The sequence below is a fragment of the Tursiops truncatus genome, chromosome 5, assembly GCF_011762595.2.
Source record: "Tursiops truncatus isolate mTurTru1 chromosome 5, mTurTru1.mat.Y, whole genome shotgun sequence".
Taxonomy (NCBI): Eukaryota; Metazoa; Chordata; class Mammalia; order Artiodactyla; family Delphinidae; genus Tursiops; species Tursiops truncatus.
The window spans coordinates 85,057,737-85,129,825 of NC_047038.1; positions in this window are offsets into that span (position 1 = coordinate 85,057,737).

The following is a 72,089-nucleotide window of genomic DNA, read 5'->3' on the forward strand; positions in this document are numbered from 1 at the left end:
ATGATTTACTCTTGGCTAATCAAAGAAAACAACTTATATTGTTTAAACCTAACATAGAACATGGTAATCTTTTTTCAATTTAAGAAGTAGGTCAATATCTGTTGCAATTTATTCTTTGTTTTTAAAATATTTTTTCAATTCCCACCAAGGCTATTTTATCATTTCTCATGGTATTTTATGCTTTATGAAGAACTTTCCCACAGTAATTCTAGGGAGCAGAAATTAGTCCTATTTTATAGACGAGTTTCCTAGGACCTAGAAATGATAAATACCATGTCTGAGATAACACAACAATGAAGTAGTAGAAATGGAACTGAATCCAACATAACTAAATCCTAAAACGTTTGTCCTGAACTCCCTTCCTCCTCCCCTACCTTCCTTCCTTCCTTCCTCCCACTCTTTCTTTCTTTCTTCCCTACTATTGCTTATGATATCTTTTTTGAACATTTATAAGCTGTAAGGACTTAACCTCATTTTTCCTTTAATATCTTATCAGAAAATTAGAAGGAAAGAACATAAAAAAGAAAGGAGGGGAGGTGAGAAGAGGGGATAACAGGGAAGGAAACTTTCTTGACCCAGTGTTCCCCTCTGGCTACTGTCCTTCTCTTTACAGTAAAATTCCTTAAGACAGTTCTCTGTACTAACTTTTTTCCATCCTTTCCTTCCTTTCTCTCCTCTTCTCTATCACCAAGTATCTCCCCCATCATGCCACTGATACTGCTCTAGGTAAAGTCAGAAGACGCTCCACATGAACAATTCTCAGACCTCTCAGCAGCACTGAACACTGTTGCTCACTCTCTCTGCTTTAAAACACTTTCCTCACTCCACTTCTAAGCCACCAGCTTTCCCTGGTTACCCTCTTTCCTCTAGGGATGCTTTCCCTCAACTCTCTTCAGTACTTTCTCATCATTTCCCCAACTTTCAAATTTTGAATTTCCAGAAAAGCATGGTTCTGGATATTGGTTCAAGATGGTGGAGTAAAAGGACTCACTCCCACTTGAGAGAGCACTGAAATCACAATTAACTGCTGAACAATCATTGACAGGAAGACACTGGAACTCACCAAAAATGATACCCCACATCCAAAGACAAAGGAGAAGCCACAATGAGATGGTAGGAGGGGCACAATCACAATAAAATCAAATCCCATAACTGCTGGGTGGGTGACTCACAAACTAGAGAACAATTATACCACAGAAGTCCACCCACTGGAGTGAAGGTCCTGAGCCACACGACAGGCTTCCCCACCTGGCAGTCCAGCAATAGGAGGAGGAATTCACAGATAATCAGACTTTGAAGGCTAGAGAGATTGGATTGCAAGACTTAGACAGGACTGGGGGAAACAGAGACTCCACTCTTGGAGTGCACACACAAAGTAGTGTGCATATCAGGACCCAGGGGAAGGAGCAGTAACCCCTAGGAGACTGAACCAGACCAACCGGCTAATGTTGGAGAGCTTCCTGCAGAGGCAGGGAGGTGGCTGTGGCTCACTGTGGGGAAAAGGACACTGGCAACAGAAGTTCTGGGAAGTACTCCTTGACATGAGCCCTCCTGGAGTCCACCATTAGTCCCACCAAAGAGCCTGTAGGCACCAGTGCTGGTCACCTCAGGCCAAACAACCAACACTGAGGGAACTCATCCCCACCTACCCACAGACAAGCAGATTAAAGTTTTACTGAGCTCTGCTCACCAGAGCAACACCCAGCTTAACCCACCACAAGTCTCTCCCATCAAGAAGCTTACACAAGCCTCTTATATAGCCTTATCTACCAGAGGGCAGACAGCAGAGCAAGAAGAACTACAATCCTGCAGCCTGTGGCACAAAAACCACATTCACAGAAAGATAGACAAAATGAAAAGGCAGAGTACTATATACCAGAAGAATGAACAAGATAAAACCTCAGAAAAACAACTAAATGAAGTGGAGATAAGCAACTTTCCAGAAAATGAATTCAGAATAATGATGGTGAAGATGATCCAGGACCTAGGGAAAAAAATGGAGGCAAAGATCAAGAAGATGCAATAAATGATTAACAAAGACCTAGAAGAATTAAAGAACAAACAAACAGAAATGAACAATACAATAACTGAAATGAAAAATACACTAGAAGGAATCAATAGCAGAATAACTGAGGCAGAAGAACAGATAACTGACCTGGAAGACAGACTGGTGGAATTCACAGAATTCCAGAAAACAGAAAAATGAACAGAACAGAAAAAAGAACAGAACAGAAAAGAATGAATGAAAAGAAATGAGGACACCCTAAGACACCTCTGGGACAACATTAAACACACCAACATTCACATTCTAGACGTTCCAGAAGGAGAAGAGAGAGAAAAACAACCTGAGAAAACATTTGAAGAGATTATAGTCAAAAACTTCCCTAACAAGGGAAAGGAAATAGCCACCAAAGTCCAGGAAGCGCAGAGAGTCCCAGGCAGGATAAACCCAAGGAGAAACACACCGAGACACATAGTAATCAAATTGACAAAAATTACAGGCAAAGAAAAATTATTAAAAGCAACAAGGGGGGCTTCCTGGTGGCGCAGTGGTTGAGAGTCCGCCTGCCGATGCAGGGGACATGGGTTCATGCCCCGGTCCGGGAAGATCCCACATGCCGCGGAGCAGCTGGGCCCGTGAGCCATGGCCACTGAGCCTGTGCGTCCGGAGCCTGTGCTCTGCAACGGGAGAGGCCACAACAGTGAGAGGCCCACGTACCACAAAAAAAAAAAAAAAGCAACAAGGGGAAAATGACAAATAACATACAAGGGAGCTCCCATGAGGTTAACAGCTGATTTCTCAGCAGAAACTCTACAAACCAGAAAGGAGTGGCATGACATATTTAAAGTGATGAAAGGGAAGAATGTAAAACCAAGATTACTCTACCCTACAAGGATCTCATTCATATTCGATAGAGAAATCCAAAGCTTTACAGAAAAGCAAAAGCTAAGAGAATTCAGCACCATCAAACCAGTTCTACAACAAATGCTAAAGGAACTTCTCTAAGTGGGAAACACAGGAGAAGAAAAGGACCTACAAAAACAAACCCAAAACAATTAAGAAAATAGTAATAGGAACATACATATTGACAATTACCTTAAATGTGAATGGATTAAATGCTCCAACCAAAAGTCACAGGCTCACAGAATGGATACAAAAGCAAGACCAAGATATATGCTGTCTACAAGAGACCCACTTCAGACCTAGGGACACATAGAGACTGAAACTGAGGGGATGGAAGAAGATATTCCATGAAAATGTAAATCAAAAGAAAACTGGAGTAGCAATACTCATATCAGATAAAATAGACTTTAAAATAAAGAATATTACAAGAGAAGGAAGTACACTATATAATGATCAAGGGATCAATGCAAGAAGATATAACAATTATAAATCTGTATGTACCCAACATAGGAGCACCTCAATACATAAGGCAAATGCTAAAAGCTATAAAAGAGGAAATTGACAGTAACACAGTAATAGTGGGGGACTTTAACACCTCACTTACACCAATGGACAGATCACCCAGACAGAAAATTAATAAGGAAACACAAGCTTTAAATGACACAATAGACCAGACAGATTTAATTGATATTTTTAGGACATTCCATCCAAAAACAACAGATTACACTTTCTTCTCAAGTGCACATGGAACATTCTCCAGGATAGATCACATCTTGGGTCACAAATCAAGTCTTGGTAAATTTAAGAAAATTGAAATTATATCAAGCATCTTTTCCAACAACAACACTATGACATTAGAAATCAATTATGGGGAAGAAAAACGTAAAAAACACAAACACATGGAGGCTAAACAATGCATTACTAAATAAGCAAGAGATTACTGAAGAAATCAAAGGGAAATCAAAAAATACCTAGAGACAAATGACAACGAAAACACAACAATCCAAAACCTATGGGATGCAGCAAAAGCAGTTCTAAGAGGTAAGTTTATAGCAATACAATCCTACCTCAAGAAACAACAAACAACTCAAATAAACAATCTAACCTTACACCTAAAGGAACTAGAGAAAGACGAACAAACAAAACCCAAAGTTAGTAGAAGGAAAGAAATCATAAAGATCAGAGCAGAAATAAATGAAATAGAAACAAAGAAAAAAATAGCAAAGATCAATAAAACTAAAAGTTGGTTCTTTGAGAAGATACACAAAATTGATAAACCATTAGCAGACTCATCAAGAAAAAGAGGGAGAGGACTCAAATCAATAAAATTAGAAATGAAAAAGGAGAAGTGACAACTGGCACTGCAGAAATACAAAGCATCATAAGGGACTACTACAAGCAACTCTGTGCCAATTAAATGGACAAACTGGAAGAAATGGACAAATTCTTAGAAAGGTATAAACTTCCAAGCCTGAACCAGGAAGATAGAAAATATGAACAAACCAATCACAAGTAATGAAATTGAAACTGTGATTAAAAATCTTCCAACAAACCAAAGTCCAGGACCAGATGGCTTCACAGGTGAATTCTATCAAATATTGACAGAAGAGCTAACACCCATCCCTCTCAAACTCTTTCAAAAAACTGCAGAAGAAAGAATACTACCAAACTCATTCTACAAGGCCACCATCACCCTGATACCAAAACCAGACAAATAATACAAAAAAAGAAAATTACAGACCAATATCACTGATGAATATTGATGTAAAAATCCTCAACAAAATACTAGCAAACAGAATCAGACAACATATTAAAAGGATCATACACCATGATCAAGTGGGATTTAACCCAGGGATGCAAGGATTCTTCAATATATGCAAATCAATCAATGTGATACACCATATTAACAAATTAAAGCACTAAAAACCATATGATCATCTCAATAGATGAAGAAAAAGCTTTTGACAAAATTAAACACCCATTTATGATTAAAAAACTCTCCAGAAAGTGGGCATACAGGGAACCTTCCTCAATGTAGTAAAGACCATATACAACAAACCCACACCAAACATCGTTCTCAATGGTGAAAAACTGAAAACATTTCCTCTAAGATCAGGAACAAGACAAGGATGTCCACTCTGGCCACTATTATTCAACAAAGTTTTGGAAGTTCTAGCCACTGCAATCAGAGAAGAAAAAGAAATAAAACGAATACAAATTGGAAAAGAAGAAGTAAAAGAGTCACTGTTTGCAGATGACATGACACTAAACAGAGAAAATCCTAAAGTTGCTACCAGAAAACTACTAGACCTAATCAATGAATTTGGTAAAGTTGCAGGTTACAGAAGTAAGGCACAGAAATCTCTTGCATTCCTATACACTAAAAATGAAAGATCAGAAAGAGAAATTAAGGAAACAATCCCATTCACCATTGCAACAAAAATAATAAAATACCTAGGAATAAACCTACCTAAGGAGGTAAAAGACCTGTACTCAGAAAACTATAAGACACTGATGAAAGAAATCAAAGATGACACAAACAGATGGAGAGAAATACCATGTTCCTGGATTGGAAGAATCAATATTATGAAAATGACTATACTACCCAAAGCAATCTACAGATTCAATGCAATCCCTATCAAACAATCAATGGCATTTTTTATAGAACAAGAACAAAAAATCTTAAAATTTGTATGGAGACACAAAAGACCCTGAATGGCTAAAGCAGTCTTGAGGGAAAAAATGGAGCTGGAGGAATCAGACTCCCTGACTTCAGACTATACTACAAAGCTACAGTAATCAAAACAATATGGTACTAGCACAAAAACAGAAATATAGATCAATGGAACAGGATAGAAAGCCCAGAGATAAACCCATGCACCTATGGTCAACTAATCTATGACAAAGGAGGTAAGGATATACAATGGAGAAAAGACAGCTTCTTCAATAAGCGGTGCTGGGAAAAACTGGACAGCTACATGTAAAACAATAAATTAGAACACTCCCTAACACCTAACACACAAAACCCTAACACACAAAAATAAACTCAAAATGGATTAAAGACCTAAATATAAGACCGGACACTATAAAACTCTTAGAGGAAAACATGGGAAGAACACTCTTTGACATAAGTCACAGCAAGATCTTTTTTGACCCACCTTCTAGGGTAATTGAAATAAAAATAAACAAATGGGACCTAATGAAACTTAAAAGCTTTTGCACAGCAAAGGAAACTATAAACAAGACGAAGAGAAAACCTTCAGAATGGGAGAAAATTGCAAATGTATCAACAGACAAAGGATTAATCTCCAAAATATATAAACAGCTCATGCAACTCAATATTAAAAAAACAAACAATCCAATCAAAATATGGGCAGAAGACCTAAATAGACATTTCTCCAAAGAAGAGATACAGATTGCCAACAAACACATGAAAGAATGCGCAACATCATTAATCATTAGAGAAATTCAAATCAAAACTACAATGAGGTATCACCTCACACCGGTTAGAATGGGCATCATCAGACAATCTACAAACAACAAATGTTGAAGAGGGTGGGGAGAGAAGGGAATCCTCTTGCACTGTTGGTGGAAATGTAAATTGATACAGCCACTATGGAGAACAGAATGGATGTTCCTTAAAAAACTAAAAACAGAATTATCATGTGACCCAGCAATCCCACTACTGTGCATATACTCAGATAAGACCATAATTCAAAAAGACACGTGCACCCCAGTGTTCAGTAGAGTACTATTTACAATAGCCAAGACATGGAAGCAACCTAAGTGTCCATCGACAGATGAATGGATAAAGATGTGGCACATATATACAATGGAATATCACTCAGCCATAAAAAGGAACGAAATTGAGTCATTTGTAGAGACGTGGATGGACCTAGAGACTGTCATAAGGAGTGAAGTAAGTCAGAAAGAGAAAAATAAATATCGTATATTAACACATATATGTGGAACCTAGAAAAATGGTACAGATGAACTAGTTTGCAGGGCAGAAATAGAGACACAGATGTAGAGAACATCTGTGTGGACACCAAGGGGGGAAAGCGGTCGGGGGGGGGGGATGAACTGGGAGATTGGGATTGACATGTATACACTAATATGTATAAAACAGATAATAAAACCTGCTGTATAAAAAATAAATAAATAAAATTCAAAAGATAAATTTGGAATTTCCAATGGCTTAGTGTTTGCTTTTCTATCTTATCATTTCATCTGGTCTCATGTCTTTTAATGCCATCTATGTGTTAGTAACTACCAACTCTCACTCTCCATCCAGGACTTCTCCCCTGAACACTAGTCTAGTGTACCCAAATGCCTATTTGGCGTCTCCACTTGGATGTCTAACAGACATCTCAAAGTTAGCATGCCCAAAACTAAACTTTTACTATTTCCAACCAAAATCTGCTCACCCCACAGTCTTCCCCATCTCTGTATCAGTACAAAAACCTTGGAGTCATCCTTGACTTCTCTCTTCCTCTCACAACACACACAAAATCCACTAGCAAATCTTGCTAGCTCTACTTTCAAAATAGATGCAGAATCCAAATAATTCTTAAAACCACCTCTGCTGCCATGCTCGTCCATGCCACCATCACATCTTGCTTAGATGGTTGACACAGTCTCCTAACTAGAATTCCTGCTATTGTCCTTGCCCATCTTCCATCTATTGTCAAAACAGCAGCCAAACGGATCATTTAAAATATGTCAGTTCATGTCACTCCTCTGCTCAAAACCCTCAAGCAACTTCCCATCTCACTTAGAGGAAGGTCTAAAGTCCGTAGAGAGACCTCAAGGCCATACACAACCCAGCCCCCAGCCCTTCTCTGGCCTCATCTCCCTACACTCCACCTTCCTTATGCTGGCCTATTTATTCCTATCCCTCAAAGAAACCAGGCACTTTCCTAACTCAGGGTCTTTGCCCTTGCTGGTCACTCTTCCTAAAATGCTCTTCCCACAGAAATCTGCATAACTTGCTTCCTCACCTAATCAGATTTTTCCTGAAATGCCGCCTTCTTAGTGAGGGCTTCCTGAGCACTCTATCTGAAATTTACAATAAGGAAGGAGGAAAAGAAGGAAGGAAGGAAGAAACAAAGGGCAGAAAAGATTGCAAGGATCATTAAAGCACAATTTCCCATCTCAGAGTGAAAACAGCAACTAGCTCCTTCTTCACATTTAAATCATGGGTGACTTAAGCCTACCCCAGGAACTTCCTGGTGGTCCAGTAGTTAAGACTCCGCATTTCCAATGCAGGCGGCTGGGGTTCAAACCGTGGTCTGGGAACTAGATCCTGCATGCTGCAACTAAGAACGGGAGCAGTCAAATAAATAAATATTAAAAAAAAAAAAAAACCTACCCCATTTCTTCCCAAGTAGATCTAGATAAATAGAAACCATCAACCTCTAAAGAACAAGTGGCATCCTCTTAACTAAATGCACTTTTTAAATGCCCATATGAACCAATTAAAATATGAAGTGGTTCCAAAAGCTTTTATCTTAGACAACAAACTAGGAACAGAAGCCAATGCCCAAGCTGCCCCTCGACCTCACGCCGTGTTAAGCTCGATGCTGGCTCTAGATAAATGTTAAATTGCAGCTATACCTCTTTTATTTCCCCAAACTAGGTTTTGATTTATCCTACTGCAGGTCTTGAGCATCTGGAATTTTCCCAAATGAACTGAAATTCCTCCATCAGTAAAACTACTGCTGCTCATTACCTGTGTTAATTTCATCTCTTTCTCTGCATTAGCTAACCCCATCTGTTGCAATTCCAGCTGTGAGGAGGGAGAATAACAAAAGCCTCAGCAGACCTAATGCAGAGACACTGGGTTAGCAATAGTTCTCTCACAGGGAAAAAGGAAACGTGTAACTCGAAGTGGATACAGCTAGACTCACCTAGCTGGGAAAAACGTTGTCTTAGTGTTAATCACTCAGATTTTAAATGTTCAGAGTTCATTATTTTAAAAGTTCATATTTATACAATATCATAATGTCCAGTATAATTTACTGATAAATTCATTTTTATAGATATATAGTACAGAAGCAGATGCTGCATCCAACTGTCTATGACCTAATTCCCAAAAGAGAGGTGCCAGACTCACGCACCAAATTTTCAAATATGGGTTTGCAGAACTTTAAGGAAATGGCAGGCATAATATGTCAAATGGCAGATGCTCAAGAAATGTTAGTTGCCTCTCTGCCCTTCAAGGGAACAGCCAGGCCTGGTCGAGCTCATTTGTACTCCGTCCACAAAGCTGCTCGGCGACTGCCTTGTTAAGAGAAGCCACACCTGGTGTTACAGCCCTGCCCCCTGCTGCCTTCTGAGGGCCTTCCTGAGGCTCTGGGGAGCTGCTAAAGCATTTTCTTCCTCTTAGAATAGAATGATAAACCAGGTTGTAGTGATTCAGAATGATACTTCAGCAAGCTCAGTTAACATCTGGTAGGCAAGAATATGTTTTCTTTCCAATTTGCCCCTTCTCTAAAGGGGAGGGCTGAGCATGGAAAGGAAGTAAAGGCTCTTGCAAGCTTTGCTCCTTCTCTTAGAACAGAATCTCTTTCTCTTTCTCTTTTTCTCTTTCTCTTTCTCTCCCTCCCCTCCCCTACCCGCCTCTCTCTCCATCTCCCTCCTTTGGCACCAAGAAGCAAGGCAGACCCTAATGATGTTTAAAACTGATCAATTCTTTACCACTAATATTTTCATAAGTGAGGCCACAAAGACACTCAGGCAAAAACAAGAAGTATGCTAATGTGTCTTTCAGTATGGGGTTGCCAGATAAAATACAGGATGCCCAGATGAGTTTGAATTTTAAATAAATAACACATCTTTTTTAGTATAAGTGTGTCCCAAATATTGCATGGTACATATTTATACCCAAACAAGTATTCATTTTTATGAAATTCACATTTAATCTGGCATCTCCTACTTTGATATGCTAAATCTGGCAATCATACTTCCTTTCCTCCTCTTCCCTCATCCCCCCAGCTTCTTCCCCTGAAAACTGGTTTGGGGTGGGGGGACCACCCAATCCAGCCAGCTGGGGATAGCAGTCCAGGAAGGCTTCCCAGAGGAGATGAGACCAAACCAAGTCAGGAAGAATAAGCATTATACAAAAGAAAGCTGTGAAAGGGAAAGGGGAGGAAAGGAGATTTCCAAGCAAAGGGAATAGTATGACCAAAGGCACAGAAGCATAAAAATCCATGCATGTTATAGACATTACAAATTGCAGTGTTACTGGAGTATGAAATACAGGATGGAGAGTAGCAGTGATGAGAATTACAGAATAAGTAGGAGTAGATCATGGCCAGTGTGCCAAGATCAAGGGCCTGTTGTTGCAGAGCTCTTGAAATGTTTTAAGCAGGAGATTGATGTTATCCAATTTGCTTTTTAAATAAATCCCTTTTGACATCATGTGAAAACTACTTGTGAGGAGGATAGAACTGAAGGCAGAATTACTTCTCAAGTAACTGTGATAGGCTGGAGATGATGAGAGACCGAACTGGGGTTGTGTGAGAGGGATGGACAGTTGGGAGACAAACTTGGTAAAGAACTGATGAGGAAAAAAAACAATAGAGGATCTGATGACTGATTGAATATGATGGTTGAGGAAGCGGAGAGATCCAGGACCACCACATGGGTTCTCCTTGGATAACAAGACTGGTGGTAAAATTCCAAACACAATGGGGGCAAGTTAGGAAGGGAAGAGAAGGACCAGTTACGAGTTCAGTCAGGAGAAGGTAACATTGAAGCGCTTACAGGACATCAATAAGAAAATGTCCAGTAATTATTTCAACACATAAATCTGAGATTCAGGACGGCAAGGTTAGGTAGGGATAAAGATGTGGTTCACATTAGAACAAAAGTTTATATTTATCAGTTAAGGTTATGTTTGCCCAGATATAATGTAGTTTTAACAGAATAAAAATCAGTTTGTCTAGATGCAGAAGTGTGGAGTCCAGGGCTGATATAAGCTGTCTCAGGTCTCAAGAGGCTCCCAGTGTTCTGCATCACCATCCTCAGCGCATGGCTTCCATCCTCAAGGTCATGTCCTCGTCCAGTGTGGCTCCACAAGCTCTGTCCATCATGCCTGCATTCCAGGCAGCTGATCAAAGGCAGGGAAGGCAGGAGAGGGCATTTTCCAGCACCGTTTAGGAGCCTCCCCTGGAATCTCACACACCACTTCTGTTTGCGACTCCTTAGCCAGATCTCAGACACAAGGCCCCACCTAGGCGTGATAGAAGTTAGGAAATGTAATCTTTTAGCTGAGTCCATTAACCCCCTGTATAAAATCAGGGTTCTGATACCAAGGAAGAAGGATGAGTGGATGTTGATTCAATAAAGAGTAATCTCTGTCACATGGCAAGAATGAGTAAGATTAAGGAAGAAAAAGAGTAAAAATATAGTAGGTCAAGAAAGACCCCGGGGAAATGACTTAAAGGGCAGGCAAAGGAAAGAGACTGAGATAGGAAAATAGAGGGCGGGGAAGAACACAGGGAAGGAAGTACCTTTTCCACAGTTTTCCAAATAATGACTATTAAGCCTTCTACAGTAGAATCCATATTGCATCTACAAGATTTAAACTGATGTTTCTGAGGGGTTTTTTTAATTGATTATTCACATTCCCAGGAACAGCTTTATATTACAAACTTGCTTATGCCTGCTGTCTGTGGTCATTTAGCTTCTTCTAAATAGGCCCCTTTGGAAAGCACATTAGCTCCTTCAAGCCAGCAGAATACACTGAGCAGCATGCTTCCTTGATCTTCACTTTCAGATGCTGAAATACTTTAACTCTATGGCTCATCCAAAAACGTTGGTTTAATGAGAACAGTAACAGTAACAAACAGTAGATGTCAAGTTGGAATGCTTAGTACTGACCAGAAACAAAGTTTTACTGATATCTCTCAATAAAACAGTTCATTATTGAAAGTTGTCTTTAAAGCAAAATTCTGATATTGAAACCATATTTTTCTCATTCCCTTGTGCTTCCGATGGAAAAAATCAGCCCCAGATGTAGAAAACAGAACAGTCCTCAAGAGCCAAGTATGCCCTCCACCAAACGGAATGAGAAAATGAAACAGGAAAGAGAAAAAGATATCATTAGTTATAGTACAGGTTTGTGCTCTATAGATAGAAAAAAAGAAATTAGCAAGCCTGTTAATGAAAGGCAAAGCAGGGCTAAATGGAGGACAAGAATGAGAAAAGAGACTCACTATCATCATCACCTACCAAAGCCAGCATGAATGTACTTTCAAGGTCTGGTAATGTTACTTACATGGTCATTTCTGTATTCTCCAGCACTGTCAAGAATAGTGCCTTCCAGTTCATTAATTATCCTAACTGTTAATAAAACTGTATGTATCTGTAGTGGACTAAGTTGGCAAAGTATTTTAAATGCAAGATGGCATTTTAAGTCCCTGAAGGCTCTTAAGCCTCCTGAAGTTATTAGAGAGAAAATATTACATAATCCCATTTTACAGATAGAAAGGCAGATGCAAAGGGGCTGTACCCATCTGTGAGACGAAAGGGGTATAACTGAGCTTTTCGCTCCCAAAGTCCTATAAGCCTATGAGAACTACACAGATTTTGATAGATAACATTAGAGCTCAGGGTTTGTGATTCCAAGATCTCACTTCCCTCAGAATATCACAACAGTAACTAATATATATGGCTCCTGTGGGTTGCCAATATTCAAATAATCAGTAAAATGCACAAGCAATAATTTTACCTCTTATTGATGATAAGAAAGTATGTTAATGTATCACAGTTCCTCAGAAACATCCTTATAAGGATCAGTTACACTTGCCGATGTATATGGGGGAAACCTCAGTTTTCCTCTGGTTTTACTCTCACACTACTGCCCCACTCATAACACCTCTGATGCCAGATGTGTAGGGGTCTTTCCCTACAAGGAGCAATTCTCTGTGACACCAGCTGGGTGTCCTACAATTGAACTCAGTTCTGACACTGTCTACCTGAAGATGGCATCAGATCCCACAGATTAAGAATTCCATCCCACAAGACTGCCTCCCTCCCCCAATCACAAGTCCAGGTTGTCACCTGTGCTTCTGATCAATGTGTTATATACATCAGACATTCCCACAAGCTCCACCTTGGGTTCAATTAATTTGCTAGAGTGGCTCACAAAACTCAGGAAAGCAGTATACTCGTTCTTTACCAGTTTATTATAAAGGGATATGATAATGAATATAGATAAACACCCAAATGGAAGAGATGTGTAGAGCAAATTATGCGGGAGTTTCCATGCCCTCTCTGGGCACACCACCCTCCCAGAACCTCCACCTGTTCACCAACCTGGAAGCTCACCAAACCTTTTGAGATTTTTATGGAGGCTTCAGCATGTAGGCATGATCAATTGTTAACTCCATTTCCAGTCCCTTTCCCCTCTCTGGAGAATGGAAGATAGGGGCTGAAAATTCCAGGCTTCTCCTAATGGCTTGGACTTTACAGTGATCACCCGGGAAATTCCAAAGGATTTAGGAACTCTGTATCAGGAACCAGAGTCAAAGACCAAATTTTAGAACAAAAGATGCTCCTAAGTGCTCTTATAACATATGGAATTAAAAGGGCTTTTAAGGACTCTGCGTCAGGAACAGGGGGCAGAGGCCAATATATATTTTTCCATTATCTCACAAGGTATATGCAAAAACACTAATAAATAAAGTGCTGATTAAGACTGTCTCAGGTAACAGAGAGCCCATTATTCTTTAATTTTCACATTTAGGTATTGTTATGCAATTAGGGATCTCAGAAAACTAGCTCTAGAAACTTATATCATCTAAAGTTTTTCTGAAATTATGTACATGATGGATTTTAACTTTAATTAATCCTCTTAGATAAAAATATACAACATGGTTCCTTCCTTTTCTCTTCCCTTCCCCATTAGATTGTCTTTTGGTGTTTGATTTCAACACTGTTGCACAAACCACCCCTCCAGGTGGTTTACCAACCTGACATTCTATTCAGAGGCAGATTAGAAATATAATAGTAACAAGTACAATATTCTCCAAATTGACCTTATCTCTAATTTCAGTACTAATAAGATCATTCACACACATTAGATTACTTTCAGACATCTTGCCTCTATGCTGATTCCAAAGTTATAGGTTTAATACCTGTGCCATAGTCATTGTTAGAATCCATGGTAAGTACAAGTTTCCTATTGCTGCTGTAACAGATTACCACAAACTTAATAGCTTAAAACAACTGTATGTTAAAGTTCTAAGGTCAGAGCTTGAAGTAATAGGTTTAGTGGATGTCTTAGTCCATCTGGGCTGCTACAACAAGGTACCACAGACGGGGTAGTTTACCAATGAAGAAAATTTATTTCTCACAGTTCTGGAGATTGGAAGCCAAAGTCTGGAGCCCTCTTCTGGGTTGCAGACTTCTCATTGTATCCTCACATGGTGAAGGTTCTAGGGAGCTCTGTGGGGTACTAGTGCCCTTATGAATGGGCACTAACCCCATTCATAAGGGCTTCATTCTCATGACCTAATCATCTCCCAAAGGTCCTACCTCTTGTTACCATCATATTGGGCATCAGGATTTCAACATATGAATTCTGTGGGGACACAAACATTCAGACCATAGAAGTAGGCTCAAATCAAGATGTCAGCAGGGCTACATTCTTTTTGAAGGCTATAGGGGAAAATCCATTTCCTTGGCTTTTCCAGCTTCTAGAGGTTGCCTCCATTCCTTAGTTCATGGCCCCCTTCTCTATCTTCAAATCCAGAGGTGTAGCATCTTCAAATCTCTCTCTAGCTCTAACTCTCACTCTCCTGCCTCTTTATTTCACTTGTGATTGTACCCTTATGATTATTTGGGCCAACCTAGATCATCCAGGATAATCTCTCCATCTAAAAATCCTTAACTTAATCACATCAGCACAATTCCTTTCACCATATAAACTAACATATCCACAGTTCTGGGGATTGAAATATGACTTCTTTTGGAGATCATTATTCTACCAATCACAATAACAAGGGAGATTGGTGAGAGAATCTTAGCGGATCATCTATACTATTTAAGAAAAAAATCAGACTACTTTGGGCAAGTTTGTATCATTATGTTCTTTAGAAATGGTAATGCTTCCTATATTCCCAGTCACTTCAAATAGTTAACCATCTTCTACAAAAGTCTTAACTTATCCCCAAAGCAATAACATGAAACATAGAGAGAACATGTCTTTACATGGTTCTTAAAATGTACAGCCTTAACCCAGCAAACCTTAACTTCTGTTTTTCAAAAGTCAAAGGCATGACTAAAATCATTGCTCTGCCATATAATCAAAGGTCTTAGGACAGAAACTAAAGTCTTTTATTGTGATTCTATGCATTGTCTGCAGAACTGGGAAGTAACCTCTCCAGAAGAAAAGTATCAGAGTTACAAAGAACAAAGATTATCTGCTTTACTTCCCACACTCAGGCAGGTAAGAGAATCTATTCTGGCCTTAAAGTTCCCCAGAGGTTTCTAATTTTTCTGAAATGAACACTAGGGGCGTGTGTGTGTGTGTGTGTGTGTGTGTGTGTGTGTGTGTGTGTGTGTGTGTGTGTGTGTAGTTAGTTTAAAACATCTCCAGAGGAGAAAAAATAATTTACCTCAGTAACCTTTCAAATAGGAAATTGTTTTGATTTTCCTTATACTGACTAATCTCTATGTGGCTGTCAGAGGATACTATTTAAGTAGAAGGCAAAAAAAAGAGGTCAGAAACCCATCTTGCTCAGAATAGCAATAGAAAAAGAGGAGAAAATACTAGGACAGTTTTTACCAGTCTCTTCTTCCTGATACAGAAAATTTCAGCTTAAGGCAGAATGAATTTTAGTCCTTCTACCAATTTCATTCATGTCCAAAAGTATTTTAACAAAATCTTGAAAAATGTACACATCATATATTCAATGAAATATACATAGACATAAGTATAACTCTTATTCTTAATGGCACAGACATAACTCTTATCCTAAATGTCTATATTCTTAGAATCAGAGATAAGGTGTATGTATGGCTGAGATTGGAACTCTGGACTTCTAAAACAGGTTTCATTACCTACTATCTATATGACCTTGGGCAAAGGACTTGACCTTTCTCGACTTTGTTTTCCTGTACGTAAAACGTAGATAATAACAGTACCTATCTCACAGGGTTGTTGTGAAGTGCTTAGTGCAATGCCCAGTACCTACTAATAGCACAATAAATGTTAGCCATTATTATAATCTAAAAGTTATGCCAGAATTGGAAAGAGATATATCCCAAATAAACATCCATCTGAACCCCAAACTCAGTCCTAGGATATGAAAAAAGTTAAGGACATGCATATGAATCAGCGGGTAATTAGTCAAATTTTTGTTCAAGTCTTATTTTGACATTGCTGGGCCACCTCTCTTCAATTTATTCTTCTCATTGAGAAATCTACTGAGAAGAACTTTTATCAAATATTTCATTGCTTTTATGCCATGAGTAGAAGAAATTGATAAGGCATAAAATAACTGAGAGCTGCTTTGTTTTTCCTAAGGAATTAACCCTTAAGCATCTTAGGATTGCAAAACAACCACCCACCCCTGGGCATTGTTTGATTCCAGAAAATCAAGCAAAACCAGGGTTTTATTGACTTACTCTGGTGTGGTCTCAGAACAAAATTAGTTTCCAAATGCAACAAAATTGTAGAAAAGAGGTCAGGCATATGGAAGGAGATCAATAAATATTGTTACATGAAGGACAGGAAAGAGGCAGAGAGAGAGGAAGGTACAGGGAGAGAGAGAGAAGGAGGGAGGAAGGAAGGAAAGGAGGGTTGACTCCTGTTCTCTAGAGACAGAGGATGACTCATGGCCAATCTTGGCCCTTCTTGTTCATTCACACTCTACCTTTTCCAGCCTCGCCCTTCCCACTACACACACACACACACACACACACACACACACACACACACACATACACACAATACAATCCAGAGTCTAGTCTTAAATTCATGGGTTCCTCCAGAAATTGATCTTGGATGTGTGACCCATGCCCACACAAGCCGTTCAAGTTTCTACATTGGAACTTGAATTGCTCTGCCAAAATTAACTTCCTCTGTGACAAAGATCTAAATCTATCTCTCCAGCAAGCAGTCCCTGACTTAGCAATGGCCCATTCACACAAATGGCTGTCATCACTCTTGTCCTATGCTCTATTTTACTGGAACATAAAAGCAGTCCAGAAAACACTTATGTGCTCGTAGAGAACCTATTGGTTTGGAAGAAAGGGTGGAAAGAAGTTATAAAAAGGTAAAGGCAGTTTCAGTGACTCTCACCCTGGGAACAAACAGTTTCCCAAGTAAAATTAATCTGGCCTAGCCAGTCCCCTTCTGCCTGATATCATTATTAAACCTGCCTGCTTGTGTGTCATCTCACCTTGTTCTTTTGCCTAAAAGTCTATAAATTAGATATTAATTTGGGTTATTAAGCATTCTCCTTAGCAATGCAAATGCTTCCCAAAAAGTTAATAGGCTTTCAACCATGAACATACTCATTTTGAACTAACTCAATCAGATTGGCTTCCTCCTAGTTCCTGGAAAGCATTTAAATTAAAGAGTTTTGCAAAGGCACCAATTCAAAAAGATACATGTGTCCCAATATTCAGAGCAGCATTACTTACAATTGTCAAGCTGTGGAAGCAACCTAAGTGTCCATCAACAAATGAATGAATAAAGAAGATGTGGTGTGCGTGTGTGTGTGTGTGTATATATATATATATATATATATATACACACACACACACACACACACACACACACACAATGGAACATTATTCAGCCATAAAAATAGAATGAGATTTTGCCACTTGCAACAGCATGGATGGACCTGGGGGGTATTATGCTAAGTGAAATAAGTCGGACAGAGAAAGACAATTACTGTATGTTATCACTTATATGTGGAATATAAAAAATAAAACAAATATAACAAAACAGAAACAGACACACATATAGAGAACAAACTAGTGGTTACCAGTGGGGAAAGGGAAAGGGGGAGGGGCAAGATAGGGATGGAGAATTAGGAGGTACAAACTACTATGTATAAAATGTATAAGCTACAAAGATATATTGTACAGCACAGGAAAAATGGCCAATATTTTATAGTAACTTTACACAGAGTATAATCTATAAAAATATTGAATCACTGTGTCGTATACTTGAAACTAATCTACAATTGTAAATCAACTATACTTCAATAAAAAGATTTTTTTAAAAAAAGAGTATTGATTCTGGAGAAAATCTGAAGGTAATTTAGGGGCATTGAGAACGTTTTTTCATTTATTTATCTGTTTATTCATTCATTCAGGCGTACTGAATGCTTCCAGGCGCCAGGCCCTGTTCCAGGCACTGGAGCCCTTAGTGGCTAAGGGTGGCCATGCTGGTGGGGGGCGGGCAGCATTGGTGTGCCACAGTATAGGGCTTCGGACAGAATGAGGGCAACAGAGTCTGTAATGGGAATTCCTGAGAGGTCAAAAAAAATGTTAAATTGAGGTTAGGGACGGAAATGGAAGGGTGACCAACAAATTTTATCTGTTTGAAAAGTTTGTCTCACCATGGAAAGAGAGAAAAATACTTTGTCCTTTCTTCCTTAAACAACCCACTGTTTCCAGGACACAAAACATAACAGAAACTGTATAAGATTTAGCCATCTTCTGGTCTTATGATAAAAATTCATTCTGAGTGGGAAAGAGACTTACTATTAATTTTATACCCTTCTGAGGTGTTTTAAGACTTGACCTACTTCCACTGAAAACAACCCTACAGTTACACTACTCCAGAACCATGATGATCGTGAGTTCCTTTCTGATATCAGTATTGATGATAACCTCAGAAATTACTAAAGAATACGAGGCTGAATCTCAAATGCTAAACACTGGAGGGTCCTATTCATGTTGCATTACACTTGCTGTTAAGTTGTTTTCCTTACTGACTCATTCTCATGTATCATTTGAGCCCTCCACGCACCTGCCTCTAGCTTGCTTCCTATCCTAATTTGCTGCTCTACTCCAGAGAGCCTAACCTCTGCGAATTGTGTGTGAAACAGGAATAAGTGGGAAGTCTGAGAAATTCTCCTGCAAGAAAAGTACATGAGTTTTAATGAATGAACTTTGTGACATTTATTTTAATGTTCAAATATTTTCTTACATCATTTCTCTGTTTTGTTCTGGGCAACTGAGGATATCAGATAAACGACCTCCAGTTAGAAAGTACCATGTTGCAATTTACCATCATGAAATCCGAAGGGAAGCTCATACTAGAAGAACTGATTCATTTGAGCAGTGATCAAGATATATTTTGTGTTATTAAAAAATATATATTCTTACCTGCCTTTGCTGTATTCAACTGCTTTTGCTGTATTCCCATTCTCCCATTAATAAGTGACAACTGATCTTTAGGAACAGGCAACATCAGGGAAGTCAAAGGACAAAAGCCAGTCTTCGACTCATAGGTTTAAAAAAAGGCCAATACACACCTTATATATTGAGGTGTACAGAAGAGTTTCTCTTTCCAAAATATGTTTCTTATCTAATTGCTGATTCTTTGTTAAAGCTCTGTCTGGCTTAAAGTTTCTTACTTCTTGTTATTAGGCAAATGTTCCTGGGATACTTTTGTTTTCCATATTAAAAAGTACAATAATCCCCTTAGCAGTTTCCCTAGCAATGCAAATGCTTCCCCAAAGGCAATGGGCTTTCAGTCTCGAACAGATTCATTTTGAATTAGCTCAATCAGATTGCTTTCCTCCTAACTCCTGGAAAGCACTTGAATTAAAGAGATATTTGAATCTGGAGAATATATATTTTTCAATTTATACATGAGCCCTCCCTCCTGTGTGGAAAGACTGTAAACTATCTCTCCAAATCCTTCTCCCCTTCTTACACAGAAATAAAATTGTAGCAACCGTGTGACTGGCTAGATAGACTATATTTCCTACTTCCCTTGCAGTTAGGTGTGACAGCAGGACACAGAGGGCAGAAGTGACATGCTTTTTCCTGGCCAGTGTCTTCAGACAGCCGGAAGACCTTCTCCACACTCTCCCCTTCCTTCTGAAAGCAAACAGGACACAGTGGAGACCAAACATGCACAAGATGATGCCCTGGGAGATGAAGTTCACAAGATCAAAGAAACTTGGGTCCTGAGTGTCCTTGTGAAGCAGAGCTGCCTAGCAAACTAGCTGCTCTCAAGTGTTCCATGGGAATGAAACAAATGATTATTTTGTTTGAGCTATTGTATTTGAAGGTCTTTTTGTTGGAGCAGTTTAGTTTTATTCTAACAAATACATCTAGAAGCGGCTACATTGTTTAGTTCTCCCTCTCCTATTGCTTCAACTTTACCCTGACTCCTTCCCCCTCCCAGGATTTATAGTGTAAAGCATTTTTACATGCTAAGAAAACTTAATATTTAAAAATAAAAAATAAATTAAAAAATTAAATAGGGCCTCCCTGGTGGCGCAGTGGTTGAGAGTCTGCCTGCCGATGCAGGGGACACGGGTTCGTGCCCCGGTCCGGGAAGATCCCACATGCCGCAGAGCGGCTGGGCCCGTGAGCCATGGCCGCTGAGCCTGCGCGTCCGGAGCCTGTGCTCCGCAATGGAAGAGGCCACAACAGTGAGAGGCCCGCGTACCGCAAAAAATAAAAATAAAAAAAAATAACCATCTCTCACCTCTATATCCTCTAACATCTCCCACTCTATCTTTCTTCTTTCTGTCTTTGCCAGACCTCTTCAAAATATTGTTTAAACTCGCTGTCTTTTCTTCTTCCATTTTTATTTAAGCATATTATCTGGCTCTGACTCCACCACCATCTTAAGGCTAAATCTTCATTATGTCATTTGTATGGCCATCGCTACCTCTTCATCTCACTTAGAGCTCACCTTCTGTCACATCCACTATCCTCATTCCTCTGCTTCCCTGGTTACTTTTTCCCAGGCTCCTGGTAGATTCTGATCCCTCCCCCTCTCCTTACATGTTAGGATAACTCACTCAGGACTGTGTCCCAGGCCCTCCTCTTTTGCCATTCTTCACTTCATACTCCTCCTACTTGATTTCCCCCCTCTGGGAGCTCTCAAATGGGTAGCTCCAGTCCAGATCTCTCTCCTGAACTTCTGGCCCTTCAGGCAATTGTCAACCAACCTCTGAATGTCCCAATGGTCCTTCAATTCCAGTATGTCCGAACTCAAACCCCTTATCTCCCTGTCCCAGTGAATCACCACATGCTGAATCTCCCAATTATTTTTTGACTGTTTACTTCTCTGCATCTCTAAGAAGACTATCTTAGTTCAGACAGTACATTAGAGTGATTGAAAAGACTGTCTGAGTTCAAATTTCAGTTACACCATTAACTTACTAACTGTGTGACACTGGGAATATTTCTAAACCTCTCTGTACCTCAGTTTCCTCTTGTGTAATATGGGGACAAAAATAGTACCTGCCATATGATCCTAGGATTAAATGAGTTATTATATATATATATAAAGTACTCAGAACAGTGTCTATCACATGTAACTGCGACTTAAGTGTTAGCCATCATTATCTCTCATTATAATAAACTCCTAATTTCATCTTTTTTTTTTGGGGGGGGGGGTTCGCAGGCCTCTTACTGTTGTGGCCTCACGCAGGCTCAGCGGCCATGGCTCATGGGCCCAGCCGCTCCGCGGCATGTGGGATCTTCCCAGACCGGGGCACAAACCCGTGTCCCCTGCATTGGCAGGCGGACTCTCAACCACTGCGCCACTAGGGAAGCCCCTAATTTCATCTTTTTCAACAATTTTTTCTCCCACTCCAACACTAACTTTAAGATTCAATTTCTGAGAATTCCCTGGTGGTCTAGCTGTTAGGATTCAGTGCTTTCACTGCCGTGGCCTGGGTTCAATCCTTGATTAGGGAACTGAGATCCCACAAGCTGCATGGTGCGGCCAAAAAAAAAAAAAAGATTCCATTTCTTCTTAATCTTTGACTGACTTCCCATTGCCTTAGGACAAGATCCCAAGGGTAATTCCTTAGGGTAATTCCTTGACATGACTTAAAAGGCCCCTCATAATCTGACCCTACTCGCCTCTCTAGCTTCCCCCATCCTGTCCTACCCCTGCACTCTGTGCTCTTACCATTTTGGTCCCATTCAGGCTCCTATAACCCCGGTACTTTCCAAGGTCATGAGAGTTAACACTAAGTGCTGTCCACTTGTCTTCTCTCTGGTCTTCATCTCATTTAACCAGGAATTGAATGCAGATCTGAATTGTTTAATTAAGAAATGCCTCTGCAACAATGTAGTGCTTGTGCCCTGTTGTATTTTGTATTTAACAGAATTGATGCCCAACTGCTACCTTATTGGTCCTTTTGTGTATATGTGCCACGCAGAATCCTTGCCCTCTGCATTTAGAAATTTTTCTTACGCTGTGATATTCTCTAAGGATATCACTTGCATTTTGAGTGCTGGATCTTGGATGCTTGGCTCTTATATTCTGCATTTCAAACAAAAGATCACTTCCTATTTTACATTTAGAAACAATTCCAAGGATAGAGTACCCTTGCTTTAGCAGGCTCTGGGATAACCACGATCCTACCCTGATTGGTCTTAGGATATTGTGTGTATATGTGGCATGTGGAAGAGATATTTGAGCCACAAAGCCCAAGTGATTATTCCCCTCTCTCAGCTCCAAAGTGTACAGAAAACTCTGGGGTCAAATTTCTAAGAGTAAATGCCCTCCTCAGCCTTTCATCATCCCTGAGCTGCCTGGGAATGGGTTTGGTCAGGCTGTTTAAGAGCCACATTCTCCTTCCCTCTTCCACACTGTAGGCTACTCATCATGCCTTTGTGGAGTCACCTACTCTTTGGTATCTGTGTTCCCTTGTAATCCCCTTCTCTGCCCCTGACTGCACCTACTACTTTGAGTTTCGGTTCCAAAGAAACAACATTTCCATAACGTTCATTTGAAGTAATATTTGTATGCAGCTTTAAAGTTTTCAGATAAAGTTCTTCCATATGCTTTATCTCATTTAATATAAAAGGCTGCAGGGCACTGCAGCCAGAGAGCATGCTGTGGAACCCCGAGTTCATAATCCCCGCTCAGCCGTTTACTGGCTGTGTGACCTTGGCTGAACCCAGGCTAGGTTGAAAGCAGTAGCTAAACCCTCTATTTCAGTTCATACCCCATAACTAAGACAGCCTTGGCTTCATATTAGAGTTTGTAGAAGAGATTAGGTTCAAGAATCCTAATACTTGAAAGGCTCAAAATCAGAAGTTATCTCTCCTCTCCCCACCTTCCCATACCAATTACGAAGTCTGAGTGACTCTTCTATTTTTATGCTTCTTTTATCTCCCCTTCACAGGTCTCCCTATGTCTCCCATTCCCTCTTCCCAATTCAACTTCTCACTGCCAAGAGAGTGAGGGTTATGAAAAAGCATAAGACACCTTGCAGTCTTGTAATTCATTTGAGAAGATGGCGTTGTGCATTCATGGGAAACAAACTGTGAGGCAATAAATATAAACAAGAAGGGCAATGGAAAATCAGAGGAGAGAAATCACATCCAGCTCAGGCTATCAGGGAATATGTAAGGGAGGACATGATTGATCTGAGCCCTGCTTTCATTCATTCATTCATTCATTCGTAAATGTTGATCCAGCAAATGCTTATTGAGCACCCACTTTGGTACTAGGAATACATCTTCACTTTTCAATGCAAATCAAATACAATACTTCATGTATGCAGTAAGTTTCTAAGATCCTTGAGACTGAAAATTTTATTACAAATAAAAGTCACTACCTATACTAAGAACACCAGTAAAATTGTTAAACAACCACTGTATTATTTACAGGACAGTCACAAATCTAAAACTAAGTAAGCATGATGTAAGAGAAAGAAAACTGTCACAGAGGCCAAAGGTGGCCAGCGCAGCTGACCTTGAGACTAACGCCAGGGAGGATGTATCCTATTATTTAAGTCATTATATTTGCTTCAGTCTCGTTTGTTAATTAAAGAGTCACTCCTTGTTTCTCCCCTCAACTTATTTTATAACCAAGAAATCAAAGCTGAATGGAGGCTGACTGACATCAGCAGCTCCCTCTGGTTCATTAGTGCTGGGTGTTCACCAGCTGTTCTTATTGGCTGGTTTCAGGGCCATATCAGCTATTAAATATTTTGCAGATCACACTTGTATAGAGACATGAGTTAAAATACTAAGACAGTGAATATGAAAAGAACATTCTGGCCTTCACCAAAACTGGGAATTTGTCTCCTGTTCTCCATGCCAGATGGGCCTTCTCACTGTTCCTTCTCTTGCTCTGTAAAATCAATCCTCTCCATCCCCCCACCAAACACAGTCACAGACAAAAATCTGAAGCTTAGTCAGATAAGGATAAACACTTGGTAACAATTAATGTCTCACAACTTCCAGGTGTCCTGTGTTTTAGGAAGGGACAGAGCCCTCCCAAAACAATAGCTATAGTAAGCTATTTATTGAATAAATGCTTATTGAATGAAGAGATCCACCGAAAGAACAATAAATCAACATCCTATAGGAGAATCTTCTGGGCAAGTAGCAGGTCTTTCCAGTGTCTGAAAATTATACACATAAGAGCTGCCTATTCAATCTACATTAAAAGCCAATTTTAACCAAAATCCCTTCTCACAGACTCTGTGAGGATGTGCCAAAATGAAAAAATATATAATAATAATGTAGGGCCAATTTCCTTCACATATTCTCTAGCTGTGAAACTGCACTTGTAAAACATAGCATAAAAGGAAGGCTTCGCCTCTCTGACTCTCCATTGAAAGAAGAGCTCCAGAATAGCCATGGATTTGTTTCCTTTATTCTTTGTTGTTCCAGGTTCTAAATCCAATTCAAATACGGTTTGAGCCTCGTTTGCCAGAAATGATTTTAATGGCAGTCTCCTCAGTTTGACTCACAAACAAGAACAAAACGAGGCCAGTGCAGCTAATGTTGCATCAGGAACATAAGCTGTAGCAGGAACCCCATGAGTTCACTTCAGGGTGGGGCAGAAGGAGAGGGGAGGCTGATGGTGGAGGGCAAGAGCTGGGATCTTGGCTTGAATCTTGGCTGGTACAAACTGATAAAATGGGCCACGGCGGTGACAGAGACTCCAGTTTCCTATTTGCAAGGGCAGACTGCTCTCCAGAGGAAAGCTGAAGCAATTTTGCAGCTGCTTGGGCTCCTTCTGAAGTCCCATAATGGTACCCAAGACACCCACCCATTATAAAATGTCACCCCACCCCTGCCATCACTCTTAATCTCCCAGTCCTGCTTAACATTTCTTGGTGAGTACTTATCTCTTATCTGTTCATTGTCTACCTCCTCCCATCAAAGCGTAAACTCTATAAGAACATAGACCATTTAGTTCACTGCTGTAGAGCCAATGCTTGAAACATAGTAGATACTTTGATAAGTGTGTTTTAGTTGAAATGAACAGAAAGCACATTACCTGTGGTACTGATACAGTGCCTTGTATTCTTGGGTAAGATCTCTCTTTTCATCAAAAATAAAGCAATCTCTTTTCCACTACTACCAAAGAATTTGACTTTGCTTAGCTAGCCCACTACTACTTTTTTTTTAATTTTTATTGAAGTACAATGTTGTGTTAATTTCAGGTGTACAGCAAAGTGATTCAGATGTGTGTGTGTGTATATATATATATGTATATATATATATATACATGGATGTATATATAGATATAGAGAGAGATGTATATATAGATAGATACACACACATTCTTTTTCAGATTCTTTTCCATTACAGGTTACCACAAGACACTGAATATAGTTTCCTGTGCTATACAGTAGGTCCTTGTTGGTTATCTATTTTATATATAGTAGTGTGTATCTGTTAATCCCAAACTCTTTATACACTTCTTGGGAAAAGCTTTGAAGAAGGAGACTTTGTTCAGGAGCCTATCTTTACTCATTAGGCCACCTCACCACTTACCTGTACCCTGGAATCAGATTTTCTCTTTGCTTTTTTTTTTTTTTTTTTTTTTTTGCGGTACGCGGGCCTCTCACTGCCGTGGCCTCCCCCGCCGACGAGCACAGGCTCCGGACGCGCAGGCCCAGCGGCCATGGCTCACAGGCCCAGACGCTCCGCGGCATGCAGGATCCTCCCGGACCGGGGCACGAACCCGCGTCCCCTGCATCGGCAGGGGGATTCTCAACCACTGCGCCACCAGGGAAGCCCTCTCTTTGCTTTTTATACATACTTTGTTTCTTTCCCCACATTCATCTCTTTTCAAGACTACAGAGCAAAAGAAAAGGTAGAGGAAGGAAGGTAGCTTAAATCAGAAATGGTGCTACTTGACTCTACCCATCAAGCCTGCCCCGTTAACCTCTGTGGTACCAAGATGGCATGATTTTGTGACAGAATCAGACACCATCCATTCCATTCTCCATTATCACACCTAGATTTAATTAATTAAACTGTTATGGGAAAAGATGTCTCCAGAAGTTTGGGTGTCTGATCTCTGGACTTATTTCAGATGTCCTCAAAGAGCCTTGATTTCTTTACCTCTAAAATGAAAGCGTTGTTCTACCAGTAGTTCGCAGAAGGGCCATCCAGCTCTAACATATATGAGGGTTACCTGTATAGAAGTGACACCGGAAAGTCAAAAAGCAGCCTCAACTGAGTGGTGGGAGGCTTAATACTATGTTTGGGATGTCATAATGGGATCCGTTTGAAAATAATCTATCAGATTTTCAGGTTAAACTCACACTCTCTACCTAAGTCGATGTCATCCTAGAGCTAATTTGTGAACCTTGATAAAGTCTGGGCAGTAAGATCTTCAAAAATATTATTTCAATGGAATCATTTTATATGGTAACTTTGAAAATGTCAACAGCAGGGGCCGAATGGAGGTGCTCAGGAGGTCCACGCATTTGCCATTTCAAAGGCTTAGCTGTCAGTGGAGGGGTGGGGGGCAGCCTGCTGTGCTCCATAATCTGTACAAACATTTCCAGAAATATTTAGCAAATAATAGGGCTCCCCCTGGGGCCGTGTGTTCAAAGGCACCACATTGAACCACCGACCATGAAAGATGAGGATGCCAATGCTGAGAGTGCTCTGGATTTCAGATTGGGTACCTGCTTCCTCTATAGGACTTCTAAACACACAGAGGCAGGGGAAACCGCAGAAGCCCATCTTAAAGGGAAAGTGCTTCATGCTTGCCAGAAGAAAATAACGTCATGGTCAATGTCTGAGTAATATTCAATAGCCTTCCACCATGTAGCATGTCTGTGAAACAGTCTGACAACTTGAGAATTGAGGGCCAGAATTCACTGCTTGCCAGACTAACACCCATCAATTTGAAAAGCTCTGAAATCCTTCTTGACTTTATGCAAGAAAACTGGTTATGGTTAAAGTGACAGTGGTCTTATTTCTCCTTCATTTTATATCTAAAGACATTAGTTTTTAGCTCTGAATTTGACCAGAAATTCAAAAGCAAACAGATAAAATGAAGACATAATAATTTCAATTAATTTTATGAGAGGAGAGATAGCATATGGTGTTTATCCACCTTAAATTCTCTAAAGAGTGAAACACATAAAAATACTATTGGACTTTATAAGTAATAATAATGAAAACATGCATTAATTCATATATGTTCCACTTACTTTTTGATAACATACAATGTTCTAGTCAAACAATGTCCAAGTTTTGAGGACCTTTAAATGTCTGAGACCAAATTCCTGTCATCAAGAAGCTTGTAAACTAGTGCAAGAGAAAGGCATGTACCCAAAAAAGTAGTAAACAATGCAGTAAATACCATAGAGGTAAAAAAAAAAAAAAAAAAAAGTGTTTGGTCGGAGCCAGAGGAAGGAGTCGCCTTCCAACACTGCAGGAAGACAGTGGAGGTGTGCGATAGCTTCACTACACCTGTTGAAACCCACACCTAAAAGATCGGTGAAGGTAAATATTCCTGTTCAACCTCAGACAGCAACAGTGAAAGACAGGTTTTTTGTTGTGAAAACTCTTCAAACTTTTTTTTTTTCAGTTCCATATTTTTGGAGGTGAAGTTCTTTATTTTGCTCCCCTCTTCCAGGAAGCCCTGTATACCACTTTTCAGTCATCTTTTAAAAGAAAGCCTTTCGAAATACGAGTGTTACCTCTGAGAAACCCGCCTGGGCCTGTGGGAAGCTTCCCGCTAAAAAGTCTCTCATGCACTTTTGCTTTTTACTGACCTCTAGTGGGCATGTGTTGCTATGGCATTGAAAACCAAAAAATTTATACCTAGGATCATAATCCTCCAAATTGTGTTCAATGAATCCCATCACCTATCTTCCCCTCTTCTGCCTGCATACTTACTTTTTCCACTCTCTTTTTATGTAACTGTCAGCACAAACTTGGATCCAATGCAAGGTCATGATGTACAAAATATCCCTCCACACATGGAAGTACAAATAAGAAACCTTTGCCACATAGTGCTGATTCCAAAATTATCTTACACGAGACAGTGGACCTTAATGGCAATTATCGAGTGGGGAGTCCCATGGGGTTTCGGCCAGAAATTGTAAAAAAATTATTTCCTTTGGTACATCTTCCTTCCCAAACAACTAATTTCCCTACCCATCCTTATCGTGCCCGAAAGAAAATTACATTCAGCCCAAGTTTCAGCTCCAGAGTTTATTGCCAAACAAAAAAATGCTCCTTGTGATTTGTGAGGCAATATAAAGGGGAAAACTCCCTCATCTATACCCACCAGACAGCAACCCCTTTGTTCCTCTGTACCATTTCTCCTGAACTGCTTTCCATAAAGAAGAAATAAACTTGATCTAGTAAGGCGTTAATAGATTTGATTAGATTTGTATGGTAAATGGCTGGGTCACTGTGTCAGCTAGGGTATTCTAAATGTTAATGCGCAGGCTGCTCACCACTCAACAGATTGGAAACGGAGACAAGACTATGATAAACACCTCAGTGTCACAACTTCATCCCATAATACTTGGAACCTGAAAATAGGTAGGACCCTTAAAATAATGGTAATTAATACAATACTTTTTTAAACTGGAGGGAAAAAAAAAGGAGCATATGTAGGAATCACAGGACTCAGGTCAACCAAAGAGTAGAAAAATAAATCTACTGTGATAAGACTGGCACCACTTCCTGTAGGACCAATGGGTTCCAGGTAACATCAAGCCCCCTAGTTCATATCTGCCATGTGAAAGAAAGCTCTAATTTTGAAATAGCACGTATCAAATTCTGTAAGTCTCTCTCTCTCTCTCACTCCCTCTCTGCATGTGTACATATATATGCCCTTCCTCCTGTTTGGCTAGTACTTTAAGCATAGTTTAGTCCAGCCTATTGGGTAATCCCAAAGTGCTCCCAGCCTAGAATGTAGTTTCCCCTCAGCAGTCTAATTACAACTGAATAAGTCCTTGACATAGCAAGAAGGGCTGCATTGTGGGTACATAAGAAATTAAATCAAAATTTAGGAGAGTTTTGCCCCAGGGATTTTGCCATTCAACAAAAAAGCTGACAGCAAACTTTTGTCCGTCTGAGGTCAAGCATAGTTCTGCTCCCACCTTTGGAGATGTAACAACAGATAAATATAAAGTACAGATAAATGTTCCCAAATAGACATCAGATAACCTTTATATGGGTATAACATTTTTAGTCCATTATTTAAAAATCCACTGTAGTTACAGCAATTTTGATCTGTGGAAGGAAGAACTGCATTTTAACTAAGGGTATTAGCAAATTAAACCTGAGAAAGCCTTTGTAAAGATGTTAGGTCCCAGAGATACTCACCCTTTGAAAGATCATTGAGTAACTATGGCTCATTATGTTGAAAGGAAGGCCGTTTGGTGAATGGCTTAGAAGGAAAGAGACCCCTCTGGCTGATTTTGGGAGATCAGCTCGGTGTTTTGTGACCACCTAGAGGGGTGGGATAGGGAGGGCCGGAGGGAGGGAGATGCAAGAGGTAAGAGATATGGGGATATAGGTATATGTATAGCTGATTCACTTTGTTATACAGCAGAGACTAACACACCACTGTAAAGCAATTATACTCCAATAAAGATGTTAAAAAAAAATTATGTGAATCTAAAGTCCTGCAAAAGAGGTCAAGAGATTCATAATCCATTTGCTTCTCTTTTGGCTTTGGAGGCGAAGAATATAGCGTATTCTCTTCAACCTCCAAAGATCCTCCTATTATATTCTGTTATATCAACATTTATGCTCAATGCAGATAACCCAAGTCTTCTCTCAGGGCCACTGTTGGATTACCCAATAGCTAAACTAGGTATAGGCTTAAAGTCCAAGCAAAGCAAGAGCACCAATGGGAGAGAGAGAGAGATTTTTATGAATTCACATAGAATATGGGATATTTCAAAATAAGGACCAATAGAGTTATCATGGGAAAAAAACAGAACTTAGTTGAACATCCTTATACATCATCATTATTATCATTATTACTATTATTATTAGCAGCAGCAGCAACAGCAGCACTACAGCATAATAGTTAAGAGCATGAACTCTAGAGTCAGTCTACCTAGGATGGCGTCCCAGCTCTACCATGAACTACAAAATGGGCATAAAAATAGTGCCTACATCATAGGTTTGCTATGAGAAGTGAATGGATTAATGTATGAAGAGCAACTTAGCAGAGTGTTTGATTCTCAATAAATGCTGTGCAAGTTTGCTATTACTATTATTCTGCAGTTCATATATTGTTCTTTTAATTTCAGTACAAAAGGGTGGGGAGGGGGCGTAGCCTCAAAACCTTGCTTTGCTCAGAGCTTCTAAAGTCAGACACTGCCTTGCCCAGGGTAATGACAGATTCTGACTCTACATATAGTGAACATTTCCGTGAAATCCATTGAAATCAAAGGAAAAATTCTTAAAATCACAAAGATTTTTCAGCTCTAATGTGCCTAACCTGACCCAAGGGGAAAGTCATACACTTTAATAGGACAATAATTAATATTTATAGTACAAAAACAGAGCAGCTTCACCCTGAACCTTATTTAGGGGTATCTGCTGGAATCTCTATCAAAAACTGTGTTTCTGGCGCTTAACAGTGGACAAATCATAGGCCACCTAAGGACAGTGAAACCACTCCCTCTTATGAACAGACTTTTTAAATCCTGTGCCCAAGGGGCTATTTCCACTGCTTCTTGCTATGGAATTATTTAGGAGAAAGAAACCTGGCCCCTGGGGAACTATTTCCTCTTGGGTAATTAACCAATACAGAGATGATTGGAGACCATCAGGTGTGGGTTGACTCTTGGCCTATGGCCAGACTAGGTGAAATTCAAAGTGAGCCTCTCCACAGTTCCCTTGTTGGTATTGAACACAAATGGAATTTGTGATATCAAAGCCAGCACTGCCTTCCAAGACTTGACATCAATAATTTAAGGCTAGAAGTTCACTCTTGCTTTGTGATAACAGTGAGCAGAACAATTATTCTGCCCAACGATGCCCAAAAAAGCCCTTAAAGACCTTTTTACTCTGCCTCAGCTACCCCTGCTTGAGAATAAATCTATCCTTCCACCAGTTTTATCCTATTTCTGCCCTGAAGACTCATTCAAAACAAGCCTATTCCCTCTTTCCTCTTCAAATGAAGATACCTATCCTTAGAGAGACACCCCTAGTCCTTTTGGCCATTTCTGACATAGCTTGTTGTAGAGTCCTTCAGCCAGCTCTGGCTCACTCTCTTTGGAACAAGTTCTAATGTGTTTGTGTTTTTCTAAAAGTATGATCCTGTGATCCGAAAGTGACACTCTAACGATAAGTAAAGGGAAACACTCTACTCTCATTGTATGTGATAGATTTCTAAAAACCCCGACTTTGCTTGAATTGACATTTTTTAAACCATTTACATGTAAAGTTTAACTGTTGATTAAAATTCCAAGATCCTTTTAGAAATTCTGATGCTCCTGTCCTTAATGCTGATGTTTTCAGTAACCATGGGGATTTCTTTAATCCAATTTCTGAAAGCCCAAATTCTAGAAACCAGTTTTGAAAACCCAGATTACTTTCATGACATTCTGAACCTCAGTTTCATCTTAAAGTGGGATTACACTTCCTCCTTTCAGAGGTGTATTAATTTGTTAGGGTTGCCATAACAAAGTACCACAGACTGGATGGCTTAAGCAAGAGAAACTAATTTTCTCACAGTTCTGAACCAGAAGTCCAAGATCAAGGTGTTGACAGTGTTGGTTTCTTTTGAGGCCTGTAGATAGTCATCGTCTCCCTGTTTCTTCACGTGGTCACCCCTCTGAGTATGTCTGTGTCCTAATCTCCTCTTCTCATAAGGACACCAGTCGCATTGGATTAGAGCCCACCCTAATGCCCTCATTTAACCTTAATTACTTCTTTAAAGGCCCTATCTCCAAATACAGTCATATTCTGAGAAACTGGGGGTTAGAACATCAACATATAAATTTGAGGGGAGGAGACACAACTCAGCCAATAACAAAGGTGATTCTGTAATGAAATGAAATAGTGCTGGCATTGCATGGAGTGAGTCCTCCATAAATGCTTGTCAAATGCCTGAATCAGATGATGGACCTCCTTCCCCAACCCTTGATAAACTCTTCCCTAAGTTGTTTTGTTTCTTGTTGTTGTTGTTTGAGGGTAGGGATCAAATCCTAATTATTCTTAAATCTCCACAAAGAAGTTCCACAGACTCATACAAATAGTTGATCAAGAAGTCCCTCTTGGCCAGAGGGGGAAGATGGCGGAACAGTAAGACACAGAGATCACCTTCCTCCCCACAGATACACCAGAAATACATCTACACATGGAACAACTCCTACAGAATACCTACTGAACTCTGGCAGAAGACCTCAGACCTCCCAAAAGGCAAGAAACTCCCCACGTACCTGGGTAGAGCAAATGAAAAAAGAATAAACAGAGAAAAAAGGATAGGGACTAGGACCTGCGCCAGTGGTAGGGAGCCGCAAAGGAGGAAAGGTTTCCACACACTAGGAAGCCCCTTCGCAGGTGGAGACTGCGGATGGCGGAGGGGACAAGCTTCGGAGCCGAGGAGGAGAGCACAGCAACAGGGGTGCGGAGGACAAAGCAGAGAGATTCCCGCACAGAGGATCGGTGCCGACCAGCACTCACCATTCCGAGAAGCTTGTCTGCTCACCCGCCGAGGCGGGTGGGGCTGGGAGCTGAGGCTCGGGCTTCGGGTGGAGCACCGGGAGAGAACTGGGGTTGGTGGCGTGAACACAGCGTGAAGGGGGCTAGTGCACCATGGCTAGCCGGGAGGGAGTCCGGGAAAAAGTCTGGACCTGCTGAACAGGCAAGAGACTTTTTCTTCCCCCTTTGTTTCCTGGTGCGCGAGGAGAGCGGATTCAGAGCACTGCTTAAAGGAGCTCCAGAGACAGGCGCGAGCCGCGGCTAACAGTGTGGACCCCAGAGACAGGCATGAGATGCTAAGGCTGCTGCTGCCGCCACCAAAAAGCCTGTGTGCGAGCACAGGTCACTCTCCACACCTCCCTTTCTGGGAGCCTGTGCAGCCCACCACTGCCAGGGTCCCGGGATCCAGGGACAACTTCCCCGGGAGAACGCACGGCACGCCTCAGGCTGGTGCAACGTCACGCCGGCCTCTGCCGCCACAGGCTCGCCCTGCACGCTGTGCCCCTCCCTCCCCCCGGCCTGAGTGAGCCAGAGCCCCTGAATCAGCTGCTCCTTTAACTCCATCCTGTCTGAGCAAAGAACAGACGCCCTCCAGCAACCTACACACAGAGGTGGGGCCAAATCCAAAGCTGAACCCCGGGAGCTGTGCGAACAAAGAAGAGAAAGGGAAATCTCTCCCAGCAGCCGCAGGAGCAGCGGATTAAATCTCCACAATCAACTTGATGTACCCTGCATCTGTGGAATACATGAATAGACAACGAATCATCCCAAATTGAGGAGGTGGACTTTGAGAGCAAGATTTATTATGTTTTCCCCTTTTCCTCTTTTTGTGAGTGTGTAAGTGTATGCATCTGTGTGAGATTTTGTCTGTATAGCTTTGCTTTCACCATTTGTCCTAGGGTTCTATCCGTCCATTTTATTGTTGATTTCTTTTTTACTTTAAAAAATAATTCGTTTCTTAATAATTATTTTATTTTAACTTTATTTTATTTTATTTTCTCCTCTTTCTTTCTTTCTTTCTATCTTTCTACTTTTTCTCACTTTTATTCTGAGCCGTGTGGATGAAAGGCTCTTGGTGCTACAGCCAGGAGTCAGTGCTGTGCCTGTGAGGTGGGAGAGCCAACTTCAGGACACTGGTCCACAGGGGACCTCCCAGCTCCACATAATATCAAATGGCGAAAATCTCCCAGAGATCTCCATCTCAACACCAACACCCAGCTTCACTCAACGACCAGCAAGCTACAGTGCTAGACACTCTATGCCAAACAACTAGCAAGACAGGAACACAACTCCACCCATTAGCAGAGAGGCTGCCTAAAATCATAGTAATTCCACAGACACCCCAAAGCACACCACCAGACGTGGACCTGCCCACCAGAAAGACAAGATCCAGCCTCATCCACCAGAACACAGACACTAGTCGCCTCCACCAGGAAGCCTACACAACCCACTAAACCAACTTTAGCCACTGAGGACAGACACCAAAAACAACGGGAACTATGAACGAGCAGCCTGCAAAAAGGAGGCCCCAAACACAGTAAGTTAAGCAAAATGAGAAGACAGAAACACACACAGCAGATGAAGGAGCAAGATAAAAACCCACCAGACCTAACAAATGAAGAGGAAATAGGCAGTCTACCTGAAAAAGAATTCAGAATAATGATAATAAAGATGATACAAAATCTTGGAAATACAATAGAGAAAATGCAAGACACATTTAACAAGGATCTAGAAGAAATAAGATGAAACAAGCAACGATGAACAACACAATAAATGAAATTAAAAATACTCTAGAAGGGATCAATAACAGAATAACTGAGGCAGAAGAATGGATAAGTGACCTGGAAGATAAAATAGTGGAAATAACTACTCCAGAGCAGAATAAAGAAAAAAGAATGAAAACAACTGAGGACAGTCTCAGAGACCTCTGGGACAACATTAAATGCACCAACATTCGAATTATAGGAGTTCCAGAAGAAGAGGAGAAAAAGAAAGGGACTGAGAAAATATTTGAAGAGACTATAGTTGAAAACTTCCCTAATATAGGAAAGGAAATAGTTAATCAAGTCCAGGAAGCACAGAGAGTCCCACACAGGATAAATCCAAGGAGAAACACACCAAGACACATATTAATCAAACTATCAAAAATTAAATACAAAGAAAACATATTAAAAGCAGCAAGGGAAAAATAACACACAAGGGAATCCCCATAAGGATAAAAGCTGATCTTTCAGCAGGAACTCTGCAAGCCAGAAGGGACTGGCAGGACATATTTAAAGTGATGAAGGAGAAAAACCTACAACCAAGATTACTCTACCCAGCAAGGATCTCATTCAGATTTGATGGAGAAATTAAAACCTTTACAGACAAGCAAAAGCTGAGAGAGTTCACCACCACCAAACCAGCTTTACAACAAATGCTAACGGATCTTCTCTAGGCAAGAAACACAAGAGAAGGAAAAGACCTATAACAACAAACCCAAAACAATTTAGACAATGGGAATAGGAACATACACATCAATAATTACCTTAAATGTAAACGGTTTAATGCTCTCACCAAAAGACACAGACTGGCTGAATGGATACAAAAACAAGACCCATATATATGCTGTCTACAAGAGACCCACTTCAGACCTAGAGACACATACAGACTGAAAGTGAGGGGATGGAAGAAGATATTCCATGAAAATGGAAACCAAAAGAAATCTGGAGTAGCAATTCTCATATCAGACAAAATAGACTTTAAAATAAAGACTATTAGAAGAGACAAAGAAGGACACTACATAATGATCAAGGGATCGATCCAAGAAGAAGATATAACAATTGTAACTATTTATGCACCTAACATAGGAGCACCTCAATACATAAGGCAAATACTAACAGCAATAAAAGGAGAAATCGACAGTAACACATTCATACTAGGGGAATTTAACACCCCATTTTCACCAATGGACAGATCATTCAAAATGAAAATAAATAAGGAAACACAAGCTTTAAATGATACATTAAACAAGATGGACTTAATTGATATTTATAGGACATTCCATCCAAAAACAACAGAATGCACATTTTTCTCAAGTTCTCATGGAACATTCTCCAGGATAGATCATATCATGGGTCACAAATCAACCCTTGGTAAATTTAAGAAAACTGAAATTGTATCAAGTATCTTTTCCAACCACAACACTATGAGACTACATATCAATTACAGGAAAAGATCTGTAAAAAATACAAACACATGGAGGCTAAACAATACACTAGTTAATAACCAAGAGATCACTGAAGAAATCAAAGAGGAAATCAAAAAGTACCTAGAAACAAATTACCATGGAGACATGACGACCCAAAACCTATGGGATGCAGCAAAAGCAGTTCTAAAAGTGAAGTTTATAGCAATACAATCCTACCTTAAGAAACAGGAAACATCTCAAATAAACAACCTAACCTTGCACCTAAAGCAATTAGAGAAAGAAGAACAAAAAAACCACAAGGTTAGCAGAAGGAAAGAAATCATAAAGATCAGATCAGAAATAAATGAAAAAGAAATGAAGGAAACGATAGCAAAGATCAATAAAATTAAAGCTGGTTCTTTGAGAAGATAAACAAAATTGATAAACCATTAGCCAGACTCATCAAGAAAAAAAGGGAGAAGACTCAAATCAATAGAATTAGAAATGAAACAGGAGAAGTAAAAACTGACACTGCAGAAATACAAAAGATCATGAGAGATTACTACAAGCAACTATATGCCAATAAAATGGACAACCTGGAAGAAATGGACAAATTCTTAGAAATGCACAACATGCCAAGACTGAATCAGGAAGAAATAAAAAATATGAACAGATCAATCACAAGCACTGAAATTGAAACTGGGATTAAAAATTTTCCAACAAACAAAAGCCCAGGACCAGATGGCTTCACAGGCGAATTCTATCAAACATTTAGAGAAGAGCTAACACCTATCCTTCTCAAACTCTTCCAAAATATAGCAGAGGGAGGAACACTCCCAAACTCATTCTACGAGGCCACAATCACCTTGATACCAAAACCAGCCAAAGATGTCACAAAGAAAGAAAACTACAGGCCAATATCACTGATGAACATAGATGCAAAATTCCTCAACAAAATACTGGCAAACAGAATCCAACAGCACATTAAAAGGGCCATATACCATGATCAAGTGGTGTTTATTCTAGGAATGCAAGGATTCTTCAATATACGCAAATTAATCAATGTGATACACCATATTAACAAATTGAAGGAGAAAAACCATATGGTCATCTCAATAGATGCAGAGAAAGCTTTCAACAAAATTCAACACACATTTATGATAAAAACCCTCCAGAAAGTAGGCATAGAGGGAACTTTCCTCAACATAATAAAGGCCATATATGACAAACCCACAGCCAACATTGTCCTCAATGGTGAAAAACTGAAAGCATTTCCACTAAGATCAGGAAAAAGACAAGGTTGCCCACTCTCACCACTCTTATTCAACATAGTTTTGGAAGTTTTAGCCACAGCAATCAGAGAACAAAAGGAAATAAAAGGAATCCAAATCAGAAAAGAAGAAGTAAAGCTGTCACTGTTTGCAAATGACATGATACAATACATAGAGAATCCTAAAGATGCTATCAGAAAACTACTAGAGCTAATCAATGAATTTGGTAAAGTAGCAGGATACAAAATTAATGCACAGAAATCTCTGGCATTCCTATACACTAATGATGAAAAATCTGAAAGTGAAATCAAGGAAACACTCCCATTTATCACTGCAACAAAAAGAATAAAATATCTAGGAATAAACCTACCTAAGGAGACAAAAGACCTGTATGTAGAAAATTATAAGACACTGATGAAAGAAATTAAGGATGATACAAATAGATGGAGAGATATACCATGTTCTTGGATTGCAAGAATCAACATTGAGAAAATGACTCTACTACCCAAAGCAATCTACAGATTCAGTGCAATCCCTATCAAGCTACCAATGGCAGTTTTCACAGAACTAGAACAAAAAATTTCACAATATGTATGGAAACACAAAAGACCCTGAATACCCAAAGCAATCTTGAGAATGAAAAACAGAGCTGGAGGAATCAGGCTCCCTGACTTCAGACTATACTACAAAGCGACAGTAATCAAGACAGTATGGTACTGGCACAAAAACAGAAAGATAGATCAATGGAACAGGATAGAAAGCCCAGAGATAAACCCACACACATAGGGTCATCTTATCTTTGATAAAGGAGACAGGAATGTACAGTGGAGAAAGGACAGCCTCTTCAATAAGCGGTGCTGGGAAAACTGGACAGTTACATGTAAAAGTATGAGATTAGATCACTCCCTAACACCATACACAAAAATAAGCTCAAAATGGATTAAAGACCTAAATGTAAGGCCAGAAACTATCAAACTCTTAGAGGAAAACATAAATCACAGCAAGATCCTTTTTGACCCACCTCCTAGAGAAATGGAAATAAAAACAAAAATAAACAAATGGGACGTAATGAAACTGCATAGCTTTTGCACAGCAAAGGAAACCATAAACAAGACAAAAAGACAACCCTCAGAATGGGAGAAATACTTGCAATTGAAGCAAATGACAAAGGATTAATCTCCAAAATTTAGAAGCAGCTCATGCAGTTTAATAACAAAAAAACAAACAACCCAATCCAAAAATGGGCAGAAGACCTAAATTGACATTTCTCCAAAGAAGATATACAGACTGCCAACAAACACATGAAACAATGCTCAACATCATCAATCATTAGAGAAATGCAAATCAAAACTACAGTGAGATATCATCTCACATCAGTCAGAATGGCCATCATCAAAAAATCTACAATCAATAAATGCTGGAGAGGGTGTGGAGAAAAGGGAACACTCTTGCACTGCTGGTGGGAATGTGAATTGATACAGCCACTATGGAGAACAGTATGGAGGTTCCTTAAAAAACTACAAATAGAACTACCATATGACCCAGCAATCCCACTACTGGGCATATACCCTGAGAAAACCATAACTCAAAAAGAGTCATGTACCAAAATGTTCATTGCAGCTCTATTTACAGTAGCCCGGAGATGGAAACAACCTAAGTGTCCATCATCAGATGAATGGATAAAGAAGATGTGGCACATATATACAATGGAATATTACTCAGCCATAAAAAGAAACAAAATTGAGTTATTTGTAGTGAGATGGATGGACCTAGTGTCTGTCATACAGAGTGAAGTAAGTCAGAAAGAGAAAGACAAATACCGTATGCTAACACATATATATGGAACTTAAGAAAAAAAATGTCATGAAGAACCTAGAGGTAAGACAGGAATAAAGACACAGACCTACTAGAGAATGGACTTGAGGATATGGGGAGGGGGAAGGGTAAGCTGTGACAAAGCGAGAGAGTGGCATGGACATATATACACTACCAAACGTAAAATAGATAGCTAGTGGGAAGCAGCTGCATAGCACAGGGAGATCAGCTCGGTGCTTTGTGACCACCTAGAGGGGTGGGATAGGGAGGGTGGGAGGGAGATGCAAGAGGGAAGAGATATGGGAACATATGTATATGTATAACTGATTCACTTTGTTATAAAGCAGAATGTAACACACCATTGTAAAGCAATTATACTCCAATAAAGATGTAAAAAAAAAAAAGTCCCTCTTCAATGGAATTGAAATAAATTTAATTGCATCACCTCTTTGTAGCTGTTGCTCTTCTCCTTCCTCATGCATTTTCCAGGATGTTGAGTTGCTGTGTGTTGATGATCAGTGGCTAATTTCCTTTTTATCAGGAATAAAGGAACCCATAATTGCCTCTTGCAATATCACTGGCATAATCCTGACACTAACACGTCACAATGAACAGGAGGCCCATTAATAAACATGCAGTGCTGTGAAGAATTTCACTGATCCCTCTCCAGGTCATTAAATCTATACATGTTTGATGGGTAATAAGGGAGAAATGTGGGATGATAATGGCAGCTGTAGGAGGCTGCTGCTCTCCTATTCTGCCTTAACCGCAAGAAAAGACAGGAAATGATCCATGTATTTTTTTAAATATGTATATATTCTACTCATTATTACTAATTTCGAATGCCTATGCATATTTCACAGGTAACTGATTCATAAATAAAGCTCAGGCTGAGATTTCAGCATTAAATTCTTTCAACTTGAAGTAGGAACATGGAATCCAGGTTGATTAAACAAGAAGGAGTGATGTGCTGTAACGAAAAGTTTTTGTGTTGGGGCGACTTGGAGGGCAGGTGCTAATCAAAACCCATTTAGGTTTGTCACTTTTTATGGTATAAATTAAGGATGTTGCCCTACGTTGATAAGCAAAGTCAGATCCTAATTCCAGAACAAATCATCAAGCCGATAAAGATAAAACAGCCTTACAAGTTTATTCTTTAAAGCTAAAAATCAAAGGAATAATTCATATCATATAAGACAGGTCAAAATTCTTTAGACTTTCTATTTCTATTTCTTGTCTCACAGATAAAGTCAAACGTAGACCATATATCATAAAATAGAATGTTTAAAATACTTAATGTTAAAAGTCAGCAAATTCTATCATATCCTACAGTGGGGGCTAGCATTGAACCAAGACAGACAAAAACACTGCAGTAAACCTTTGGCCAATTGAACAGTCAATGTTTGTGATTCATATACCCTTCAGCAATCATAGAATTATATGATTTACAGTAATTTTTAGTTTTGCTGAGACTGAATTTGAATCACATCTCTCCCCACCCTTCCCCTACCACAAGTCTAATAGGATGAAATAAATCACAGAACTGGTAAATTTACCTGGTCACTTGACATTTGTTCATTTTTCAGCACTGATGTTCTTTTTCTCTTCTCCCACTTATAGCAACTCTCACAAAATAATTCTTTGTAAAAAGATGACGACTTGTTGGGAGATAGGGTAGTGTGGGTTATATCAGATCTGACCCTGAAGAGAAAACCAAATGATAAGGGTAACAATGGAGTGTTGAGAAAAATGTAACGCTTGCCAGTAAATTGCAATTTTGATGGACTACACTTAATCTGAGTAAAGTCTGAATTTGGTTGAAGATTGACATGAATGCACTCACTCTGACCTTTATTTCAAATCCAAAAAGATGAAACATGAGACTATTTGAGTGAAAGCTTGAGTGGGAACAAAGGCGATTTACCCAAGTTAGAGAGAACAGTGGTGGTTTCCTCTGAAGGCAGATCTCCTGGATTTGTTCCAAGATCCATTACTTTTTTATTGGGAGGGCTATCGTAATACTTTGAGCACAGCTCCTGTACCTCTGCCTGTGGCTTTCTCTGGCAGAGAAATTCTCAGCCATCAGAGCATTCTCAGCTAAAACATTCCAGAGAGGTAACATGCTCAGGAGCAACTGTCAACTAATGAAGGACAGAATATCATGGGTAACTATACTAGCTGCTTTCCCCTCAGTGGGACGATTCTAGGTGTGCTCCGGTTTCCTAAGTAGTTCCCTGCAGGGCTTCCCTGGTGGCGCAGTGGTTGAGAGTCTGCCTGCCGATGCAGGGGACCCGGGTTCGTGCCCCGGTCCGGGAGGATCCCACGTGCCGCGGAGCAGCTGGGCCCGTGAGCCATGGCTGCTGGGCCTGCATGTCCGGAGCCTGTGCTCTGCAGCGGAAGAGGCCACAACAGTGAGAGGCCCACGTACCGCAAAAAAAAAAAAAAAAAAAAAAAAAAAAAATTCCCTGCAGGACTAAAACCTGGTTGTGCCCAAAATAGTAACCTGCTCATGAATACAATCTTGTTTGGCTTTCCTCCTTTCCCTGTCTCACTTCTCTGGTCCCTCACCATATTTCCTAAGATCTGCCCCGAAATAAAATACATACTCCCAGATCCTTGTCTTGGGATCTGCTTTTGGAGCAAATCTAAACTGAAGTACATGTTTCCCAGCTTTGGGAAATCCCATATTCTCTTTTTCCCCCACAGCACAATAGTTGCAGTGAAAGGCTCTTGGTCAGTCCCAAGGTTCTATTTTTCTCAGAGGGTGAACTTTACATTCACTCTCATCTATGTGACTAAATCACAAGTCCATACCTCTAGTTCAAAGGTATCTTTGCGGGGAGTCTAAACAGAACCTAACCAAAGGTTGGCATAAAAGTTAGTTTTTATTGCCTCGTCTTCAAAAATTAGGCATCTGCAAATGGTTATCAAAAAGCCCCATCCTTTCTCTTTCTATGTCTTATCAGTAGAATAATGATGGATGTGAATTGGGGTAACATAATAAATGGGTGTTTGGCCATTGTGTATGTATTTTAAAGGTAAGCACTGGTCCTAATGGTTCATCTCTCTAAACATAAAAACAATGTTTGTGTCTCTAAAACAGGAGTACTAGCAGTACCCACCTGAAAGAATTGAGCTGAGGGTTAGAGAACTGATGTGGTCATCTATGGTTGTTATTGGCAATGTCTATCTAATTGAATGCTCTCAAAAGATGCTATGTCATTAATATTATTATTAGAAGGGAGAAATCAGGTTTGAGAGGATTGTTTAACCACTTCAGCTACTTTTATTACATTTTTTGTTAAGAATTGCCACACTACTGATTCTATGTATTTCTGTAGTTATTTCTCTTCCACTTCTAATTTTATTTGAGCTTTTTTTTTTCTTAGCCTAGCTAAAGGTTTATCAGCTTTATCTTTTTGAACAACTAGCCCTTAGTTTTGTTAATCCTTTCTACTGGTTTTTCCAGTCTCTATTTCATTTATTTCTGCTCCTATTTTTATTATTTCCTTCCTTCTGCTAACTTTGGGCTTAGTTTGTTCTTATTTTTTTACTTCCTTGAGGTGTAAACTTAGGTTGTTTGAGAGCTTCCTAACTTCTTAATATATAGGTCCATTCCTAAAAACTTTCCTCTCAGAACTGCTTTTGCTGCATCCCACAATATTTGATGTGTTGTATTTTCATTTGTTTTGAAATAATTTATTTCCCCTCTGATTTCTTCTTTGACCCAATGATTGTTTAGAAGTGTGTTGTTGAGTTTTTATGTATTTGTAGACTTTCTCACTTTCCTCTTGTTGATTTCTAGTTTCTTAGCACTGTGGTTAGAAAAGATAGTTGGTATGATTTCAATCTTCTTAAATTTGCTAAGATTTGCTTTTTGGCCTATCATAGGATCTATGCTGGAGAGTATTCCATGTGCACTTGAAAAGAATGTGTATTCTGTGGATGTTGACTGGAATATGTCCATTAAGTCTATTTGTCCTAAAGTGTGGTTCAATTGCAATGCTTCCTTGTTGATTTTCTGGCTAGACAATCTATCCATTGCTGACAGTGGAGTATTGAAGTCCCCTAAACTTACTGTACTGTTGTCTATTTATCTTTTTAAATCTTTTATTAATTGTTTACTATATCTTGGTGCTTGGGTGTTGAAAGCATATGTATTTATGATTGTTATATCTTCTTGATGTATCGACCCTTTTATCATTATATAATAACCTTTTTTGTCTCTTATTACCCTGCTTGGCTTGAGGTCTATTTTGTCTAATATAAGTATGGCTATGCCCTCCCTCTTTTTGTTTTCATTTGGTTGGAATATCATCTTCCATCCCTTCACTTTGCGCCTACGTGTATCTTTAGACCTGAAATGAGTCTTCTATGGGTGACATATAGAATGACATCTATGGGTCTTGTTTTCTTGATCTATCCAGCCACTCTGCAACTTTTGATTGGTGAGTTCAATTCATTAACATTTAGCATGATTATTGATATGTAAGATTTACTACTGCCATTTTATCTTTTGTCTTACTTTGCCTTCCATTGTTTTGTTTTCCTTCTGTTTCTGTCATCCTTTGTAATTTGGTGGTTTTCCATAGTGATTTGCTCAGTGTTTCCTTTTTTTATGTTTTGTGTCTGTGCTCTAGGTTTTTGCTTTGTGGTTACCATGAGGTTTACATAAAACATCTTGTGAATGAAAAATGTTGCCTGCCATATCAGTAAAAAAACGATGTTGCAACCATCAAGCCACTACAGCTGCCCCTGTGGTGAGCCCTGACAGCACTCAGGATGGAGACAGACGGGCTGCCTGCTGTCAAGGCCTCAGCCACTGCAGCCGCCTCCAGCATTGCAACCTGAGGGGACTCAGGATGGGAAAGAACAGGAAACTGGCTCTAGACAGCTAAGGTGCATATCGAAGGAATGATTTCAATGAGCCCAGACTCCTGCATCTTCCCATACACAGAAAAGCACTAAATTCCTTAACTTGAGATGTCCAGCTTTCTTTAATTAACAGTAATCTTTTGGTGTTCTGACTACCTGGTTTTTGTTGCAAAACTCCTATATTTCCTGGCTCCTCCCTTACCTTTTTGGAGCAGTCCCTCACAGCTATCTGAGAGGCTGCCTCCTACACTTGAAGTCCTCAGAAAGTCCACCAAATAGAACATAATCCTCAACTTTTAGTTTGTGCATTTTTTTTCAGCTGAAAATCTCATAGATAAAATAGACCTTTTTCTGCTGATAGCAATTTCTCTTCATTCACCTAAAGTTTCCATCCTTTTACTCCTGTTCATTAATTTTATTCCTGAGATCACTGTATTGCCATTCTGAGTTTCCTTGTAGCTCATTGGATTCCTTCATAACGGCTGTTTTAAATTCTTTATCAGTTAGACCACAATACTCCATGTGTTTGGGTTTGGTTGCTGGAAAATGGTCATTTTCTTTTAGTGATACTGTATTACCATGATTTTTTTATAGTGTTTGATAAAAAGTGCCTCTGTTGCTGCAGTTGAAGTAGCAAACACCTCTCTTATTTAGGCAAAGATTTGTTTACTTTGATTCTAACAATTCAACCAGTTGGTACTTAGGAGACGTCCTTCCGTTTTTCAGAAGGTGGTGCTATAATCAAGTGTTTGGTTCTTTTAGGAAAGGTGACTTACTGCTAAGGTTGGGAGCATGCACATAAAAAAAGTATAGCAGCAGAGCAGGGGGGGGTGTGTACTTAGCACTTGGGACTTTGGTTATGCCCATGGCCTAGTAGGGGGCTCCTCAAGTTGGGGGATCCTGAAGGTCCGTGGATGGTCCTCTTACCTCCAGAGGCAAACAGCAAGAGACATTTATCTTCAGTTCTCCTTGTCTGCCTATTTCCCGTTTTTTCCCTCCTGCAGTCAATGAGGTCTCTCCTCAGAGAGAGCAACTGGTCCCTCCAGTTGCAGCACACATGGCCAGGCAGACCCCCACTCACCACCTTCACCCTCCAACTCCTCTGCCAGGAAAGTCCTGCTGCCTCACTGCCACACCAGCCATAGCCTTCTCTATCATCACCGCCTCTGCCACACTAATTCCCCTGACACTTTCCTGGCTCTGCCACCACCTCCACAGTCCAATCCATCCACTTTCAGGTGCACAGATGGATGAATCTCTAGGATGTCCTGGTATGCAGAGGCACTGGGTTTTTTTTTCAGTTATGGATGCATAATCAGTTGTAATCAAAGGGGAGAGAAAAAAAACTCACACCAACATAATGCTGACATCACTCTTCAAGACAGGTTCCTTCACACTGCAATGTTTCTAAAATCTGGATATAATCATATACATAATGTGTATATTTTATATGCTTAAATGTCTTTTGTTTTCCTGAAAAGCTTGTTTTAAATTGATGTTGTATCTGATAATCAATAGCACCTTAAAACTGAGCATTAAAAATATTTTAATGTAAAAAATACCCCCAAAATGAGTATTATAGTACATGATATTAGTGCTGTTGACCAGGAATCCCAAGAAAGTTTTGCGATATATCACTGACAAATATGAAGTTTCTACTATTCTTGAGGTATGATTGTGCCACTGACATCACAGCTCCATGTGTGCTGATATTTTAAACCAAAAAATTCACACTTCAAGAAACAGACATGATGTGGAATATTAGCCTGTATCTACACATACATTTCAGTAACTGCATTATTTTATAACCCATTTGTAGGAAGATGTTTATTTGGCACGTAAGCAGAAGCTCATGTTTCAGTGAATCTAGTGTCTGAAATCTCCCTGTCAATAGCAAATAATAAGGTTAATATTTTTTCCTTTAATATGTTGAAAATTTTTTATAAGCCATCATTGTTTACACTTGATTTATTTGATAACTGGTGAAGACCCTGGGTAAATTAAATTACTTAAAAAACAAAGTACATGTGTAATCAGCTAAGCTGACAAAACTCAAGGATCTATACTTACTTTGGAAAACATTAAAGAAGGATAATACTTCATCATGTAATCACACCCACATATTCTCAAAAATAAACAATGTGTGAATAGTTGTTCTATTTCAAATATGCCTATAGATCAACAAACCTCCTATTGTTTATTAAAAATTATTTCCATTTCTTTTATGTGTTTAAACTATGTGTTTTAAAAGTTGTTTCTATTTGTCTTATGTGTTTAAACTATGTTTAAAGTTGGAAGAATTGTCCCTAAAAAAAAGACTGAACAAGACAACTAAATCTTTGTAGCTCTCAGCTTCCTTGACTTTGAATATAAAGTTCTTTACAGTGCATAAGTCTTATGAACAGGTAGTAAGGAAAAGTGGTGAGTTCCTTGGGGAAAGGAAAACAGTTAGATATGGAAAGTGCTAGAAATAGGGTAAGAATAGTCTAACTGAACAAACTCCAGTCATAGGAAAATCAAGGGAAGTATCACTACCTTATTACAAGGAGAGTTTCTAAGAAAACTCAGAAGGATCACTAAGGAAATTGACCAAATTCTGCTTCTGCAGTTATGGTTAATCTCTAAAAATGAGCAGTCAAACTGATATGACAACTTTTGACCTTTCTCCATCCAAATACATGCAAATAGCTTTTAACACCAAAGTAAAGTCAGAACCAAAGTGCCTGAGTTTGAATCCTGACTATGTCACTTTCTAGCTGTGTGACCTTAGGAGAATTACTCTGCTTTTCTCTGCCTCAGTTTCTTAATTTGTAAAATTGATACAAGTATATAATCTATCTCATAAGGTTGAAATTGATTAAATAAATCAACATATGTTAACGCTTTCACTGGTGCCTGACACATTCAAAGCAATTAGGTTTTCTATTGTTAAATGTATAGATGTTTTATTCCTTTACATTCTTATACAAATGTATAGATGTTTTATTCATATATATATATATATATATATATATATATCATGGTCATATCTTGAAGTATTAATCTAATTGTATTTTGGGCACTTCCGTACCCCTTTCTTTTCTTACCTGAAGCCAAAGGGCTGCTTTTCCTCATCAAACACACTAAAGAGATTCAAGTAAGCACTTAGTACAAGTGCCAGAGGAGAATTCTATATCACATATAAAGTACCTCCAAAGGACTAGCTAAGACTGGGCAGTAGAGAAAAGAAGGAGGAGAGTGTTTCAAAGAGGAAATGAAGGAGGGACCAGAGGGATAAGAAGTCCAAAGCATGAAGAAGACCAAGAACCTTCATCACAGATCAACAAAAAGCAAAGAGGGAGAGCCTCTGAAGACAGGCTGTTTTCCATCATGGACCACCCCTTTATTGTCCCATGAGGTCCCTATCATGGACCCCACACTTTAGAGGACCCCTCTCTGGCCCTCTTTCAGCTGTGCACCCCTCAGCAGGGAAGGCGACTATGAACACAATGGGAAAAAGCCCACATGGAGCCTGGACCCCTTCCCTTTTTTATAACATATTCCAGAGAACTCATTGTCCCTAAGCTGCTTGCAGGACCTATACCCACGTCTTCCTGGGGTGCTGCCACTGGTATGGTCAGTGCTAGACAAAAGGGGTGGCCACAGGGAAGGTGCTGGCATGGATATGCTCAGAGCCTGGATTTGCGGGCTAAGGTGTCAATAGAAGTGTACATGAAGCTCCTCACAATGCAGGATGGAGCTGGGAGTGGGGAGAGAACGTGGAGCCAGCTGCAGACCAAGGCTTGGGGATATATCTTCTCAGGCTGCAGGATTCTGGTGTGGAACTCCAGTAAGTGGGAATTCTAAATTAGAATCTGGCCTTCCAAGTCATGTTGAAGGTATATTTGTCAAGATAATATGGTAAATGAATGGATAAAGAATATATATATATATATATATATATATATATATATATATAAAATAGTTGCAGACTCCTTTTTTAAGGAGTCTTAAACTCCTTTCTTAAGAAAGAAGAGGAGACTACCTTCAATATGGTGGAGAGTAACATGTGGAGATCACCTTCCTCCTCACAAATACATCAGAAATACATCTACAAGTGGAACAACTCCTACAGAACACCTACTGAACGCTGGCAGAAGACTTCAGACCTCCCAAAAGGCAAGAAACTCCCCACATACCTGGATAGGGCAAAAGAAAAAAGAAAACACAGAGACAAAAGAATAGGGATGGGACCTGCACCTCTGGGAGGGAGCTGTGAAGGAGGAAAAGTTTCCACACACTAGGAAGCCCATTCAATGGCGGAGACAGGGGTGGCGGGGGATGGGGAGGTGAGGAAGCTTTGGAGTCATGGAGGAGAGCGCCGCAACAGGGTTGCAGAGGGCAAAGCGGAGAGATTCCCGCACAGAGGATCGGTGCCGACCAGCACTCACCAGCCCGAGAGACTTGTCTGCTCACCCGCTGGGGTGGGCGAGGCTGGGAGCTGAGGCTCTGGTTTCGGAGGTCAGATCCCAAGGAGAGAACTGGAGTTGGCTGCGTGAACACAGCCTGAAGAGGTCTAGTGCGCCACAGCTAGCCGGGAGGGAGTCCGGGAAAAAGTCTGGACCTGCCTAAGAGGCAAGAGACCATTGTTTCCCGTGTGCGAGGAGAGGGGATTCAGAGCGTCACCTAAACGAGCTCCAAAGAAGGGCACGAGCCGCGGCTATCAGAGACAGGCGTGAAACACTAAGACTGCTGCTGCAGCCAACAAGAAGCCTGTGTGCAAGCACAGGTCACTATCTACACCTCCCCACCGGGAGCCTGTGCAGCCCGCCACTGCCAAGGTCCCTTGATCCAGGGATAATTTCCCCAGGAGAACACACGGTGCGCCTCAGGCTGGTGCAACGTCGCGCCAGCCTCTGCCTCCGCAGGCTCGCCCCGCACTCAGTACCCCTCCCTCCCCCCGGCCTGAGTGAGCCAGAGACCCCTAATCAGCTGCTACTTTAACCCTGTCCAGTCTGGGAGGGAACAGAAGCCCTCAGGTGACCTACACGCAGAGGTGGGGCCAAATCCAAAGCTGAACCCCGAGAGCTGTGCAAACAAAGAAAAGAAAGGGAAATTGCGCCATGCAGCCTCAGGATCAGCGGATTAAAACCCCACAATCAACCTGATGTACCCTGCCTCTGTGGAACACCTGAATACACAACAAATCATCCCAAAATTGAGGCGGTGAACTTTGGGAGCAACGATATTTTTTTTTTCCTTTTTCTCTTTTTGAGAGTGTGTACATGTATGCTTCTTTGTGTGATTCTGTCTATATAACTTTGCTTTTACCATTTGTCCTAGGGTTCCATCCGTCTGCTTTTTTGTTTTTTGGTTTTTGGGCTTTGGGTTTTTCAGTATAGACTTTAGCGCTTGTTATCATTGGTGGATTTGTTTTTTGGTTTGGTTGCTTTCTTTCTTTTTTTTCTCTTTTTTTATTACTTTTTAATTTTTTTATTTTTAATAATTCTTTTAATTTTTATTTTAATAACTTCATTTTCTTGCTTGCTTGCTTGCTTTTTTTCTTTTCCCCCTTTTCTTCTGATCCATGTGGCTGACAGAATCTTGGTGCTCTGGCCGGGTGTCAGGCCTGTGCCTCTGAGGTGAGAGAGCAGAGTTCAGGACATTGGTCCACAGAGACCTCCTGGCTCCATGTAATATCAAACAGCGAAAACTCTCCCAGAGATCTCCTTCTCAATGCTAACACCCAGCTCTACTCAACGACCAACAAGCTAAAATGCTAGACACCCTAAGACAAACAACTAGCAAGATAGAAACACAACCCCACTCATTAGCAAAGAGGCTGCGTAAAATCATAATAAGGCCACAGACACCCCAAAACACACCACCAGACGTGCTCCTGCCCACCAGAAAGACAAGATCCAGCCTCATCCACCAGAACACAGGCACTAGTCCCCTCCACCAGGAAGCCTACACAACCCACTGAACCAACCTTAGCCACTGGAGACAGACATCAAAAACAGCGGGAACTACGAACCTGCAACCTGCAAAAAGGAGACCCCAAACACAGTAAGTTAAGCAAAATGAGAAGACAGAGAAACACACAGCAGACGAAGGAGCAAGGTTAAAAACCCACCAGACCAAACAAATGAAGAAAAAATAGGCAGTCTACCTGAAAAAGAATTCAGAGTAATGATAGTAAAGATGATCCAAAATCTTGGAAATAGAATGGAGAAACGTTTAACAAGGACCTAGAAAAATTAAAGAGCAAACAAACAATGATGAGCAAAACAATAAATGAAATTAAAAATTTTCTAGAAGGAATCAGTAGCAGAATAACGGAGGCAGAAGAACGGATACATGACCTGGATAATAAAATAGTGGAAATAACTACTGAAGAGCAGAATAAAGAGAAAAGAATGAAAAGAATTGAGGACAGTTTCAGGGACCTCTGAGACAACATTAAATGTAGCAACATTTGAATTATAAGGGTCCCAGAAGAAGAAGAGAAAAAGAAAGGAACTGAGAAAATATTTGAAGTGATTATAGTTGAAAACTTCCCTAATATGGGAAAGAAAATAGTTAATCAAGTCCAGGAAGCACAGAGAGTCCCACACAGGATAAATCCAAGGAAAAACATGCCAAGACACATATTAATCAAACTATCAAAAATTAAATACAAAGAAAAAATATTAAAAGCAGCAAGGGGAAAACAAATAACACACAAGGGAATCTCCATAAGGTTAACAGCTGATCTATCAGCAGAAACTCTGCAAGCCAGAAGGGAGTGGCAGGACATATTTAAAGTGATGAAAGGGAAAAACCTACAGTCAAGATTACTCTACCCATCAAGAATCTCATTCAGATTCGACAGAGAAACTAAAACCTTTACAGACAAGCAAAAGCTAAGAGAATTCAGCACCACCAAACCAGCTTTACAAGAAATGCTAAAAGAACTTCTCTAGGCAGGAAACACAAGAGGAGGAAAAGACCTACAATAACAAACCCAAAACAATTAAGAAAATGGTAATAGCAACACACATATCAAAAACTACCTTAAAAATAAATGGATTAAATGCTCCAACCAAAAGACATAGACTGGCTGAATGGATACAAAAACAAGACCCGTATATATGCTGCCTACAAGAGACCCACTTCAGACCTAGGGACACATACAGACTGAAAGTGAGGGGATGGAAAAAGATATTCCATGCAAATGGAAACCAAAAGAAAACTGGAGTAGCAATTCTCATATCAGACAAAATAGACTTTAAAATAAAGACTATTAGAAGAGACAAAGAAGGACACTACAGAATGATCAAGGGATCAATCCAAGAACAAGATACAACAAATGTAAATATTTATGCACCCAACATAGGAGCACCTCAATACATAAGGCAAATGATAACAGCCATAAAGGGGGGAAACGACACTAACACAATCATAGTAGGGTACTTTAACATGCCACTTCCACCAATGGACAGATCATCCAAAATGAAAATAAATAAGGAAACACAAGCTTTAAATGATACATTAAACAAGATGGACTTAATTGATATTTATAGGACATTCCACCCCCAAACAACAGAATACACTTTTTTCTCAAGTGCTCATGGAACATACTCCAGGACAGATCATATCTTGGGTCACAATTTAAGCCTTGGTAAATTTAAGAAAACTGAAATCGTATCAAGTATCTTTTCTGACCACAGTGCTATGAGACTACATATCAATTACAGGAAAAAAATCTGTAAAAAATACAAACACATGGATGCTAAACAATACACAACTTAATAACCAAGAGATCACTGAAGAATTCAAAGAGGAAATCAAAAAATACCTAGAAACAAATGAAAATGAAAACACAACACCCAAAACCTATGGGTTGCAGCAAAAGCAGTTCCAAGAGGGAAGTTTACAGCAATACAATTCTACCTCAGGAAACAAGAAACATCTCAAACAAACAACCTAACCTTATATCTAAACCAATTAGAGAAAGAAGAACAAAAAAAATCCCAAAGTTAGCAGAAGGAAAGAAATCATAAATATCAGATCAGAAATAAATGAAAAACAAATGAAGGCAAGGATCCATAAAGCTAAAAGCTGGTTCTTTGAGAAGATAAACAAAATTGATAAACCATTAGCCAGACTCATCAAGAAAAAAAGGGAGAACACTCAAATCAATAGAATTAGAAATGAAAAAGGAGAGGTAACAACTGACACTACAGAAATACAGAGGACCGGGCTTCCCTGGTGGCACAGTGGTTGAGAGTCCGCCTGCCGATGCAGGGGAAACGGGTTCGTGCCCCGGTCCGGAAAGATCCCACATGCCACGGAGCGGCTGGGTCCATGAGCCATGGCCGCTGAGCCTGCATGTCCGGAGTCTGTGCACCACAACGGGAGAGGCCACAACAGTGAGAGGCTAGCGTGCCGCAAAACAAAAAAAAAGAAATACAAAGGATCATGGGAGATTACTACAAGCAACTATATGCCAATAAAATGGACAACCTGGAAGAAATGGACAAATTCTTGGAAAAGCACAACCTTCCGAGACTGAACCAGGAAGAAATAGAAAATATAAACAGACCGATCACAAGCACTGAAATTGAGACTGTGATTTAAAATCTTCCAACAAACAGAAGCCCAGACCGGATGGCTTAACAGGTGATTTCTATCAAACATTTAGATAACAGCTAACACCCATCCTTCTCAAACAATTCCAAACCAGAGCAGAGGGAGGAACACTCCCCAACTCATTCTACGAGGCCACCATCACCCTGATATCAAAACCAGAAAAAGATGTCACAAAGAAAGAAAACTACAGGCTAATATCACTGATGAACATAGATGCAAATATCCTTACCATAATACTAGCAAACAGAATCCAACAGCATATTAAAACGATAATACACCATGATCAAGTAGGGTTTATCCCAGGAATGCAAGGATTCCTCAATATACGCAAGTCAATCAATGTGATACACCATATTAACAAATTGAAGGAGAAAAACCATATGACCATCTCAATATATGCAGAGAAAACTTTTGAAAAAATTCAACACCCATTTATGACAAAAACCCTCCAGAAAGTAGGCATAGAGGGAACCTACCTCAACATAATAAAGGCCATATATGATAAACCCACAGCCAACATCATTTTCAATGGTGTAAAACTGAAACCATTTCCACTAAGATCAGGAACAAGACAAGGTTCCCACTCTCACCACTATTATTCAACATAGTTTTGGAAGTTTTAGCCACAGCAATCAGAGAACAAAAGGAAATAAAAGGAATCCAAATCAGAAAAGAAGAAGTAAAGCTGTCACTGTTTCCAGATGACATGATACTATGCAAAGAGAATCCTAAAGATGCTACCAGAAAACTGCTGGAGCTAATCAATGAATTTGGTAAAGTAGCAGGATACAAAATTAACGTACAGAAATCTCTTGAATTCCTATACGCTAATGATGAAAAATCTGAAAGTGAAATGAAGGAAACACACACATTTACCATTGCAACAAAAAGAATAAAATACCTAGGAATAAACCTACCTAAGGAGACAAAAGACCTGTATGCAGAAAACTATAAGACACTGATGAAAGAAATTAAAGATGATACAAACAGATGGAGAGATATACCATGTTTTTGGATTGGAAGAATCAACACTGTGAAAATGACTCTACTACCCAAAGCAATCTACAGATTCAGTGCAATCCCTATCAAGCTACCAATGGCAGTTTTTACAGAACTAGAACAAAAAATTTCACAATTTGTATGGAAACACAAAAGACACCAAATAGCCAAAGCAATCTTTGGAAAGAAAAACAGAGCTGGAGGACTCAGGTTCCCTGACTTCAGACTATACTACAAAGCTACAGTAATCAAGAGAGTATGGTACTGGCACAAAAACAGAAATATAGATCAGTGGAACAGGACTGAAAGCCCAGAGATAAACCCATGGACATATGGTCACCTTATCTTTGATAAAGGAGGCAAGAATATACAATGGAGAAAAGACAGCCTCTTCAATAAGTGGTGCTGGGAAAACTGGACAACTACATGCAAAAGAATGAAATTAGAACACTCCCTAACACCATACACAAAAATAAACTCAAAATGGATTAAAGAACTAAATGGAAGGCCAGACACTATAAAACTCTTAGAGGAAAACTTAGGCAGAAAACATAGGCAGAACATATGACATAAATCACAGCAAGATCCTTTTTGACCCACCTTCTAGAGAAATGGAAATAAAAACAAAAATAAACAAATGGGATGTCATAAAACTTAATAGTTTTTACACAGAAAAGGAAACCATAAACAAGATGAAAAGACAGCCCTCAGAATGGGAGAAAACATTTGTAAATGAAGCAACTGACAAAGGATTAATCTCCAAAATTTACAAGCAGCTCATGCAGCTCAATATCAAAAAAAAAAAAAAAGCCAATCTAAAAACGGGCAGAAGACCTAAATAGACATTTCTCCAAAGAAGATATACAGATTGTCAACAAACACATGAAAGAATGCTCAACATCACTGATCATTAGAGAAATGCAAATCAAAACTACAATGAGATATCACCTCACACCAGTCAGAATGGCCATCATCAAAAAATCTACAATCAATAAATGCTGGAGAGGGTGTGGAAAAAAGGGAACCCTCTTGCATTGTTGGTGGGAATGTAAATTGACACAGCCACTATGGAGAACAGTATGGAGGTTCCTTAAAAAACTAATAATAGATCTACCATACGACCCAGCAATCCCACTACTGGGCATATACCCAGAGAAAACCCTTATTCAAAAAGAGTCATGTACCACAATGTTCATTGCAGCTCTATTTACAATAGCCAGGACATGGAAGCAACCTAAGTGTCCATCGACAGATGAATGGATAAAGAAGATGTGGCACATATATACAGTGGAATATTACTCAGCCATAAAAGGAAACGAAATTGAGTTATTTGTAGTGAGGTAGATAGACCTAGAGTCTGTCGTACAGAGTGAAGTAACTCAGAAAGAGAAAAACAAATACCATACACTAACACATATATATGGAATCTAAAAAAAAAATGGTTATGAAGAACCTAGGGGCAGGACAGGAATAAAGACACAGACGTTGAGAATGGACTTGAGGACATGGGGAGGGGGAAGGGTAAGCTGAGACAAAGTGAGAGAGTGGCGTGGACTTATATATACTACCAAATGTAAAATAAATAGCTAGTGGGAAGCAGCTGCATAGCACAGGGACATCAGCTTGGTGCTTTATGACCCCCTAGAGGGTGGGATAGGAAGGGTGGGAGGCAGACGCAAGACGGAGGAGATATGGGGATAGCTGATTCAATTTGTTATAAAGTAGAAACTAACACACCATTGTAAAGCAATTATACTCCAATAAAGATGTTAAAAAAAAAAAAAAAGACCCACCCCCAGATGGAAAATGAAGTTAATTCAGCTCCAGATATGGGGAACAGGAACCAATGCTATGGGCCAAACATAATAATAGAGCTACGAAAGCAGACAGATAGCAGTGACTTGGATGATGAGAAAGCAACAATAGTAATTCACCCTCGAGCACTGGTCACATGCCAGGCAATACTAAGAATGTTCTTGCACAGCTTGTTTAATCCCTAGAATTACCTACCCTAATAAACTTATTATCCTCACTTTGCAGATGAGGAAGCTGCTTAGAGGTTATAGAATGGGTGGAGGGTCAGAAATGTAAGTGGCTGAACCGGGCAAAGAAGACAGGTCTGGTCTGCACTAAAGTGCCTACTCTCAACCATTCCTAACACAGAAGGACATGTGCCCATGAAAACATCAACTTTGGCAACAGCCTTCTGAGTCATCTTTCCCTGTGTTCCCACTGGACAGATAAGAACACTGAATTCCACAACTAGACGGTGACTTGGCCAGGTGTACAATGATGGTGGCCCATCCCCCACTATTTCCATCACCCCACAACAAGGTCAGCAGGTCAGAGGGAGTGTAAAACCCACTCATGAGTTCCCGTTGCACTTAGGGTAAAATCAGACCTCAGAACTGAAAGCTACATAATTCCCTGTCCCTGTACTATAAAATACTAAGTCTGGGCAGACTTTCCTGTCCATGTTTAAGCAATACTGAGCATCAGCAAAGATAACTTAGCTACTTGCTCTAAAAAAGACCCGCTACTGGAAGAGAAATCTGTGAACCAATTGAAACAGTCTAGGTATGAAGATGAACAGCAAGACTCACTTTAGGACCCTCTCTTTACTGTGTTCACAAATCCTAGGCATAAACAATTCCATGTCGTAGACTCTGCTTAATCCCAACTAATTCTCTGCCTGGTAAAACCAGCCTTAAAATCAGCAAGCCCAGGCCCTAAAATTCTATAAATAGTCTCCCCTGACCTTCACCTTCCGAGACATCGCTAAAACTCTGTCAAAGTTGTGTTCTCGTTTATTGCAGTAGATCTAGTAAACTTAGCTTTGCTTGGAAAAAAAAAAAATTAAGAAAGAAAACTTGCCATTTGTGACAACATGGATGAACCTTGAGGGCATTATTCTAAGTGAAATAAACCAGACTCAGAAAGGCAAATACTGTAGGATCTCACCTGCATGTGGAATCTAAAAAAGCCAAACTCTTAGAAGCAGAGAGTAGATTGGTGCTTGCCAGGGGCTGGGGTAGCGGAAATGGGGAGATGTTGTTCAAAGGGTACAAACTTCCAGTTATAAGAGGATTAAGCTCTGGGAATCTAATGCACAGCATGGTGACTATAGTCAACAATACTGTATTGTATACTTGAAAGTTACTATGAGAGTAGATCTTAAATGTTCTCATCATAAGAACAACAAAATGGTAATTATGTGAGTTGAAGAATGTGTTAACTATCTTATTGTAGTAAATATTTCACAATATATACATGTATCAAATCACATTGTACACCTTAAATTTACACAGTATGTCAATAAAGCTGGAAAAAAGATAATACGATAGAATATATTTTATTTATCCTTTTGCCAAGTAATTTATAACTTTTAAATATTTAGACTTATTGTATATGGGCCTCCATGTGTATTGTTGCTCTGGATCCCATAAATGTAATTACGGTCATGCCTCATGAGGGGGGTCATGCCTCATGAGTAGGGGGGAGATGGCCGTGCCATTGTCACATGCACGTTTACAATTAACTATGGGATTTCTGCAACCTAGTCAAAGGGGTCATATCACTAGACTTGAAGCCCCAAAAGGCAAATATCGTATCTGTTTTACTCATTGCTATATACCAAGGGTTAGCAAAATATATCCCACAGGCCAAATCCAGCCTGCTGCCTGTTTTTGTACAGTCTATGAGCTAAAAGGTTTTTACATTTTTAAATGGTTAGGAAAAAATCAAAAGAATAATATTTCATGGCAACTAGAAATGACATGAAATTCAATTTTTAGTGTCTATAAATAAAGTTTATAAGCCACACTGATTTATTTATGTATCATGCATGGCTGCTATCATGGTATAATGGCAAAGTTGAGCAATTATAACCAGAGATCTTATGACTCACTGCCTAATATTTGTTCCCTGGCCCTTCACAGAAAAAGTTGCAGACTCCTACTACATACCCAGTACTTTTTAGAATATCTGGTACATAAGGTGTTCAATAAATGTTTGTTAAAAGGATAAATTAAAGGATGAATGAATGCCATCTAGTAACAATTCATCTGAATCACTGTCAGATGTCATAACTGTAGCCCCTTCTCAGAGGGAAGGGCTGCAATTCACATAGAATTAAATGTCATAACCACATGTTATAAGCGATATATATTTTGAAATAAAAATTTGATTGAAAAAGTTGTTTGGTGCACTTGGAAATACAGGAAGTGTCTCCAAGATGCCTCACAGTATAGTAAAACTTTGATAAATTTACCAAGGTCCAGGGCTCAGTGACTTCATGAAGGCTGAGGTTCAAACTTGGTTGATCCTAAAGGGAACCAGAGAGAACCATCTCTCTCAGGAACAGGATGCAGGAGGCAGGAGTCCCATTTGCTAATTTATCTCATAAAATACAACTTCTATTCCCCCCAGAATCCTATCACATTCTCCCTCTAAGGAAGACCTACCTGGAAGAACAAACTATGAACGTGGTATTAGCTGGTTCGATGGATTAGTGGCATCAGACTGGACTGCCTGTTGTACTTGTCTCCACAGAGTTGGAGGTGATTCCACATGACCCAAGCCTCCTTTTCTGTGGTCAATGCTCAGGTGAAGATCACCAGCCCTTGCTGATGGATATTCCCCTTGTCTGTGCTTCCACAGCTGACCTACCTTCCCTTATGTGTGGCATATTCTTCATTACATACATGTGCTCATTCCATCACACTACAATCAATTCTAGGAGGCCTGGGACTCATTTTGACTTAAGTTGACTTTGTTTGTTTCTACTATAATTTATTATATATGTGTTGGTTTTATAAATTAACATGAGGTAGGAAATAGTATTTTCCAAGTTCCAACAGAGGAATGAGAGACAGAAAAAACTCTCTACACTATACTGTCAAATAGGTATGTAACACACACACATGTAACAAAATACACATGTATTTTCTACATATGACACATTTACCACATGTATACGCATAGAACAAAAACTTGCGAATTTTAATTGCTCTAATATACATCTAAAAGAATATTCGTTGCATTTGGCACTGAGGTTCTCAAGTGATTAATACTGGATTTATATAAAGTTGCAACAACTAACTTTCAAAAGGAAAACATATTAAAGCTACCATAAATGGTGTGCTAACAATTATAAAAAGCCATAAATGGTTTTATAAGTAGCAAATTGCAATTAGAACACTAAAGGATGATAAACTCATTGTGGGAGAAGACAAGGCATTTAAGCAATTACTTAAGTGCAGTGATGAGCTAAGTGTAGCTCCATATTTAAAAGCAGCCCACATGAAAAATAATTTTAAGTAACTTCAGCTAAAATTTTCCCAGTGCTTTCTACATACCACACAAATTATGTGCATTGCCTTTTATTTAATTTCACAGCTCTATGATATAACTACCATTTTCTTTATTTTTCCTGGTAAGAAAACTGAGGCAGTATTGTGAAAAGATTATACTTCAAGTGCTTGATTCAGACTATTTCAGTTTAAATTATGGCTCCACCACTTATAACTGTGTCATCTTAAGTAAGTGATTATCCTCTCTGTACTCTAAGTTTCTCATTGGTAAAATGAGATAATATTTGTAACTGCCTCAGAATGTTGTCGTTAAAGATAAAATTAGATAAAAAGATAAAATGGTGAAATAGTTAGTAGAACATCTGGCACATAACACGTCCTTGAGAGATGTTTGATATTATTAGAAAAGTTAGATAACATCATGAGATCACAAAACCTGCAAGTTACAGGAAAAAGACTAGGACCTGGGTCCATTTCATTCAAAACCCATGTTCTTAACCTCTAAACTCTAAGGCATTTGTTTACTGAACAACTGGTGAGGTTACATTAAATGATTCTAAGACCCCTGAAAGTCTATTCCTCTTCTTCAAAGATCTCAAGATCGTTTTCAGGTTTTTTCCCCACCTCCACCCCCCGCCAAATAAATGTCTGTTAGAGAAGAAGTGACAAGGACATTCGTTTTCTATGGGTAGAGCAGACACTGCAAAAGGTAACCCGGCTTGAGGTGCCTGACTGCATCCTGCCCTAGAGAGTGATTGGCCTTGCAGCTAAGGGGGCCTTCACGGCAGGCGATTATCAGAGGGTACCAATGCAGGTAGAGCTGGAGCTGAAGGGGAGATGCCACAGTGACGGTCAGGAGTCAAGAGAGGACCACACACATCACTAGTTGATTGAAAAACATTTTGCCCCTTTTCTGTAATTTTTCTCCCCACCTCCACACCAACCCCCAGTACTCTCCCAACCCCACACACCACCGAAGGGGCAAAGTGACAGACTGAGCTGGGGGAGGGGGCAGTGGAAGGCAGCAAAACAGATCAAGCTCCCTGCCTCAACGCGTATGCCACCAGAGGTCAGGCTAGGGCTGGGAGAGGGAAACGTGAGTCAGACGAGAGTGTGGATTTCTAAGTTAGTCTGGACTGGATACTTTTATACCTTAGAGTAGCTGGAAAGTTATGGAGCGGGAAAGGGAGAATCAACCATCCAGGGGAAGGCACTAACTAAAGAAAAGCAAAACTGTTTCATGCTTGTACCCCATCAAATTCAGGCAGTTTCATTAACTGATGGGATAATTATATAGTTTTATAAAATTATCAGTGTGCTTATTTGTTTAACGTTCATATCTCTCACTAGACTACAAGTTCCACGGGGGCAGGGGTTAGTCCCCCAGTAGCAGCCCCGCACTGACACACAGTACGCCTCTCATCAATATCTGTTGAAGAAATAAATGAATCTACAGACGTTAACTCTCCCGAATTTTCATTTTAAAATTCTTGATAACCCCCAAATATCCCCCCAAAATGTGCTTTGTTGCATTCACATATGAAAGATACCCTAATGATCAGATTCATCACTTAGAAAATTAGACTTTGAGACATGAAAAAATTTTTGAAAAAAAAAAGAGAGAGAGAGAAAAAGGAGAGAGAACCTTCTGCCGGAGGATTCCTTTCCTCTGGGAATGTTATTTTAAGTATAAGTTTGCTATTCCTTGGAAGAAGAGGACTGTGGAAAAATAGCACAGATCAATCTGATGGGGAAAAAAGCCTCCAATAAGTAGCTGTTGCTTGTTCCAGAGAAAAGGCAGATGGGGTGGGAGGTGGAGGAAGTTACTTTTTCCTGTACTTTCCTCTTCTCATTATATATTCCTCTTCTCCCTTTCCTCTCTCAAGGTGATTTCATCCCAGAATGATCGAAGTCCCTGAAATTTCAAGAACAGGCAGGCCTTCTTTTACAAGCAACAGTAAAAAATTTTGAGCAGCTAAGCATGTTACTAGGGAATTAATGATAAATCTCTACAGATTGATATTCCGCTGAGATAAAAGGAAAGAGAGAATATTAAAAAACCGATGCTTTCGGCGAATGAAAAACTAATGGAGTGTTTATCTCTCCCAGGAGGGAGGGACGCAGCACTTGCTTTTATTCCCAAGACTGAAGCCTGCCACGTGGGCTAAAGGACAGGGTGCTGGTCTCCAGCATGTGATGCTAGGAGAGCAGTAAGACTGACCTAACCAAATAGCACGTGCCGAGGAAAGAGGCCAACAGGCTTAGGTTAGAATGCCAGTTAAACCACTCATTAGCTGTATGACCTCAGCCAAGTAGCTTAGTGTCCTTGAGCCTTAGTCTTTGCAAGAGAATATGGGGATAATAATACCACTTCCTTATGTGAGGAGAACGAAACAGGAGCTTCTGCATACTGGCTAGGATCTAGTAAGTACTCAGGAAATTCTTAATTCTTTTCCCATGATGTACATTTTTCTACTTAATTTAATTTTCATCCAAAAGAGCCTCTTTACTCCACACCAACTACCTACTAACTCACATACCACTCTATTTTAATAACAATTCAAGGTCTATAACCTCAGGATATCTTTCTTATCCAACTTTATCATATCAGGTTCGATAGACATCCATTCCTTAAAAGTGTTGATCATGGTTCTTTGGATTTCATCTCCTTCTACCAACCCTCAATCCCCACTGCCATTAGTCACCAGTAGATTATAAGAGCTGTGAAGCCTATATTTCTATATTTTTCTCACCATTGTACCCCACTATCCAACACAGAATTGAACACTTTGTAGGTACTCGGTAGATATCTGTTACCTGAATGAATGGATGTAAGATATATTCGTCAAGACAAGCTAACTGTGGTATCAAACACCCTCAACATCCCAGTGTCTTAGGCCAATAAATATGTATTTTTCATATATCCACAGTTGAATGTGGGTCAGCATGGTACTGTGCTCTGAAGATACTGGGATCTTTTCATCTAGCATTTTTACTTCCTCCAGGGCCTCCAAATCCACCTCTGAATCTTCTATATCCAACCAGTAATTAAAGAAAGAGGAATCCAATAAGAATTTCCAAGAAGATTACAGGGACCAGGTCCAGGAGTGATATTCATCATGTCCCCTCACATTCTATTGGCCAGAACTCAGGCATATGGGTCCATCTCCCTGTAGAGAAAGCTAGAAAATGTAATAAAACTGTGTTCCCAGAAGGAAGAGGGGGACTCTAGCCAGTTTCTCTCACTTAACAAGTCAGTCCATATCTGTTGAGTGACTAAGTGACCAGCATTAAGAACTGGGAAAGGGGCTTCCCTGGTGGCGCAGTGGTTGAGAGTCCGCCTGCGGGTGCAGGGGACGTGGGTTCGTGCCCCAGTCTGGGAAGATCCCACATGCCGCGGAGCGGCTGGGCCCGTGAGCCATGGCCGCTGAGCCTGCACGTCCAGAGCCTGTGCTCCGCAACGGGAGAGGCCACAACAGTGAGAAGCCCACGTACCAAAAAAACTGGGAAGACAGTTGTCATCCAGCAATAACAGCCAAGGTTTGGGAACAAGATTCTAAGAAGGAGGGAAGCTGGGGAGGAAAGGAAACAAACAGGGTAGAAGAAACCAAAATCCAAAATAAGGCACCAGAACTAAAAATCAAGGCAAAAGTTCTACAACTCCAAAGACAACGGTCAACATCATAGTTTAATATATAAAATATCAACATCAAACCAATGGCAGCAAAGATAGCTGTCCAAGTTATACCTGCTTCAAGTCCATCATATTCCAGAAACTGAAGCAGGCTAGGTTTCATGTGAGATCAATGTGCCTCAGTGTGCAGAATTAGGAATTCAGAAGCAGGGACTGTCAGTAATACAAACAACCAAAGCCATAAAAGCTGCTATTGACTGTCTACAAGCCTATTCACTAGCTATGATTGGGAAACTTATGGATCCTCCAGAACCTTAAGCTCCTGGATTCCTTATTCCTTGCAGACCAAGGGACAGATTCTAGAAAGATCATGCTTTTCTGGAAGGAAAAGGCCTTATCTTAATCAGTTTGAGTTGCTATAACAAGATATCATAGACTATGTGGCTTAAACAACAAACATCTCTTTCTCACAGTTCTGGAGGCTGGAAGTGTGAGATCAGGGTGCCAGCATGGCTGGGTTCTGGTGCAAACACTCTTCCTGGTTACAGAAGGCCATTTTCTTGCTGTGTCCTCCCTCACATGGTGGAGAGTAGAGAGAAGCAAGCTCTCTCATGTCTCTTCCTATAAGGGCACTAATCCCAACATCACGGCTCCACCCTCATAACCTGATTACCTCCCACAGCCCCACCTCCAAATACAATCACATTAAGGGTTAGGCTTCAATTCTGAGGGGGACACAAACATTCAGCCCATAGCAGGCCTTATCCTGGAGGACAGGTGACAGATGCCCTGCATTTACTCAGGAGGCAGGGGCCTGCATCTCCAGCTGTCACCTTGATGAGGCCCCCTTGTCTGAACAAGAACAGGTCCAGCACTTCCCATGCAATTGCCCTGCAGCCCTGCCCTTGACAGGACAAGGAGAAGATCACTCTCCTTTCTCACTTTCAGGTTTCCCTTTTCAGCACATTTCCCCCCTGCCAAGCACAGTAATTAGTGGGCTTAATTGTAACTTTGTTTTGATTAAGTAGCCTCAAAGCTGACTTGGCAGTTATTGAGACAGTGGAGAGGGTTCTGGATTTATTCAGATCCCTCCACTCTCTGGGATTCCTCTCTCTGTCAGAAGCAAAACTTCAAGTTCGAAACTGTCTATGTTAAAAAATGCTTTATGTGTCTAATTAACTATTTGTCACTTTGAGGTAAGTACAAAGATAAAATCTCACCATCTTGTGTTAAGGGGATGGATGTGTATCTTTATAGTGCCATGGACCAGGAAACTCAAGAATCAATTTCTAGAATTGGGAACAATGACAAAATTGTCTAATATATTAATTTGTGCTGTGACACATTACTCATGATTTAACCTTCCAAATGGATTCTCAAAATCTTACAGCAGCCCCAATGAAGTTTTCTTAGGTCTCTACATCCAGAAATCAATGTGAAAACTGATGCTCGTAGTATTTAGCCCAGCAGAGCGGAGTGAAGAGTCACAAGAAGATTTGTGGGAAGAGAGTCCAACCAAAAGATTGAAAACCTGAATTCAGATCTTATTCCTGCCACTAACTGGCTGATTAGGACTCTCAGACATCCAACTGAAATGAGCTTAAGTGAAATAGGGAATATTTTAGCTCATATAACTGAAAAGTCCAGAGATTGGTCCTTAGACCCAGCTAAATCAAGGAGGGCGAATCATGTTGCCAAAGCTCTGTGTCTCTTCTGTACTTAGCCTCTCTTTACTTTCTATAGTGGCTCTATTCTGCAGACAATGTGTTTGATGTAGCTAGGGAGACAGCCAATGGCAGCTCCACTTGGACCAAGCCTTACAACTCTCAGTCCCATTAGAAGAGAGTGCTTCTCTCTTTGAACATCCATTAGCAAATCTTTACATTAGTCTCTATCTCATTTGGGTCATAGGCCCACCCCTGAACCAATCACTGTAGCAAAGGGATAAAATAATCAGAGTCCTGCAGGCTGTGTCTTATACCCCTTCCTATGGTAAGACAGAGGGAGGGAAGGGGATCAAAACACAGTGATAGAATTTTCATAACCACATGCAATGGGGAAATGTGGTCCAAGAAATGAAAGATCAGATGTTAATATCAGATGCAAAGGAAGGATAGGATGGACAGACAAAAACACCATTAATTTGCACCATCACTTATTTAAACCAATAACTTATTCTATCTGAAAAATAGGCAAAGGAATGTCTCTATTCACTTGACATGGAAGTGTAAAGATAAAGCAGCAAAAAATGGCTCAAAAAAAGAACTTTAGGGAGAAAATATTTGTTAGATGCTTTAAAAAAAATAAATTACACCACTTGTACACTTCCATTGATAATATAAATTTGCATCAACGCTTTGGAAAACAATTTGGCATTGTCTTGTAAAACTGAATATTCATAAACCCTACAACCCAGAAATTGCACTTCTAAGTGGCAGAGACAGAGGTGATCACAAACATTCCATCTGCTCCCCTGTGGTTCTCACCCTTCCTATCTCGCATTAGGTTTGGTCATATGGCTACTTCAGGTAAAGGAAATGTGTCCACTGTATCCCTCTTCCCCTCCTAGGAGGCGATGGAGTCTCAAGTTCTCGAAGACACAGCTAATGATGCTGTAGCCTCAGTTAGCCTCGGTCCCTGAGACTCCCCCACCAAGAAATCAACCTGTGTTGTATGAAACCATCTATGTCTAGGGGTTAATTTGTTATCACAGCATAATCTGCTTATCCTGTCTGATGCAATCCTCAAAAGAAACATTCGCACATGTACAGGATGATCATAGCAGTTACAGTTCATAACAGTAAAAATGTTTATGCAACTCAAACGCCTGCTGACAAATATGATGGATTAAAAAAAACAGTGTATTTACACAGTAAAATATTACACAGCAGTAAAATACATTGCTACAAGCAACATTGTGCATAAATTTTAACAACATAATGTTAAGTGAAAAAAGCAACTCCTAGGAGACTACGTATTCAGTTTGGTGCCCTCTCATTTGAGTTTAAAAATAAGCAAATAAAAATATATTATCTAGGCATATAGATAATTGTTTTTAAGCAAGAATATGATCACAAAAATCAGTATGGTGCTTACCTGGAGACAGGAGATGGGAGAGGGAAGAACACACAGGTAAATATGGTTATTGATAACTGCAATGGACTGAATATTTGTGTCCCCCCCAAAATTCATATTAGTTTGGTTTGGTTTGACTCTAGGAGGATGAAGATGGTATCTGAAGAATGAGACTCAGAGCCACAGAATCTTGTCAAGGGAACTAATTCCTCCAACTTTCAGTTTCCAAACTTGACTCCTCTCTATAGAAGGTGCAGCCATTGGCAAGATTGGGAAGCTGTTGGAATCTGTCTTTGGCTAATCCATCTCCTAAACTTATGCCCTTTTTCCTTATACTGACCCTCTCAACCTCTTACTTTAAGATGCCCTTCATTTTCATATTCTCCCCAGTCTCTCATCTGCCAAAACATGGTTTTAACAAAAAGCCTGAACTCTTTTTCTCTGTAATGTATTCCTCCCCTCTCCACTCTCTAAACACTCTCCCAGGGCAATCTCAACAAAAATAGCTTCAACAGTCCCTATATGCTGATATATTCCAAATTTACACAATTCTCTCCTGAACAACAGAATGGTAACTTGGCTCATTTGTCATCTCCATTTGGTGTCTGAAAGACACCTTTAAGTCAAAACATGCAATATTCATCTTTAACTTTTCCCCAAAATTTTTTCTTCCTTATCCTCTTTAGTTAATGCTACCACTAGTCACCCAGTTTCCAGAATCATGGATCTGTGGTTAATCCTAGACAATTTCCTATCTTTAGATGCCTCAGACAATGTTGTTACCTTTCTCATGGGACACCAGCAGCAGTGGCCAGGGCAAAAATGAATGTCTAGAGAAGACATGTGGATTTTAAGACTATTCTTAAAGACATGTGAATCACCCCCAGGAGTCCCCACAAACAGCCAGGAGGGATTTTAAGGAGACCAGGTTCTACGTTATCAGGGAGAGCTATGAACCAGAGGAATTTAAGTTACTTAATTTTACCCATAGGCTGGTAAGACCTAGAAATATTCAAATTACATCATTTGATGTCTGTTTCTTCCACTACATTGTAAATCTCTAGAAATTATGGATTGTGTTTTATTAATCTTCAAATTTTCAGTGCCTTTCATGGTACACAAAATATTGTAGATACTTGACACTATTTACTATTTAAATGAATAAGTCAGTATAACTTGTAACTTTGTCAGAGCTATTTACATTTGTGTGACTGAGGAAATGTGGTGGCCTGATGAGCCTTCCCCTGTGTCTCAGATCACAGAAGGAGCCCATACATCAGATCCATCCCAATGAGAGCAGCTTTCAGAGCAGGGCTTCCTGATTGCTTGTCAGCAAGTCATCTTGCCTTGTACTTAACCTGTTTTCTAGCTCCACAAAAATAAGAAAAAAACAGCATGAAAAGGAAGGGGAGAGGTGAGAGTTCAGGAAAAAATCACTCACTATGTTTTGGAAACATTTACCTCAGAGCATTTGGCAGTGCGATTCATAACGATTTTGTCTTTTTTTTTTTGAAGCATCAACAAATAATATAAAAAGAAGCATAATACTTTCACAGAATGTAAATGAAGTAAAATAAAGAGGATGTTATTTCTGCTAGCATCAATATTCATTGGTCTGGTTAAACTTTATAGAAATCATGATGAATGGATGCCTGCTTATGGTCAGGGGAGCGTGGTGTATTTTTTGTAAGCTATCCACTGGAAACTGATTATTTTCCCTCTTCTATAATTTTAGTGTTGTTTTTTAAAGCATGTTCATTTACTTACCTTGTGGGATTCCACAATTTTGTCAGGTCATTTCCTTTGTTATAAGAACCAATGTCAGATGTTCATTGTGGTGACACTTGTAAAGCCACCCAGTGGAACACAATGAGGCCTGCAGTCAATAAATAAATAATGTTGACCTGAAAAGAATAGTGAAAGCACAACTTCTCCCCACGAGTCACTACTGACTGTTAACAGCTCTACAAATGCCATGAAAAGAACACTGTGCCCATGGCAACCCAGCAGTTGAACTCCGATGGTAAGGTGTTTTTTTTTTTTTTCGATCTTAGAAGAGGGGCGCATGTGTGTTCACACACCTCCCATAGTTCATAATAACTTCTAAATCTGGCATTTCCTGATAATGCAACAAGCTTATAAAACAGCTTTCATCCAAGACCTTTAAAGGGCCTAAAATCAAGCAAGTATTATCAGCATTTGAAAAATAAGAAAACCCCCAAAGAGTATGCAATTTGCCCAAGGTCAGACAGAAACCTACTAAAGCAAAAATACAGCTCAAGGTAACCAACTCCCTGTCTGTTGTTCTAATTAGACAATCCTCTCTTGGGTTGGGCTTGAAGCTCTGCCTTAGGTTCTCAAAAACCTCCGACGGATCACTAAGTCCAGGGAATGTTCCCCAAGGGCAGCTGTGGTTAATTGAACATCTTGCAACTTGCAAGTTTGTTATTAGTCTCATTAATTAGTTTAAAGCATTTCTCACAAAACAAATTCTCAAAACACATGAAAATTAAGGAGTCCCCTCCCCTTGTTTTATAATCTCATTAAGATGTTAAAAAATTATAATTGAAATGAGTGTATGACACCTTTACATACAACTCAATAGAAAATAAAGCCACCAGTTGTATTGAGTTAGGGTAACTGCAAAGAGGCTATCCACAAATACTCCCTTCATGATGCAGAGTGTTCTGAACTAAGTAGCACAAAGTTAATAGGAGTAAATTGCTTAAAACAGGCAAAGAACTCAAAAATACTAAGTGATAATGTCTAAGACATTTTTCCTTTCATCTCTGTGCTGCTGCATTTGATATTCCCTAAATCGTGACCATCTTTCCTCTCTCAGCTCTCCGTCAACACGTTAACTCCCAAAAGACACAACTTACGTATCACCTCTTTCCTGAATGCTTGTCTGCCCTCTCCATATTCTGTCTCATGCCCCCAGACAAAATATAGCCCTCCTCTCTGCTCCCATGACCCTCTTGGCTTCTCTTCCTGTGCTTAAATGGGCTCTCTTGTGCACTAGACTGAGCTCCAAGAAAGCAGGAAAAGTGTTTCCATTTGTAAAGGTGGGAGAGAAGCCAGGGATTATTTCTCATCTCCTGTGATCTAGCTTGAGACACAGAAAAGTTTAGGAAAATTGTCCAAAACTGGAAAAAGGGATTTCAGCTTCAACGTGTAAAGAGCTTAGAAGTTGTCATTCTTATTACCCTTACAGCAAGGAGAAAGCTAAACAAACTGAAAATCAATGACTTTTCTTGAACCCATCAGAGAGCTGAGGTTGCAGGAAAAACTGCCAATCCAAAATCTGGAGAGACAGGTTAATCCAGAGAGTAGAGCTAAGATCTGCTTACCTGAAGTAGAAGCCGCCAGAGCCATAAACTGGAGGGAGCAGTTAAAGGGCAATTTTGATGAATTGTTGGAGGCTGTGTGGACTAGTGTGGTTGTGATAAACTCCTGGGAGCTGCAGTCTTAAAGGACCCTCACACTTCTGTGGGTTTTATCTCTGGGAACCTGCCAGGTTCTCATGGTGAAGAGCCAAGAAAAGACCCTCTTTGGCTTTGGCAGGGACAAGAGGAAAGTAACTGTAACCGTTGTGAAATACCCAGAGGATTCTCTGTAACAAAGCCCTAATTTCTAGGGAAAAAGACTTTTCCAGAGCCTATCCCACCTGGGGATGGGCTTTTCCCTGACTCCAACCCCCTCCAGCCTTATATCACATAATGAGTAAAAGTAAAACTGAAAAACACTTCTGACAATGATAGCCAAGGCCCACGAAAAGACTAAAATTTAACTTTATGATTGTAAAACACTTTCCTTGCCTGTACCTTACCACCCCACCGACACAGCTTCAGTAAAACGGCAATGGATTACAGCTGAAAAGGCTGTGAGATGAAAACTCTGTGTAAGGAGTTCTTAGGGAAGACCAAAGACAACAGGGGATTGTTAAAACAAGGACATTCAAGGAATCTGAAGACTCTGACACATACAGCTACAGCTGTAATTCCTCCCTCCTAGGCTAACTTGCCCCTCCTCCCCAAGCAATCTGTGATCTGCTTTCTTTTTTTTTAAAAAAAGATTTAATTTTATTTATTTTTGGCCGTGTTGGGTCTCCGTTGCTGCACGCAGGCTTCCTCTAGTTGTGGCGAGCAGGGGCTACTCTTCGTTGTGGTGTGGTGCAGCCTTCTCATTGCGGTGACTTCTCTTGTTGCAGAGCATGGGCTCTAGGCGCACAGGCTTCAGTAGTTATGGCTCACCAGCTCTAGAGCGCAGTCTCAGTAGTCATGACTTAGTTACTCCGTTGCATGTGGGTTCTTCCTGGACCAGGGATTGAACCTGTGTCCCCTGCATTGGCAGGTGGATTCTTATCCACTGCACCACCAGGTAAGTCCCTGTGATCTGCCTTCAATCACTATAGATTAGTTTGCTTTTTCTGTAACTTCATGTAAATGGATTCATACAGTATATTCTTTTATGCCTGGCTTCTTTCACTCAGCATAATTATTTTGAGAATTATCCACATTGTAGTATGTATCAACAGTTGATTCCTCTTTATTGTGATCATGGATTCCATTTGTGGATATTCCACAATTTGTTTATCTATTAACCTATTATTTGGCTATTTGGGTTGTTTCCAGCTTAGAGCTATTACAAATAAAGCAGCTGTGAACATTCACGTAAAAGTCTTTTTGAACGTATACATTTTCATTTCTCTTATTTAAATACTTAGTAGTAAAATAGATGGATTATACTATATGTATGTGTTTATTTAAGAAACTGACAAAATGTTTTACAAACTATTTATACCACTTTTCATTCTTGTAAGCAACCTATGAAAGTTGATTTCATCCGCATCCTCAGCAACATTTGGTTTTGTCAGTGTTTTTAATTTTAGCCATTTTAATAGGTGTATAGTGGTATCTCATGGTTTTAATTTGCATTTCCCTAATGACCAATAATGTTAAGCATCTTTTCTTGTGCCTTATTTACCACCATATATCTTCCTTACTTATGTATTTGTTCAACACCTCTGCCTATTTTACAAATGATATTTTTGTTTTCTAATTGCATTCTAATAGAGTTCTTTACATATTCTTGATACAAGTCCTTTATCAGACATATGATTTGCAAATATTTTCTCTCAGTCTGTGGCTTGTCTTTCATTCTTTTAAAAGTGTCTTTCAAAGAGAAGTTTTAACTTTGATAAAGTCCAATTGATCAGTTTTGCCTTTTCTGAACCATGCTTTTGGTGTCATATTTAAGAAATTTTTGCCCAACTCAAGGTCATGAAAGTTTTCTCCTAAGTTTTTCTCCTAGGAGTTTTATAGTTGGAGATTTTGCATTTGGTTTTATGATCCATTTTAAGTTAACTTTTGTATATGATACAAAGTATGGTTTGAAGTTCTTTTTTTGGTTTGTTTATTTTTTTGGTTTTTTTTGGCATATGCCTATCCTGTTATGCCAGCACCACTTGTTGAAAAGGCTATCCTTTCTCCACTAAATTGTCTTTACACCTTTGTCAAAAATCAATTGTCCAGGGGCCTCCCTGGTGGCGCAGTGGTTGAGAGTCCACCTGCCGATGCGGGGGACACGGGTTTGTGCCCCGGTCCGGGAGGATCCCACATGCCGCAGAGCGGCTGGGCCCGTGAGCCATGGCCGCTGAGCCTGCGCGTCCGGAGCCTGTGCTCCGCAACGGGAGAGGCCACAACAGTGAGAGGCCCGTGTACCGCAAAAAAAAAAAAAAAAATCAATTGTCTATATATGTGTGCCATATGTGTGCGGGTTTGTTACTGGACTTGCTATTCTATTCCACTGATCTATTTGTCTGTCTTTGCACCAGTACCATACTCTCTTGATTACTTAGCTTTACAGAAAGTCCTGAAATCAGGTAATGTTAGTCCTTCAACTTTGTTTTCCTTACTTTTTTTTTTTTTTAATTAATTTATTTATTTATTTTTGGCTGCATTTGGGTCTTCGTTGCTGCACGCCGGCTTTCTCTAGTTGCGGCGAGCGGGGCCTACTCTTTGTTGCGGTGCACAGGCTTCTCATTGCAGTGGCTTCTCTTGTTGCAGAGCACAGGCCCTAGGCGCACGGGCTTCAGTAGTTGTGGCACGTGGGCTCAGTAGTTGTGGCTCGCGGGCTCTAGAGCACAGGCTCAGTAGTTGTGGCACACGGGATTAGTTGCTCCGCGGCATGTGGGATCTTCCTGGACCAGGGCTCGAACCTGTGTCCCCTGCATTGGCAGGCAGATTCTTAACCACTGCGCCACCTGGGAAGCCCTGTTTTCCTTTTTAAAGTTTGATAT